Source organism: Lycorma delicatula, chromosome 12 (genome assembly GCF_047948215.1).
Source record: "Lycorma delicatula isolate Av1 chromosome 12, ASM4794821v1, whole genome shotgun sequence".
Classification (NCBI taxonomy): Eukaryota; Metazoa; Arthropoda; class Insecta; order Hemiptera; family Fulgoridae; genus Lycorma; species Lycorma delicatula.
Window position 1 is genome coordinate 29,872,471 of NC_134466.1, and position 72,089 is coordinate 29,944,559.

General features: G+C 30.4%; 3 protein-coding genes across 4 annotated transcripts in view; all 3 read left to right on the top strand.

Annotated features, from left to right (window-relative positions):
• LOC142332711 (uncharacterized) overlaps positions 1–8,670 on the top strand; it is a 9,879-nt gene extending 1,209 nt beyond the window's left edge. Inside the window, exons 2-4 of the mRNA XM_075379287.1 lie at positions 1,441–1,542; positions 5,376–5,531; positions 8,467–8,670. Coding sequence (XP_075235402.1) covers positions 1,441–1,542; positions 5,376–5,531; positions 8,467–8,529 — 321 coding nt within the window. The 3' untranslated portion in view covers positions 8,530–8,670. The remainder of the gene's footprint in view (positions 1–1,440; positions 1,543–5,375; positions 5,532–8,466) is intronic.
• A 14,659-nt stretch (positions 8,671–23,329) lies between these two features.
• On the top strand, positions 23,330–46,671 carry LOC142333191 (protein takeout-like). Of its 2 annotated transcripts, none has more exons than XM_075380155.1 (7): positions 23,330–23,670; positions 41,067–41,181; positions 41,939–42,031; positions 43,021–43,168; positions 43,266–43,399; positions 44,701–44,850; positions 46,374–46,671. In XM_075380155.1, exons 2-7 carry the CDS (start codon positions 41,067–41,069, stop codon positions 46,523–46,525), a joined length of 792 nt encoding a protein of 263 aa, XP_075236270.1. In that variant the 5' UTR covers positions 23,330–23,670; the 3' UTR covers positions 46,526–46,671. The 2 variants fall into 2 exon arrangements, with proteins under 2 accessions (XP_075236270.1, XP_075236271.1); XM_075380156.1 differs by having other exon boundaries at positions 23,330–23,645.
• A 16,888-nt stretch (positions 46,672–63,559) lies between these two features.
• The window catches only part of LOC142332953 (uncharacterized), a 19,421-nt gene continuing 10,891 nt past the window's right edge, over positions 63,560–72,089 (top strand). Inside the window, exons 1-3 of the mRNA XM_075379670.1 lie at positions 63,560–63,700; positions 67,786–67,850; positions 70,264–70,681. Coding sequence (XP_075235785.1) covers positions 63,680–63,700; positions 67,786–67,850; positions 70,264–70,681 — 504 coding nt within the window. The 5' untranslated portion in view covers positions 63,560–63,679. The remainder of the gene's footprint in view (positions 63,701–67,785; positions 67,851–70,263; positions 70,682–72,089) is intronic.

Here is a 72,089-nt window from a genome sequence, read left to right on the forward strand (position 1 = left end):
ATTATTTTACATTTATAAGACTATACATAAGAACGGTGTTCATAATCAACACCCAGTAAAAACTAATCAAGATAAATTGATGAAAATTTGTATACATGTTCTTCTTACAGTGTAAGAGCACATTAAGAAAGGATTTTTTGGTTTACAAGTTTAAAGCATTAAAGTGGAACAACAATGAATTTACTACTTTTTTTATTTCTTAGTAACAAATAAAGATGACAACTTTAGTTTTGGTGTGTGTAAAATTCATGTGAATATCTAAAAGCCAATTTCTAGATTTTTTGAAATTCAACCTTGAAAAGCATGAGAAAAATAAAAAAATTTGAATGATTGAAAATTTCTCCCACTTCCAATTATACCAAACGCAGATTTAGTAGATTTAGGCTTGAAAATATTTTTTGGATAAATATTAAAATACCATTTTCGGTATTGTTTGATTGAATTCAAATTTTTTAGGGGTGCAATGGTGTATGACATGGTGGCTCAACCAACACAGTCATTGTCACTATTACTGCATGTGCAACAAGACTGACTGCAACTCCTTCCAGTTATTTGATTAAAATAAAAAAAAAATTGACCACGACATGAAACACAAGTAACCATATAGCATGGGGTGACCAAGAAGTAATAGTTACTTGGTCAATGGCATCCTTATCCTGAATGGTACAGAACAAGGATGCTAGTTCAGAACAAGTACTAGCACTATAGTACTATATATATCCTTTTAAAGTTATTTTTAAAGCATTTATTTTGAGCCAGTTCAGAGAGATTAATCAAAATACTGGCTAACACACATGCACATACATTTTTATGAAAATTTCTATAACTTTTTTTTTTTTAAATAAATTGTTTTAATGAGTAAAATATTTTTTTCCTCAAATTAATCATGTTATTTTGAACATTAGTTTTTAAGTGTAACATTTGATTAATGATTAATAAATAAAAATGTTCCAAAGATAGCTTACTAAGTATTTGTATGAGTTTTCACAGCAATGAAAATTCCTATATCTAATATACTAGCACAATCCACTATACAAAGTCTAATAATAAACTATATTATACATTACAGATTTTATTTGATTCTCTACCTTTTCAGAACACTTCAGCAATTAACCAAAAATAAAAACATATGAACAAAATAATGTAAGTATTGAAAATACAAATACAGGGTAAACAGGATTCGCTTTCAGTCATGTGAAAAAAAAAATCTAAACATTGTCAGAACTTTGTTTTTGACAAAGAATCCTTATTTTCCTGTTTCTTCTTAATCCTTTTTTTGTAGTTATACAAAATAAAAGGCAAATTTTTTGTATAAACTGAAAATATAAATTAACTACCTGTACTTGTTATTCAGTAATAAAAATTGTTATTACTTAATTATTACAATAGTAATAATTTTGAAATTATCATGTTACATATTATCATTTTTTTTTCTTTCAGAATAATGAATTTTCTGGAAAAGGGAAGTACATTGTAGCATACTGTGCTAGTTTAAATTGTTATGGCATGACTTGTGTTATGGGACAATTTTTATTCAACAAGGTAAGAATAAATTTTACAGATATAACAGCTGTAAATATAAAATTTAGTTATTTTCGCAATTCCGGGCTATACATTTCTAAAGAAAAATCTTTGATCTATAAATTTTCAATAAATTATGTTACAGGTAGTACTGTTGATTAATAATGGAACTTATTTTGAATTATAATTTGATTATTTGAGTTACAAGTGAAAGACAGGTAAGGTAATGTTTAGTTTATTGTTGTTATAAGCTGTACATTAAACTATGTTACCAAAAGAAAAAGTGGCTCTGATTTTTAGGAAATTACAAGCTTAATTCCTCCAAAATCTCTCTAAAATATGTTGGGTTAATACTAAATATATTTAAGTAAGGGAAAGTCTTTAAGGTTGATCTCTTTTACTGATACATACAGGATGAACTATGAACTTACCTTGTGAATGAAATAATAGGGCTGACTTAAAAAAATTTATTGATCTTGTCCACAGTTTAAAAAATAATAAATTACTTTTATAAAAAGAATTATTTTGAATTTAAAAGGTGGGCACTACCATGCTGTTCGTTCAAGTACTTTCTTTTGATTAACAAGAAAGAAACAAAAAACTTGAGATAATAATTAAAGCAATATTAATAATTTTATATTTCAAAGAATGGCAACAGGATTTTGTGATAAACTTCTTAAGGATGCATTTTAAAAAAAGCTTTTCAGAATCACAATCAAAACAATTAGAACTTGAAACCACTAACAGAGAGGAAGTATTTTTCAGAAGTTTTCTTTTGAAATAATAAAAAAAAAACGTAAGAATATTGCAGAACATTCAGCTATAGAAAAAAAAAGTGTGCCTTCTGATTAGTTATACTAATTGACGATTTAGTTTGATTGACAAGTAGTTTGATTTTTCCATCAAACTACTTGATGGAAAAACTTTGATTTATATATCACACTAAACTTTCTTCTTTTCTGTTTTACTCTTCTAACTTATTTTTTGTAAGTGAAATTTGTAGTAAGTGCTAAGAATCTTGGGTGTTGGTTAAGAAACTGTATTGTCACTTCACAGTGCTACTCAGCAGACAAGTATTTATTGTACTCAATCATGATGAAGAATTTCAGGTACAGCAAACTGCTAGATATTTGTACTTAAGCTTAAGTACAAAATGTGTACTCCATTTTACATTTAAGTGAAGCAACTATACTCAGTTTAACTATTTACCAAGATTATCAGCAGCTTAATGAACATTCTTATTCATTCACTGTTCTTTTTTCATCTGTTAGTTGTAATTATGAAAATATTAATTTATCATAATATTCTTACAAAAACACAAGGTTCTAATAAATCTATTCATTTGCTGATCTCCATGAGTGGTAATGTCTCGACTTTTCATTTGGGTATTCTGGGTTTGAATCATGGTAAGGCATAGCATTTTTCATACGCTAAAAAATTCTATTTTCATATTCCCATGTAGAAAGTGTCAGTGGTGAATTAATTTATCAAGTAAAATAAAAGAAATTAGTACATAGTAATACATTTTATAATTAATGATGGGAAGGGATATGGTATTCCCCAGATAAAAAAAGGAACTTCCCCAGCATTTGTCTGGATGGATAAAGAGAAACCGTGATAAAACTTTGACCATAGTAGCATAAAAGAATATACAATTAGCATAAGATAAAAACAGATATGATTAAAATACATATTAAGTATGTAAAATACGGTCACATAAAATAATCTGGTAAATACATGAAGATACAAAATATAAAATATAACCACTAAGTAATTCACAATTAAGTAGGCATTAATTAGATTTGTGTACATAATTTATGTAAAAGTTGAATTGGATACAGGAGTTTCAGAGCTTTTTAAAAATGATATAAGTAGTTTAATTTTTAAAAATAATCATAGAACTGGTTTTGTAGAATAAAATCTTTTAACTGTATTTTAAATAAATTTGGAAGAAAAGTTTTTAAATAGTTTCATAATTTCTTAAAAATAGCAACAGAAGCATAATAAAGCTCTTTCTTGTAGGGAAATGTATTCTGTAGAGTTACATTAAACATTTCTGTTGACTGTTTGGCGGGTAAATCCGGATGTTACCACACAAGTGTTTGCCGTTTGGATTTGGGCTCGAAATGGTGTATCCACATTTCATCAAAGGTTATTTTATGATCTAGAAAGTGATTACCTTCTGCTTCAAACTATTCTTTGAGCTCAACACAAATGCAAATCAAGATGTCTTTATGGGCTTGAGTCAGCCGTCTTGGAACCCATCTCAAACACGTTTTGCAATAATTCAGCACATCATGAATGAGTGAATGTGTGGATCCAACACTAACATTACACAAACTAGCAATTTGTGCAATTTTGCATTGCAATAGTAGATACTTCAACTGGTCTTCCAGAGTGATGGAAATCAGTCATACTTGTTTTGCCCGAATTAAATTGTTCCACCCACTTATACACATTATTGCGGTTTAAATACTCTCAACCATACTGTTTCAACATTCATGAGTAAATTTTCGCCGGTTTCACACCTTCTGATAGCAAAAATCTTATCACTGAGTGTTGCTCTTCCAGCATACATGTTTCAAGCAGAGCTGACATTCTGAAATCAACAAAAAAAGATATGTTAAGATTAATTATGATCGCACAGTTGATTAAATATGTTCCCAAGGTTGCCAACTTGACCCTCAAAAAGTTTCATTGTCATTGAATGAACTGTTTTTTCTCTACATAAATTTGTCTCTTTAATTATTGAATGTCCCTTGTAATTCTTTCAGTCAACTGATTCAATAAACCTATCAAGATATCTCAAAGCAAGTTCTGTGGAGAGTTGATTACTCTTAAAATACATTTTCCCATATATTTCTAGATGTATTATATTGAAGTACCATTTCGGATATCAGCTGGCGATTTTGGGAATATTTTCACCATGTAAATATTCTCACTTAGACCATCCTCTCTGTCATGTATTTTGAAGTAGAATGAATCTGAAACTAATTCCACTGGAAAATGGCATAACAGAGGGTAAAAGGATAATAAAGAACATTTCACTTCAACGGGTCATTAAATATATTTTAATGGAGTCTATCAAAATATGATTCTTTCTGCTTATAAAACTAAGATTACATTTCATTAAAATTCACAAATTCTTCTACCACCATCTGAATGATGAAATGTAAATCTTTATTACTGTTGTGAAAAGATTTAGCATAGTCATGGTTTATATTTTGTGAATTCTCCTCCAGATTTTACAAATTTTGCAGGCTTTCTTACTCTCAAACCTACATAATGTGATCCTCTACCTATAATTTATGATTATCCATTTTGGTTGCATCATTAATAAGTTGGCAATACATGAATGTTGGATGATTATTGCAAATACTTCTTAATACCAGATCAATCAATTATAGAAAAACAGGTTATCTATTCTCATTATTACATCTACGTAATCTAAAAATGCCTGATTATTGACTTAAATTATATTTTGCTACCTTTATCTTATGCTGTAAATAGCATAAGTTCCTGATGATTCAGTTTATATCATGTTATCGATTATAAATAAATTATTAACTATAAAATCTGATTTTTATAAAGAAAATATATTTGATATTTATATTGCAATTAAGATAATAAATTACAATAAGGAGATATGTTGAAAAATTTTTTTTTTGAAATAATGCAACCTGATGTGAATGAGATATAAATTAAACTGTAAATTTATACAATTAAACTCAGATTTGAATTTTATTGTATTAATGTTAAGATCATCTGTTTTTAACTTCAATTAATTACATATCATTAGAAAAGAATTAAAATTATTTTAATTATGACTTTTTGAACCTGAAATTGTATGGTAGAGTGAAGATTTATGGAAAGCAGTTTGTTCATGTTCATGGGAGAATAAACCATTATGGTTCAAACACGGTATAAGAATGCTATTAATTGGCACACGAAAGCCATTGAAATTAGAACCAGCTGGCTTATATATAATGGATTTAGGATTTTTATTAAAGGTAATTTTTTTTTAATATAATTTAGTTTATTTTATTAAATCATTTTCATTAAAATTTTAGTAAGAAATATTAAAATATATATTAATGCAAAGTTCAATACTAGGTTCAGGGTTTGTCAAATGACTTACGTGTTGTAATCAGTGGTTACAAACAGCCAAATAGTACTTAGTCAGAATGATGCAACTCTGATATAATCCAGTACTAATGTAAATTTAAAATGGTAGGTAATTTTATTCCGATATATGCGCAGGCAGTGTATTATTTAATGTCATGATAAGTGTCATCATTATTGTAGTTCTTAATTTTTTTTATGTTATGGTTTAATATAACATATCTTTAAATGAACTCTTATATTTATTTCATTATTTGCAAAATAAAAGTTCAGATAGTACATCATGGATCGATAATTGGTCATATAATAACCAATTCTGATTTAGAAAGTTCTGAGTTCTAATCTTGCTCAGGCTTAGCATTATTCATATGCTACAAATATTTCATATATTTCCATACTTGCATACTAACATATATTTCATATATTTCCATACTAACAGAAAATAGATCTTTTATTCTAATCAGTACATACATTATATACATCAAGTCAGAAATGGGTAGATATGATATACTTCATGAATTAAAAAAAAAAAAACTGCTCTAGCATTTACATGGTTGGATAAAAGAAAATCATGGTAAAATCTTGATCAGAATAGCATCGCAGAATACAATATTATTCTTTATCTTATAATGAAATTCTTTTTTCTTCATGTTATTTTCATGAAGATAGTAATTACAAAATTAACTATAAAATAATTCATAGTTCATTAGACATCACTGAAAATTATTCAATCACATGTTTATATAAACGAGGGCTATCTAGAAAATAAATTAAGTTTTGAAATAAAAAATCAACCAAATAAAAAAAACAAATTTTATGATATACATTTGAATGGGACAATCTTAAACTACTTTTCTACATAGTCACCATTTAAATTGAGACACTTATCATAACGATGCACAAACTTTTCAATTCTGTCTGCAGAAATCTGCTGCCTTAGATTTTTTCCACCCATCTTGCACAAAACTTGTGACAACCACGCTTTCCGATAAAATTTCATGCAGTAAACTTTGTGAAATTTGGGGGAAATGAAGCGAGAGTTCAACCACTGCAGTCCTCATCATGAACACTGGTGTGGCCATTTTTAAACTGAATGCACTGCCTCACTCAACCTTCACTCGCTATTCCATCTCCATACAACTCACAAATTTGTCAATGAATTTTAATTTGTTTGAGGTTTTTTGCCAGTAAAAACCTAATCACTGCACCTCACAACTCCTGGGATTTCCTATTGAAGCACACATTTCAATAATTAACAATAAACAAAGTAGAAAAATCACAATCCACACACGACAGCTTGATGCGTACTGAGTGTAGAAACATTCTGACACCAAGATGGTGGCTCTATCCCAACCCACCTCTCCATGCTAGCCACAAACAAGTTACTTTCTGGACCGCCCTCATACATTGAATGGGATACAGAAAATTCAAGAGTTTAAAAAAAATGTTTGATTAGTTTATTTTAAAATTCATTGACAGATTAATATTTTCTGTAAAATAAAATCTTTTAATTAGATTTGTGATAAGATTTTTTAAAATTGTATGGTATTTTATTAAAAAATAAATAACGTATACACATTAATAAGAACATTAAAGCATTGTATTAATTTACAAAAAAAATGGTTCTTTTATCTCGTTTGGCAGAGATGGTGTATTGATCTTTTTTAAAAATAATAAACTTTTCTGTTTATAAAAGATTGCTCTTTCATTACCACAAAAAGCAGGATAAAATTTTTAATTTTCTAAATATTAGTCTACATAATTTATATTTATGGTGCCAAACATTGATCAGACAGCCTTTTTTTTAATCTTAAAGGATTTCTTCTAACTTTGAGGGAGCGTCAAGTGATGACATTATACTTTAGATAGGACTGTAAATAAGCCTAATAAATATTTTAATAATGCTGTTAATATTAGAATAAAACAAAGTAGTATTTGATTTTGTCACAAATGAAATCAATTTCATCATTCCAAGAGAATTTGTCACCTAATAAAACAACCACATATATTGATTAATAGGAAATAGAAATATTATTCTTATCAATAATGAAAATTCTCTTCATGCAATCTGCAATGTAACATCTGACTGAGAATCAAAATGCAACTGTTTTATCCAAATTTAAAGTTAATTAATTACAATCTATCCAAAGAATAATTTTAACTCCTAGAATTTTCAATTCTTTTTGAATAACTGTCTTCAAATATAAATAAAATTGTATCATTTATGATGACTGTAATAATGATTAGTTCAAGATTTTGAGGAAGATCATTAATATATAATACAAAGAGCGACCGAGGATGCTTCCCTTTACGCTAAGACATCTTGAAGTGACAATGCACTTGTGTTTTCTTATCAAAAGATATATCAAAATTTCACTACCTGTTTACAATTACTAAGGTATAATTTTAACCAAATTTCTCTAATAAGATAACTACTAAATTTTCAGCAATAAAAAATACAGAATTAAATTGAATACTGTACTGAGATGGCAAAAAATTGAAAAATTATAATCTTTTTGCTAACTACAGAATTTAAAATATTTTCTAACAACTGGGAAATGGTAGTTTTTTCCTAATCATGTTGAAAGTTTGTTTGACAATATGTGATGAATTAATCAGCTAAACAATACCTTCTTATGTAATTATAAGTTGTAAGCAAATAGAATTTTTAAAAACTTTAAGAGGTGTTATGTCAAAAAAAAATTGTGAAGGTCTGTAAAATATATTACATGAATATAAGCTCAATGAATTTCATTTATACATTAATTACAATCAAGGTAGGGTTTTTAATTAATTTATTTAATAATTTTAACTTTATTTCAGGTATTACAGGTGTCATATTCATATTGTAACTTGATGTTACAAGTTCGGAATAATAAAATTTAAAGAAGAAACTTAAATATTAGCGAATAAAGATTTTAATAATCACAATAGTTAAATGGATAACTCATTTTTAAGGTTGTAAAAGCATTTGACAAACCAGAAATGAAAAATTTAAATAAAGTCTGAAATTCTCTAATAAGAAATTATTTGTTTATGGGCTTTCTCTAAAATGTGTATATTTATATTCTATTCATTAATATGTATAAAAACTTAAAATTATGTAAAATAGAAATTAGAAATAGTAAATAAATAAATTAGAAAAGATTTATTTTGTTAGTGTAAATTCCAAGTTCAGTTAAGTATTGAGAGCATGTAATTCCCATCCTACCAATAGCATTTAAAAGTTACTCTTGTCTGAATTTAAAACTGCGATGATTTATATCAAGCAAGACGTGATGCACTCATTAAAAAAATATGGTATAGTGATTTTAAAAACAACAAGCTTCTCTTCATAGGTATATCTGGATAAATGAGAAGTGAAGTGGTAATTTCTTCATGCAAATCAGAAAGCCAGTTTCCTGAAATTCCGGCTATATTCCGATCTGATGAGGAAACAGTATTTCATTGATCCCTTGAATCTCTCTCGAATCCTTGAAAATGTAAAATCCTTTCTGGAATACATTGTTATCAATTTAAATATCCTTGGATAGGTGCCCTTATCATCTTTTCACAGTAAATCAAGACAGACATTTCTATGAAACTAATATTAATAATATGTATTTGGAATTACAACATTTTTGAATTTTGAAAAATGTATCTTAATAAAATCTATAGATGTGAAGAACTAATATTATAAATCAAATTAAAAATGAAGAGATTTTTAATTTCTCAAATTTATATTTTTCATATTTGTTAAAGGATTGCTCTTTACTGAATACTGATGTTGACAATTATTTAAAAGTTTTTTTTTATATGAAGTTCTACTGGTAGTCCTATTTTAAGTTTATTTTGCGTAACTCAGTTGGTGCGAAGATATTAAAATTTTTTTTAATCAGAAAATAAGAGTAAGAAGTTATACATATTCCTTCACTTCAGAGAATATAAGCTCACCTTAAAGTAGTATTTTGTTTGATTGTCTCCAATCCCTACCACATCACTGGACATATTCTGAGATCTTGCCCAATAACTTTACGTATTTCATTTTTATCTATGCATTTGCACATCTAATTTTACCCTTATAATCAGCAAAACAGATTGTTCTCTTTTGAACTCATTTTATATTAAATTGCAATGTAGACAAATCAGAAAAAATGTAGAATTTAAATTCTCTGATACATAAGTACAGTATATTAAAAAAACTGAACGTTCACCATACAATATACAGTATAACACTGTTATGGTATAGAATAATTGTGTTGCTGATCATTTGCCATAATAACAAAACTTATTGGAAATTCCACTGGTTCAGTGTCTACAAAAGATTTCAGTTGATTTATTTCCTGTAATGTATAGACAGACGCAGAAGGGACAATACATTTGAAGTGACCCAACGGTGGTTGCTTGACCAATTCAAAAAAAATTTAAACTTGCCCACTTGTTTTCTACACGTCTCAGCACCTTAAAGCTATTTTTTTTAATTTTTAATTTACGCAGTTTACTTGTGGTGGCCATTTTTGTTATGGGGCACACACCTATTTTTGCGACTGTAAGAGTTTATGGAAAAAATCATAACTAAAAAACTATTGTTCCAGAAAGGATGAAACGAAAAGCAATTTAATCATATTTTATCAAGGTAAAAGATTGGCCCAGTGGTTTATTTACCTATCTGTCTTCTTTCCACGAGAAAATTACCAATAAAGTTGAACATGAATAATGATGAAATTTCACTTTGGTAATTTTTTAAAGAGGCAGGGATAGCATACATAGTTTGAATTATTTTTTAATATGCAAGAATATATTAGCAGTTTTACCAAAAATAATATTAATGGTGAAATACTTCAGCCTAAAATTTTAATGAATTTTTGAAAACTTTTTGAATTTTATTTTAAAAATTCAAATTTTGGATTCAAATATCTCTCATGGGACTGGTGATAAAAATCCCAAATTTGCAAAACTTGCAGTGTTTTTGTAGATGTTTATGGAAAATAAAAAGGCTTCTTGTGTACTGTACTAATAAACAAGTTACAACCTCTCAAAAATCATGATAAACCTATTAAAAGCGATACCATTTTGACTTGCCGAATAAGTGCTCCAAGGGAGTTTCTTGTCTTCTTGGCATTTTAATATTTTTAAACTTCTTACTATAGTCAAAATAGACTTGTTTGAACCATTCACCTGCAGTGTCCATGTTATAAAAGGCGCTTGAAGTCATTTCCAATAGTCAGGAAAATTCATGTTGCAGCATGTTCATTTATGCTTGTTACATCATTTAGCTTTGCGCTTACAGACTGGTCAGTTTGACATTAGTCACTGACCTGTTCACATCTTTACGGAGTGTCTCAAATTTCATCCTGTGTTTGGAATTGTTTATTAAATAAATAAGTTTTACTTAATAATATTATACTTGCAAATCTTAAAATCAGTTAAATCTTTACATTATTTTCAAGTAATTTCACACAAAACAATAAAAGAATAATGTTCCATAGGAATTTATGTGAGTGAAGTGTCATCAAACATTGTATGGAACAGTGCCAAAAGACCTCAATAAAATTTGTGAATTTAGTGATGAAAAACAACTAATATTTTTATGTGTTAATTCAGATGTCACTAATGTTTATAAATATCATGAAAAAAGGTTTTTGTCAAAATTCAGTCACCTGTATGGACAGTTCTGTTGTGATCCTTAGAGAACTCATAAAAAAAAAACAGTTAAGAAAAACTTAAAGACATATAGAGCAAATTCTTTAGAACACATTTTTCCAAATTTAAATTTAGTTCCTGGAAAGTATCTTTGTGTTAACTGTTTAAAAAGTATTTTTTCTAAGCAGAACAAAGAACTATATGAATGTGAATCCCAGCTTCCTTTTAGCCAGGAAGCAAGAATTTCAGACAGTTTTTTGGATAACTTTAAATTTCATATGAAATCGTTAAGATTTTCTTGAGTAGTAAATGAGGATCCGATGAACTGTTATGTTCAAAAATTGTGTCACCAGAATTTGTTTCTCTTTCTTCCTTACTTCGATCAGACTCTGAGCTTTCTTCATCTAATGTCACATATTCAGGAGGCTTTGCTACAGGCAATTGTTCGCAGTGTGGAACTGGTCTCATTGCAGATTGCAAGTTAAGGTACACCACTGTATGTTTTGATTTTGATGTAATCCCTTTAATGTTTTTTTAAACAGAAATAATAGTCAGAACAGTGATCTTTGGTTTTCCCCCAAATCATAGTCCCCAACTTTACACCCAAAATAAAGTTCATAATACTTTATTACTAATGGGGTAAGGTTTTGCCTTTGGGACTTGAGCATCACTTCACCAGATACATAACAAAATTGTTATGATGATTTAAACAAACTCTACGCATTTTGTAACTAACGACTAATTAAAAGAAATAAAGTTGTAAACATGTAATACACAATAATTCAGACATACAAAGAATTCACAATGACATGTTTACTGGTTCACTACTACTCACAACTTGCATCGTTCTGATGAATATAAGTCCATGTCTATACATGTCTGAACCTGCACAACAGTAGCAATGCTACCTTTTGAGTTAGCTCATATTTATAATAATCTAGGAGCTTTTTTACTGGACAATGGACAAATAGATGAAGAAATGTTTTAAAATATTTAAAAAAAAAAAAAAAAATCTGTGGATAATTGAGAAATTCGAAATACATATTGAAAATAGGATAAAAAACTGCATAAAGTATACCTATTGGTATTCGTGAGACAAAAATCGTTGACCAGTGATATCCGTTTACTTTCCCAATCTTGGATCAGATCTAAAATAATATTAGAGTTCAATATATCTGAGTGTTTGGTTAGACTTACTAGAAAATTAGTTAATGAACACAGCATTCTACTGGAGTTAGGTAAAAGACATAAAACAGGAATTAGTATCAACACAATTAAAAAAATTGTTATTTATGAAGATGACAAAATAGAAGGCTGTGTCCTAATAAAAATGACTGTGTTAGCACGTGTGATGGTGTCAAAAGTGCATAAGTAAAAGTGCCTTGTTCTGATAAACTTAAATGAATTGTATGTCTCCTTTACAAGTGAAAACCACGAGGAAAAAATTGGAAGATCAATGTGCTGCAAACTCTGTCCAAAATGATATATTTTGGCTGGTTCATCTGGGACTCATACAGTTTGTGTCTGTCACCAGAACATCAAAATCATGATTGGTGGTCCCAAACTTAATTTTGATTACAAGGACTTCATAGACATCTTTGTTTGTGAAAAGGATAACTACAGCTGTATGATGAATGTGTGCACCAAATGTCCAGATAAGCAGGCAGTGTTTGACATGCTCAACTTTTCCAAAGAGTATGATGTGTTGCCAGATAAAATAATGTACAAACAGCTGATAGGGCAGAGATGATTACTGTTCTTCAGACCAAAGATGAGTTTTTCGAATCATTAGTGGAACAATTGGAAAAGCTGAAAACTCACCGTTTCATGTCAAAATCTCAAGCTCAATTTTTCAACAAAAAAAAATCATAACTAGGTGAAGAAAAATGTTGGCAGACTTCACAGAAAACCTTTCATTTCTTGTTCAAGATGAGATACAAAGCTTCCACTAGGTCAACAGCCAAGCCAAAGTTCACCCTTTTTGTTCTATTTCAAGGATAATAATGTATTAAAACATAAAAGTGTTAGTATGTTGTTATCACTTGAAGCATGATGCACTAACATTTTATTGCTTTCAAAAACTTTTAACAGACCATATCAAGGAAGTACATCAGAACATTAAAAAACTCATCTATTTTATTGATGGTGCTTCAAGTCAGTACAAAAGTAAAAAGAATTTTGCTTATTTGTAGTCACAAAAAAAGACTTTGACCTTGAAATCGAATGGCACTTCTTTGGATCATCCCATAGGAAAAATACCTGGAATGGTATGGAAGAAACAACAAAATGAGGTGGCAAAGGCCACGTTGATGAAATGTGATCATTTTGTAATCACGAGCTGAAAAACAAAGTATTTTTTGATTAAATCAGATGAGATAACTAAGATTCAGAAACTCTAAAAAACTGTTTTGACTGCTGTGAAAGAGTTGTTGGTACTAGATGTTACCAAAAGTACTTCCTGTGTCAGAAGGCATTGTAAGATGTTACTTTACTTCAGATTTCACCTGTGTCAAGAATTGTACCACTTTCACTTAAGGAAAAAGACTCTATTGCTTATGTGTATGACGATCAGTGGTGGGTAGGAGCAGTGGTAGATATTAGCCTCGAAAATGATGATGTGCAGGTTCATTTTTTTCCACCCAGCTGGACCACCATCATCACTTCAAAAATCTCAACAAGACAAAGTTTGGGTATTGATCTGCAAAGTCCTAAGAAAGTTGACATCACTTGAACTAACTACAGTGATGGGTCATTCTCACACAAGTTTAAGAGAATTATCAGACGACATATCACAGCTGTTGGTTAACCACACTAAATAATAAACTTTCATTGCTATAAAATCTGGCTATTTAATTGAAGAATTAAAATTCTGCTACAATTTATTTTTTCTTCTATAGTGTTTAATAACATAAAAATGAATTCTTGAAAAAAGATGTAGGCTACTCATTGAAATCTCAGTATGGGTAAGTTTTACAAGCACGTTTGAATCAAAATTGTTATGTTACTGGTATTGGTTGTTATTAAATTACTTCAACCTATCAATAATTTTAAAAAGAATTTTTTTAAAAATATTGGAAGCATCAACTTCAACAACATAGGGGCTAAATATAAAAAATGTGACGTTCAAAGAAGACAAGAAACCCCCTTATTTAGAGAGTCAAAATGGTATCACTTTTAACAGGTTTCTAATGATTTTTTAAAAAAATTAGTTTTCAAAAATTCTTAAAAATTTAGGGCTAAGTATATCGGAATTAATATTATTTAAGGTAAAACTACTAATATATACCTACATATAAAAAAATAATTCAAACTATGTATGCCATCCCTGCCTCTTGAAAAAAATTACCAAAAGTGAAATTTCACCATTTTTCATGTTCAACTTTATTGGTAATTTTCTCATGGAAAGAAGAGAGATAGGTAAATAAACCACTAGGCCAACCTTTTACATTGATAAAATATGATTAAATTGCTTTTTGTTTCATACTTCCTGGAACAATAGTTTTTTAGTTATGATTCCATAAACCCATACAAACGCAAAAATAGGTGTGTGCGCCATAACAAAAATGACCGCCACAAGTAAACTGCTTAAATTAAAAATTTAAAAAAATAGCTTTACAGTCCTGAGACATGTAGTAAACAAGTGGGCAAGTTTGATTTTTTTTGAACTGATCAAGGAACCACCCTTGGGTCACTTCAAATGGTTTGACCTAGCTACATTTTCAAAAAATGCACCTCTAAGTGATTTTTTCATTTCTTTTTCGAGATGAAATTTCAATCCAGCAAATCTGTTCTTTTGAATTTGTTCTTTCATGGAATCTGATCTTACCAATGACATGAATCTACCATTTTTCTGGATAAACTGAAAGGAAGCATAGTATATAATGGTTATCAAAACACATTTTGTAAAGTTATCAAATTGGAATGCTTCTAGCTTATCTTACTACAGAATTGGCACAAATGCCTAAATTGGATTAATCAGGTAGCATCTAGCTATTTTCTTGACCATAAAAATATATCAAAATTATATATGAATCCAGAGGTAACACTTAGTACAAATATTTTAAAACCCCACTTAAGGGGTTTCACACAGTTGTTCATTAGTGCGTAACATTTATGGCACATATTTGTTCATCAATGGTAATTTTGGTCCCATAGGTACACTTCTAAAATCTTTATATAAAAATTCAATAAAAGGTCTCAAACAGAAAAGTCTGTCATGACTATTGTGATCTCTTGGTACCATTTTTGTGTTGTCAGTGAAGAACAACCTTCACATTTCTTCAAACTTATTTACACCCACTGTTTCCATTATTAATTGGTTACCTACATTAGAATCCCAATATGATCTAATATTTTCTGGTTTAACAATCAACATCATAACTAATATACTTAATAATTTATGCAATGTTGGGGCAGAAAATATAAACAGCTTATTTGGTTTAATTTTACACTAAGAGGTACATCAAAAAAATATGAAAAGACTTTATAAGGTATGTAAATCATTAAAATTAGATGAGCCACCAGAAAAATCAATGTCGGTCATTGCCTCAAATACTTTGGTTTTTCCAGATAGGTCTAACCTATCAAGAGTTCTAAGGTTCAAATCCTAATAAAGGTAGTTTATAAGGATTTGAGAACTAAATCGTGGATATCGATGTGCTTTGGTGGTTGGGTTTTAATTAACCACACTTCTCAGGAATGGTCGACTTGAGACTTGTGCAAGAGTACACTTCATTTACAATCATGCATATCATCCTCAGAAATTTAATACCTAACTGTGGTTCCAGAGGCTAAACAGAAAAAAATAGGTCTAACCTGGATGTTAAGAGGATTTGTTACAAAGTGGCTTTTCATTATTATACTATTGTCAGTATTGCAAACTTGTTGGTTTACATTATTTAAAAATAAGTTCTGCACTATATTATCAGCAGTAATTCTACTTTGATTCTCAAACTTAACCTCATTATTTTTATCTTCAAAAACTTCTGGTAAATTCACATTACTAAAACTAGGTGTTACCTTATTTTGAATATTAACAATGTCTTAATACTCTCAAAGTTTACTTACTGAAACAGAGGTTGTTTCGCAAAACTAATTATAAATTTGAATTAATTAGCTCATCCAAAATATCATACTTAAATGTTCACGCTTATCAAAAAAATTAATAAAAGATGATCATATTTTTTCACGAAATAAACACGTTTTAGTTCAAATAAGATGGTAAATTCAATCACTGATATCAAAGAATTACGTACCACAAAACTACGAGAAAAATCTAATCTCATTTTTACAAAACATTAACAACATTGTAGCAGTTACTGTATGATTCATATTTACTACGTACCGTTTGTCTGTTACAAAATATTACAATATTAGAAGTAGAATGCCGAAAGTTGTTTAAATGATGTATAACATTTTTTAACTATCAGAATTTTTTGTACAATTGTTTTTATACTAGTGCAAAGTGTAAGACTATTCAATTAGGATGTTTTTACCCATTATGATTAAATGAAAAAGGGACTATTGTTTGTTTGCTTTTTAAATGTGAAATCAATTGGCTGCAAAACGAAATAACAGTACATTACTTTTGTGCACATTAGCTTAACCACGCAAAAAAAGAAACAATTTGATGTGGACACACATGACTTCCTCGTACGCCTATTAAATTACATTTACACATTTAAAAAAAATGAAAAGTACATACAATTTTATTTCATTAAAAACTTCTGATATTTTTTTTGTTATTATTAAATTATTATTCATTGTAAAAAGATTTTTACAATGAGAGGTTAATAATTTTGAATAAATCAATATATTTAAATTAAAAAAAAGGAGATGAAGTCTGATTCGAATCGATGTGCCTACCCCTAAGATACAAATATTTCTTTAATTAAAATTTTATTTTTCTATAACTCGAACCAATGAAAATAAGTACCACTTATGATATATTGTTGAAAAGCTCTCAATGAGAACTTATTACTGCAATTAAAAAAAGTCCAAAATTTTCTTTTGGATTTTGGGCTTTTTTGGACACTTTTGGTCGAGTCGATTGCAATGAAAAGGGGAGGTGTACATAACAATATATTAAAACAGTCCTAAATCCAAAATTTAAACATTCTACGGCTAATCGTCTTTGAGTTACTGGAAATACTTACGTACGTGCAGGCGTCACGCTGAAACTAATCAAAATGGAATCAGGGATGGTCAAAGTGGATATTTCCGTTGAAATCTGGAAACCGAAATTTTCCCCCATCAAATACTTTAACAAAAAATAAAACCAGACTGTAAGAAAATCATTTTTCTCACATACCACTTAAACTGGGTGATCAACTATGAGATCAACCCATCACTAGAACTTTTTACATTTTATAGGCTATATCATTAATGTAAGTTATGCAAACTTTAGGTACACTTTTCATAATAAGTATTTAAGATACCTTTCTGATTAAAAAACAAAGTTATTTACCATAACTTTCACTGTTTACTGACTTATTTATATTTAAATAACTTTAAACAAATATTTTTTGGCTTGTCAATGGTAACATCATCAACATATAGCTTTCTTTTGAGTACCTAAATGAAGGCTTTGAAATTGTTATCACCATCACTCAGATACTTTGTATACTTATTATTATTACTCACACATCATGAAATGTAGCCACTGCACCAGCAACTTTCTGCCACTATCTCCAGTCTAGTTCATCCTACAAGTAGTACTTTCTTTATTATTTTTCTTAAATTTTCACTCACCTGGCAGTATTTTCTGAGTATTTCAACATCTATAATTTTACCTGTGTCAACACTGGTAGTATTTATTGAAAATTAGATTTTTATTTGGTAAAATTGTTAACAGAATTAATTCAGAAATTTAAAAATACATCAAGAACGAGGTCAGATTCAAGATAAAAAAAGAAAGGGGGAAAAACAGATTAAACTGAGTTTATCAGTTGAAAATAAATTGGATTTTATTTTAAGCAAATTTGTTAACATTGAAAAGGAAACTGTAAAACTGAAACAAGAAAGAATGGATTATAATCAAATCAATTGATAACATTTATGAAATGATATTCCATGAATTAAAAAATGGAAAACATGATATAATTTTTTTTCCTAATAAACTGTTGGAAATAAATGAAAATTTAAAATTAAAAAAATTGGACAAAAAGATTTAAATACTGAAAATAATAATATAAACCGGTACTTGAGAAAGAATTGTTAAGATAATATTGGGATACCCTTTGAGGAAACTTGAGAATATTTTTGATAATTTAAATAGAATATCATCTGTAATTAGGTTTTAGTTAAATGAAATAATGATTTAGAATTATCAAAAAAGTTTTAAAATAAATTCTAACACTCACAGATTACTTCCAATTTAATAGTTATTGAACTAAAATCGAGTTCCTGAAATGTAAAAAAAAAGTAAAATTGTTAAATTTTCAGACAATGGTTGGGAGAATCAGTATAATCTTGTTTACATTAATGAATCTGTCTCCTGAAAATTGGAAGAGCTTCAAGACGGCCAGCAAAATCTATAGAGAAATGTGGTATTCCACAATGGGAAAATTTATGTTCCCATAAATAAGTGATAGTACATCTGTAGCTAATGTTATAATCATCCTCAGAAATCCTTAAAGATATGTACTGAAATACATATTGTTAATGATAATTAGGGTATGAGATAAATGTAGTGAATTAAGACTCTTAGGGGGGGGGGGGGGGGAGTTTTTCTTTATACTATTATCATTATTATTACACTTATTTGTTGTTTTTCAATTCCATTTCTACTTGGGAATTATGTAGAAACAGTTGATACTTAATTACATCATTTAAATTTGAATTACATTACTTACTGAATTCAGAAAAATGTTTCTACAGTATTTTACTTTGATGTTGTTTACCACCAGTAATTAATGAAGGATTAACCTATGATTTGTTTAGGAGCTTCATAGGGGGTAGTGACTTTCTCTGGATAGATGATTTTTTTTCTTTTTGGTTATATGAATGCATGTGTGATGTTACAGTGTATGAATGCAAGTTTGAGAGAGTTGTTTTGTCTGTACTTGATCGATAATGGGGATATGAGTGGTTTATGGATGTTGTGTGAAAAAATGATGTTTGTGGATCATATATTATGCCAATCGTTTTTACCAGTTAGATATGTGAATTTTTAAATTCTGCTATGATAACGGGTTGGTAGTACATTGCTATGGAAGAATGTAATGATTATAAACAAGAGCTTCTTAATGAGTCGAATAACCTAATTATAATTTTTTTGTCAGTGGTAAGCAACTGGAAGATTATGGGTGAAGTCAGTTGATGAGGCTTCATTATGTAGAATAGATAAATATACATATTTTTGTGGTGTAGTGATTTTTCTAAAGCTACTGGGTTTATTTATGTTTGCATCCATTGTGAAGAGTTTTAGTTGTATGACAACAGATTGTGAGTTACTGGATACAGAGTTTATTCTTTTGGGAAGTATTTAGTTTATTTTTTAAATTCTCAGTGTTTATGGCTGGAATAAGCAAAATAAGACTTACTTTTAACTTTTAAAAGCCTTGAAGAGCTTCACCTTCCCTTCTTCTTACGATTGCAACATGTGATACCTTATTATTGGTCAATATATTTATGAAAGAATGAATAGTAAAGTGAATCATTTTTATAAAACCTAAAATTGCTTTCTGCTATCCCCTCCCAAATATATCAAGTAATGAAAATAATTAGTAGTAATGAATTAAAAAAAAGAAGAAAAAATAGTAAGTAAATAAAAAAATGAATGATCATTATTTTAAACAGGATTGAAACATTAGTCATGCTGAGTAATAAAAATAAGAAAGATAAATATAAATAAGCAGTCAAACAGGTATGATAAAGTAGTTTATTGGAAGTATAAATTGCTAAATAAAATAAAATAAAAAAAAAAAACAAAAGAAATAAAACAAAATGTGTTCATTATATAGATTTATGATATATGTAATATAATACCATAATATTTATTTATTTTAAAATTGCGTGTTACATATACTGAACTATAAAATACAATATTATGGAATGTTTTACTCCTACTCCTGCAATTAGAGAGCTTGGGATACCAGTCAGTTGCCAGTTTGAATGTTATATTCTGGTTTATCATAATTACAATTTAGGTCTAGTAATATTTGTGTTTAGTTAGTTGGCTTCAAAAATTCTTGCCAACTGATTGCTAAATATATATTTATTTTGCAATAGCATTCATTATTCTTTATCATCTTAATGTAGAGTTTCAATTGCTAAGTGAATGTTTTTATGTCTGCTTGATCTTTCTTTATGAGGTCAAGTAACTCATTAAATAGTAATGGTCCCTTGAAGTAAAGGTATCTTCTTTGTCTTGAGAATGTTATGCATTATGGAATGCATAGATTGTGTTATTTATGTCTGGTATTTCTATTCATGTTATTTTGTCTAGTGCATTTTATTGCATTGCATTAATGTTTTAAATATGTAAAGTTTACATACGTCTCTAATTATTGTTCAGTCTGCTGTTTGAGCAGTTGCAATTGTCTTGGATGCTCCAATAGTTTTAATATTACTTTCTTTATTATTGCTAATCAATTTAAATAATTTCCATAAATTTTTCCCCATGCTATTATTTTGTTTTATTGTGTATTGATTGCAATAGTAGTGATATAGTGAATAGTGAATAGTAGTGATTTATTATAGTAATGATTTTGTGTATTTATTATTTATTTTACATCATAAAATGCAAATGTTAGATTTCTAAGCTTCTTATAAAGCAAGTCTTTGTTATTTGTTATTTGATAAATCAGGAGACCGCCGAGGGAGCCACAACTCCTTCGAAATAACTTGTTCATGAAAACACTGATCCAAGAAAGTCATAGTGTTGTTGGCTGTATGAGCCATAGCATTGTCCTGCTGAAACTACATGTACCCTAGTCGGTCAGCACGTATAGTGTTTACAAATTGTTGCACTATCTGTATGTTACACTATGTTTTAGCTCGGTTAGCTAGTTCAGAGGGAGATGATGTAGGACATTCAAGATGTTCGGACGAGACCTACAGCGAAGGCAATAAGCTGAGTTATTAAATCACCGATGCAAATATCTACCGAGGCATTTACATCGGTGGCATCCCACCGAGGCCAGGCTTATTACTATGAGATGTAAACAGTCAGAGGACGATAGACGACTCCCGTTAAAGCCCAACAGAGCAAGGAACGGGGGGTTGGTGTGGCGACCGGATCGTCACTAGGCAGGTGTCTTCCCCTACGGGGTTGGGATGTATGTTGCATTCACTATTCACTGTACCGTGAAAAAATCTCATGAAGATTCGCCTACGCGACATTGGACACCAAACACCCACTTTCTATCAGTGCAGAGGAAACTCGTGCAGCTCATGTGGATTTTCCGTACACCAAATGCGTGAATTCTGTGCACTCCTGTATGCATCAAGGTGAACCGTGCCTTGTCAGACCAACAGCGATCATCGAATTCTTCCCTATGTGACGTTACAGATGACATGAACTATGACAGAAAGCTACACGTTTTCCAGTGTCTGCAGTGAACAACACGAATTCTGTATGGATGCATCTTTAAACAGTTGCACTTTAAGCATGCAATGCCATGAGGGCACTATCAATGGAGAGACCAGATTGGCTAGTTAGGTATCGCACAAACTTCTTGAGACTAACAGAATGTGCAGCTTGCACGTCGATCAACCTTTCTGGTGTTAGCACTTTCGGTCGAGCACTTTTGGCTGTATCTGCCTCATTCCCTGTCCCTTGGAGTCTGCCATGCAGCTGCTTGATGGAGAACTTATTTGGTGCATTCACACCGATATTTTTTTGTGAAGGCATTCTGGATCTGGGCATCTGGTACTTCTAATTTACTGGATGACAATGAATATGCTCTGCTGCATTGTGCAATCCATTTTTCCTCAATTAAACCTGCAAAAAAAGAAGGAAACATTGTTCCATAAAGTTGCATCACTTTTTGAACATCTGTGTATATATATATATATATATATATATATATATATATATATAAAATGAGGAGATGAAAATAAAGAGCTATGCTACAGTTTGATTGGAACATTTTTGAGTTTATTTCAATAGTTTAGCGTTTTATAATAATTTAAATAAATTTTAATAATTAAAATTAATTTTAATTTTAAGCGTTTAATTGAGAAAGCCTGAAATGTAACAGATGTTTTTATACTGTAAACAAGTATTAAAGATCCCAGCTTTTTACTGTTTCATAAATATTGTTTTTGTTAATTAATGCTTATTATTAGTGTTTCTTCTGTTATTTGTCCAATTTAATCGTTTATTTTGTGTAATATTTATTTAAAATTTACTGATTTTGATATTGTTTTAACATTCGAAATTGCCACCTACTGTTAGATTTTAAGTAAAAACTTAATTTTAAATGGTTTTTAACCGTTTTAAATGCTATTCAATTTATAATAGAGCTCAAACATCTTAATCAATTTTTTCCTCTCGAAAATATGCGCACTCCCGTTTTGAGTCCGCTTCTGTTCAATTTTCCTGACAACTTCCCTCTGAATTGTGTACGTCATAGAATAATAATAATAATAAAACATATCTTTAAAAATCAATGAAATAAAATTGATATTTATATAAAATAAAAATCCGTAAGTATAAAAACAAAAAAAAAACCATGAAACACACCAAATTGAATTAAGGTTGAACGTTTAAAATGAGATGATTACAATTAAACAAATTTGTCCACCATCAAAAACTTTTACGCTCAGTGACTTTCTCGCGCATAGATCACATTTTATGAAATATATTTTTTTTATTCACAATAAATATATATTAATTTTCTCAGAACGATTCATGTAATTACGTAAGATCAAATAAAATAAAAGTACATTGAGTATTTTAAAATATAGTTTCATGAATGCCGACCGTGTATTCGTTATATGTGCATTGAAAAGTATATAAATACAAGAGCAATAAATAAGAAGAAACGAAGAGTGGGATACATGAATAAATATTATGTAGGGCAAACACGAATTCTACAAAGGAAAGTTAACAGTAAGCAACTGGTTAGTGGACGGCTGATACAATTTAGTTAATATACTGTGAGGTAGTTCTAGAAATACTCGTACATTAGTCAGTTCATTACGCATATAAAGTTGATTACCTTGAACGAAGAGCCTTTACCATCCAAACAGGCTGTTGTCTAAAGGCCGTTATCTCTATTTATTTCCATTGATTGAACATTGAAACAAACACATTAGCTGCATTGAAATAAAGTTTAGGATATTTTTTCACACTACGTAAATTTTAATTCGTATTGAGTACTATAAGATTTATAATTATTTGAGCAAATTCAGTGTTTCTAAATTATTTAAAGGTAATACTTATCCTCTTCTTAAAACGTAAGTAGTTATATTTGATTTATTAACTATTTTTTATCCGTTTATAGATTAAATGGTAATATTACACAGCAATAGTGTGTCTCGGCCTTTCATCCAGAAGTCTTGGGTTCGAATCCCGGTCAGGCGTGGCATTTTTATACCCTACAAAATTCATTTTCATAAAGTTACTATAATTGTTGATAAACTGTTGCTTTGTATAAAATATATTTATTTGCATTCGCTACGTGCTGCATGTGGTACCATAATTTTGATAAAAATTTTATATTTTCCCGCCATTTTTTATTTGTTTATTTTTTAATAATAAAAAACGGCAAACCGAAAGATATTCTATAATTATAAAGTTTTGAATAATATTTAAAAACGTTTTATTTTTCCTTATCACTATTTCTTAATGTGTTTAATGTATTTATAACATTTTTGTTTTGTTACCATTTCAAAACTGTTATGTGTGTCGTTAATTTGTGAAACGCCATAATAAGCATGAAATAAAAATACAGTATGAATGTCAAGAACCAATTGAGAATCAACTGCCAACAGGATCGCTCGGAGACTATAAAATGCTCGGAGTTGAAACTGATCAGGCAGGAGGAAAGTAAATCTATCAGATTTATTTCTAATCTTATATAGCAAGGTATAAAGTAGTATGACGTATGTAAAGATTAGCTAGTGAAAGTTCTGGACTTACCTGAATTATGTTAGTTACAATAGTTGAATATTTTATTACATTAAATATAAATACTTAAACATATGTTACATGTTTTACATACAAGTGTAATATTATTTTGATAGTTAAATTGGTTAACCTATCCTTGTGCTTATGTTTATGTTTCTGCAATATTTGCTAAAAAGAATGGTTACTTATTTAAAAACTACCAAACTAGACAGCAGAACTGTTTTCCTGTAATTCAATGCAATTCTTCGACTTACGAGAATTCTTCGCCTTATTATGTTTTAGCTCCCATTTTTTAATAAATTGTCGAATCATTTGAAAAATTTTCCCACTAATTTATTTAAAATACAATTAAAAATATTTCTTTTATGGAAGTAATGTTACTCTATTGATGAATTTTTAATTAAAAATAATTTAAAAAAAGACGATATGTGCATTTCATTCAAAGTTTACGTTTGCGGTCAAATAATTTTCAATAGCTGCTTCTGAATTGTGAATAATTTTCTAAGTTATATGTGATTTATTTAACTTAACATTATTTCATATATTTGTATTTAAATAATTAACTTTGAACACGTGTATTTTTTTATCTTATAACTTAATTCGTTTTTATATTTATAGTTATCTCATAATAACTTATTATGTCCATCAGAATAAAAATTTGCTTTATCTATCAGATATATAACATTTTTTCACCTGAATAACTGAAACAATAATTTCTATGCATAAGTTTAGTAAAACAGGTAATGCAAACCTCTCTTAATAAAGTTGTATTACACCTCAAAAATATAAGAACATATGCAGGATTATATTTAAGCATGCAAACAGCTTTATACTGCATATCTGAGAAGTATTTGGAGACACAATGAAGTGGGGTTATACGAAGTTAAAAAAAAATCTACATTGTGGTGGGTTTCTACTTTTTATCCGCCACATTGGATTTGTCATCAAATTTTATTTTTTTAAATAGGAAGGTGGACATGTAACACATGATTTCAGTTTAAAATTTTACAAGAAAGACAGTGTTGAAACTCGTTTTTCCTTCGTTATCGAGTTTTAAGCATTCAAATTTGTAATGACGGAAAAGTCGTATTAACAATAATACGAGGTAAAACGCGCTGGACGAACAATTTTATTGCATTTTACATTCATAACGAATACAATAACAAACTTTAAATAGTGCTATAATATTAATAGTAATAAACAATAACTAATAATTAACAAGACAACAAATTAAACGACTATAACTACTGATATTATATTCTAAATAAAAATTAACTTCCAGTGTTGATATAAGCTGATATTTATTATTTATCAGCTGTTAATTTACAACAATGCAGTTTGTATTATGTTGAAACAACTTCTCATTTCATCTTTTTACTTCAACATACTTGTAATGATAAAATTTGAAAGTGTTAGCAAAAATTAAGTTGTAGGCCTAGTGGTTCAAATTTATCTTTTGGTGAAAGTTATATTATTAGTTTGCTGGTTCATTTATTAATTTTATTAAATATTAAAGCTTTAAATAACAATGTACCACAACAGAATATCATAAAGATTCGCCTACGTTTTTTTTTTTTGCTGATTTTTCGATTTTTGCTGTATCTGCCTCATTGGAACATGTCGTACAGCCGCTTCATGGAGGACTTATTTGGTGCATCCACACCAATATTTTTGGTAAAGACATTCTGGGTTAGGGCTCATAACTGGCACATCTAATGTATTGGGAGACAATGAATGTGCTCTGCTGCATTGTATAACCCTTTTTCATCAATTAAATCGGCAAAAAAAGAAGGAAACATTCTTCCATAAGGTTGCATCACTTTTTGAACATTCTGTAGTAAAATAAAATAGTCTAATTGGATCAAACTTTGTACGTCGTGGTTTTTTCTTTACGTTTCATGATCCTCTCTAAATATAGAAAAAAAATTACGTTGGAAAATCTCCGAATGTATTTTGGCATAATTGAGGTTTCGTCAATTATAACCAAGGGCGTATGCATACCTGCGCACTACCGACTAAACCTCCACCCTTGGCTTCCCCCTTCCTGGTCTGCTTATAAAAATATTTATAATAAATCAGAAGACGAAGGGGGAATCACACTCATAACAATCCAAAAATGTCACACACCACACAAACAACATTACTGGAAGCAACACATACAGCACGTCAAATACATACACCGGCAACAAGTACCTGCAGAAAACAGGACAAGCTACTAACATTCACAACACCCACGTGTTACACACCCACACAGCCGTCAAGACAGAACTCTTAAATAGTGACACCATTTACCAGTAGCCACCATCAGACGCACGAGCAGAGTGTCCTCAGTCTCATCGCACCCAGGCAACCCCCACACATACGACGGGGAGCCCCCTAGCCAATCAGCCGAGGATCTGTCCGCCCACACGCCCACCCGCGCTATTCTCCTCTGCAGGATTCCTCATATAATTGGAGCTTCCTCATGACCGTCCTGACGAATCTTTCCACAGTCTTCCAGGTGAGGTGAGGTGGGTCTTCCAGGGTATTATAGGTGAGGTGTGCCTCATCTTGTAATAGGACTCATATGGTATCTTTAGGGCGAAACATGCGCTCACGTCTCAGGTTGCTGAGCATCTCTCTACGCTCTATGGCGAATCGCGGACACAAAAAGAAAATATGTTGGGGGGGTCTTTTACACTCCGGACAATTTTCAGATTGATCGAGCCCGAATCTATACGATCGTTTACTTGAATTGGTTACAACGATTTGATTAAGGGAGGTAAATCTTTTCATAATAATTTATTGCCTGTTAGAAAACTAAAATACATTCTGATGGTGTTTGGTTTTATTCAAACGCCCATAAAACGAGATTTTTTTCTGGACAAAAGATCACATTCTTGTACTTATTAGATGATTCAATTCCAAAATTATGTCTCTTTGGTTATATATTTGGGTAATTTATTCAGGGGTAGGGGGAAATAACATACCTAACTTTGTTGCTTTTTTCGTTAGTTATCATTTTGGTTGATATTTTCTAATTGAATCAATCGATTTTTATGGAATTTTGAACTACAATTTCTGAGTACGGGTCATTGGTGCTAATTCATGTTGGTTACAATTGGCAAAGTGAGTGAACAGATACAATTACTATGGGTCCCCTATTTCACAATTTTATTCATAGAGTAGAATACTATTTATTACATAATTCAATGGCATTTAAAAGACTTATACGTTATTATCAAAAGTGTAAAAAGTCCAGATACTAATCCTATCAATAATTGTAGCAAATAAACAGTATTATGTACATTAAAATATAGTGATTGATGATATTAAATCTTATTAATAATTTAATAAGAAATTAATTACTTAGAAATAAATAATGTTTTGTTTACTGAATTTTCTTAGGAAGAGTTCAATGTTTTTTACTTCCTTGTACGAAGTAAAGGAAATACTGTGATAACGAAAAATTTTGGTTTTCAGATTTCAACAGAAATATCCATTTTGACATCCCTGAACCCATTTTGACTAGTTTCAATGTGACGTCTGTACATACGTACGTATGTATCTCGCTCGTGTAATTAAAAAACGATTAGCCGTAGGATGTTGAAATTTTGGATTTAGGTCTGTTGTAACATTTAGTTGTGACCTCCCCTTTTGATTGCAATCGACTGAACCAAAAATGTTCAAAAAAGTTCAAAATCCAAAAAAATTTGGATTTTCAACTTTTTCTTAAGTGCAGTAATAAGCCTTCATTGTGAGCTTTTCAACGATTTATCATAAGTGGTACTTATGTTCATTGGTTTCAGAGTTATAGCCAAATAAAATTTTAATTAATGATTTCTTACATAGGGGAGGACAACGGTTCGAATCAGACTTCATCTCCTTTTTATTTTTTTTATATTTTTTTTTATAATTTTAATATATTGATTTATTATAATTATTAACCTCTGACTGTAAAAAAAATTACGATAAATAATAATAATTGAATTATAACAAAAACAAAGAAAAAATATCAGAATTTATTAATGAAATAAAATTTTATGTTCTTTTCATTTAAAAAAAAATGTGTATATGTACGGTAATTTAATAGGCGTACAATAAAGTCATATGGTGCCCACATCAGATTTTTTTACTTCCTTGTACGAATTAAAGGAAGTATTGTGATCGCGAAAAAATTCGGTTTTTAGATTTTGATGGAAATATCCATTTTGACTGTTTCGGCATGATGTCTGTACGTAAGCATGTACCTCGTATAACTCAAAAACGATTAGCTATAGAATGTTGAAATTTGGAATTACGATTGTTGTATCAAGTTGTGCACCTCCCTTTTTGATTTTGGGATTTTTTGGACCAAGTGCCCAAAAAATCCCAAAATCCGAAAAATTTGGATTTTTTTACTTTTTCTTAATTGCAGTAATAGGCCTCATTGAGAGCTTTTCAACGATATATCATAAATGTTACATATTTTATAAGTTCCAAAGTTATAGTAAAATTAAATTTTAATTAATTAAATATTTGGATCTTACAAGGAGAAGGCACATCGGTTCGAGTTCGACTTCATCTCCTTTTTTTAACTTTTTTTTTAATTTAAATATATTGATTTATTAATAATTATTAACCTCTGATTTTAAAAACCTTTTTTTTGCAATAAATAATAATTCAATAATAAAATTAAAAAAAAAAAAAAACATCGGAAGTTATGATTGAAATAATATTTTATTTACTTTTCATTTAAAAAAAGAAGTGTATTTATAATTTAATAGTCGTGCAAGGAAGTCATGTGACATCAGATTTTTCTATGAGTAATAACCTCGCAAATTTCCGCAGTTAAGTTATAAATAAGTTTTTTTTTTGGGGGGGAAATTCTCAGAAGAGTCATCAAGTCCGATGACACTTGATGGCATATCTATCATCATTCCTAACAGAATAAAAATAAAACAAATCAGCCAGGTCAAGTAGAAGCCCAAACGGACTGAAAACAGGTTTTCAACCTAATATACAAGATTATCATGTGCGAATTTATAATATTTAGGTGTACTGTAATATAATTAATTGAATTACAGGATATAAAATCTAATTATACATTTATGATACACTTGATTTTTTTATTAAATATTTTTGTTTACCTTTATAACAGACAAAATTTATGTAATTTGATTGTCTCTATTATTTGATTTAGTATATCCTAATAGTAAAAAATTAAGTTTCTTCTTTTAGTATCCTAATTAATTTTTGATAACTTTTATTACTATCAAAATCATATCTATATTTAATCTATCTGATGTGAAAAATTAAATTAGGAGTAAATTTTCTACGAGTCTTTCAAGATTACTTCTCCCCTCCTCATTGTAATAGAGTTCTCTCCCCACCACTACATTATGGCGGGGTTAGACTAAACCGGTATAAATGTTTATAGTTAAATAATCTTTTCTCTCATTTTCATGGCCAACATCATCCTCTGATGGGACATCTGATCGACTGTTCTGTCTTCATATATGAAGAAAGAATTTATCCTTACAATTTGATCAATATGACTTTTTCCATATAAAATATGAATGTAATTAATTCATTCATTATTCACAACACCTTATATGCAGAAATAATAAATCTATGTGGCAGGCTTAGAGTCACAAAATACACGTAAAATAACACAAAACGAACAATTTCACAAACTAATATCAAAATTACAGCTGTAATATATACGTACCATTTCCAAACATATTTCAGTAGAACATTATAAATAAAGCATAATTAAATGTAATTTCCATAAGATCTAACATATTTTACATTTATTATCCTAGCCTGATTATTCAAAAAATGATGAAGATGTAAAACTACCGCTCCTGAGAAAGATATTTACTTACCGAATAATATCACCTGTCCACTAAAACTACGTAATTCAATTATAATAATTAATTGTTTACAACTATTACTTCAGGCCATTTATTTTATTTTTAATCATTTGGGCAGATTAGGTCTAATGAATAAAATCTTGTTCTCATAGGTCTATGAAAGAATTTGTAGGTTTCATTAGTTTTAATATTAAGAAAATTTCTGTAATAATAAAAAAAAAAAACTGTCAACACAGTTGTTTCTGATGCACGGTTTACACATAAAACTTAATTTCAAATATTTATCATTTTATTTAAGTGTAATATTTTTTGTTTATTTAATTCAATGATTCTAATTAAAGCGCGCGCGCATACGGTATTTGATTCGCGCGGGTGTGGCAATACTAGCGGTGACGGTCGGAACTAACTAAACTAATGTAATTTCACTACTTAAATAGAACGAATTTCGCTTCTACAGTCGGTAACTGTTGTATCCGCGAGGCTTAACGCACCAGGTACTGAGACATCCGGGCGATTGAATTCATTTTCTCCTAACATCACCCACTAAATAACGTACCTCTTCGATTTATTAGCTTTTATTAAAAAAATACCCGTGAGGTTTTAGTAACTTTTCTTCGGACTTCATCTCATTTTTACATAATCAACGAAAACATTTATTCCTTCGTGCTGTAAGAATTGGAAGATTTTTCAGATTGGATTTGTGATCGATCTTTCGCTTCGTTAACGCATTTGAGACGATCCATTTTCTCTCCCAGGATGAATTATTTTGAGACGTTCATCTTTTATGATTTAAAAAATTTTTTTTTTTTTAAACTGACTAAGTTTTGTCTGTGGAATATGATGAAAGTACATAGGGATTCATCTGTATACACTACTAGTCAGCCCATCTAGTCAGAACCTGGACTCTCTGATCCCTGACCGGAGATCGGCCCAGGCGAACCCCGGGGCCAACTCAGGGGCTCCTCGGGGCCTCCCAGAACTATGGGGCTTACTCCAGGGCCGCAGAGCTTTCTTCGCTCGCCATTCTCGTTTTACAGATGGACGGCGCCTTGGACACCCGCAGAGCTCACCTTGGTTGCCTTTCCCATCTACCCATAGAGCTCCGTTCCCAGAATCTCCACACTGTTCGTTATCCTCATGACTTAGAGAATAATATTGATAAATAACAATGAAAGTATTCAGGCTTTGTAAAAACCTGAAAAAGAAAATAATTATAAAAGATAGAATAATAGTAACTATTGTAACTAAAATACACACCTTTGACGACGAAAATTCATAACTAATTTCTTTGCCTTGGTCGCAGAAATATAATAATAAAGTACAAGGATTAATCTATTTTTTCCTTAATGAATATCTTTAATTCACAACTCCACCCTCCTTGGGGTGAAGAAATAATGAATATTTTTAATATTTTAACCTTCAAGGGAGCTAGGGCCTCGGTCTGTGGCTTAAACCTTGCATAGTATAATACGAATGTATCCTGAAAATTTGAAAGAAATCGACCGGTTGATTTTCGAGATGAAATATGTCTAAAAACTCTCTCATTTATGCCAAGAAACATAATAAAAATTTTGTTGCGATTCATCATGTATTTTTTTTTATTTATCCCGAACAAACAAAAACCATCTTCATCTTTGTATAATCCGTATACCTTGTATACATCCGTATACAAGGTAATCATGGATTATTCAGTTCATTTTAGGTTTTAATATAAAAAAAATGATATGGACACCACATGACTTTCTTGTACGTCTACTACATTACATATTCACATTTTTTTTAAATTAAAAGTACATAACATTTTATTAAATTAATAACTTCTGATATTTTTTCATATTTTTTTTTTTTATTTTTATTTTTGAATTATTATTTATCGTAATATTTTTTTTACAATCAGAGGTTAATAATAAATCAATATATTTAAATTAAAAAAAGAAAATGAAGTTGGATTTGAATCGATGTGCCTTTTCCTTGTAAGATCCAAATATTTCATTAATTAAAATTTCATTTGGCTATAACTCTGGAACCGATGAAAATAAGTACCACTTATGACATATCGTTGAAAAGCTCTCAATATGTTCAATGACAGCATATTACTATAGTTAAGAAAAAGTCCAAAATCCAGATTTGTTTGGATTTTACAACTAGATGTTACAACAGCCCTAAATCAAAAATTTCAACATCGTACAGCTAATCGTTTTTGAGTTATGCGAGATACATACGTCACGCCGAAACTAGTCAAAATGAATTAAGGGATGGTCAAAATGGATATTTCCATTGAAATCTGAAAACAAAAATTTTTCCCGATTACTTCTTTTACTTCGTACAAGGAAGTAATAACAAAGCAACATACTTACATACACGTTTTATTGTTAAACAGAGCATTTCAGAGAGTTCTGTTCATAATACTTATTAACTTCAAATAAATTCTACATGAGCACCTTTTCTGACGCGTAAAATGTCTAGACGATATTCAATTTCATGCCGCATATTATGAAGAATAATTGGCGTTATTCCATTAATTTCCTTCTTTGTAGTTCATTATGTTGAAAACTTTCGTTGCGTACACCCTGTCTTTGACAAACCTACAAAGAAAGAGATGGAATGGCGTAACGTAAGAGGATCGAAGTGCCCAAGTAATTGGTCCATCACGGCCAATCTAACGTTAAGGAGGTTGTTTAGTCCCTAACATGTAAACTCTAGTGTGGTGGTATGCCATCTTATTGAAAAACAAATGTAAATTTTGGGTTGGCAATGTTCAATTTGTGGTGCTGCATACTGCTGTAACATCTTTAAATAACTAGCGCTAGTAATCGTTGGCTTCGTGAAGAAAAAATGGTCTGATTACTTCATAAGCAGTTAACGCATAACAAAAGTGAAGTTTCGGGTTATCAGATTGTGTTTATCGAGCGACATGAGATTTGTCGTTATCCTAAATCCGACAATTATGATGGTTAACGTGACCAGAAACATAGAAGGTGGTTTCGATACAGAAAATTACTTTTTCTAAAAACATATTATATTCGCTCACTTAATCAAGAATATTCACGGTGAAATTGTTAACGGCGTGTGTATGCCCCGACTGAATTTTGTATGCAAGATTTTAGGCGCGTGTGTAGAACCCTCACAATTATCAATTGCGGCATTCCCAGTTCTAAACTACTACGGCGAGTCGATTTATCCGCGCTTCTCTGAAAAGTTTCCCTTACTCGACTCACAATTTCCTCAGATATGGGAGATTTGGCAACACCTATTTGTATACTATACTTCTTGTATCCTTATAACTGTTGATACCAACGTTTAATAGAGTCTTTATTAGGACGATCACGGGCGTAATCTAAAAGAAAACGTCTCGAACAGTAATAACAGAAATTTTATGAAACAGAAGTTTATGAAACCATAAATGTTCATTGCTTTCACCTGCACGGTAACCTCAACTGACGGTTCCCTTTATAGTTACATCCTGCCGGTTTGTTCATCCAAGATCATCAGTAACTCTAGTACGCGTACCTACACCAATGTTTGAAAAAAAATCAACGTGCGCTAAATTACTTTGTTAATTTTTTTACTAACCCTAAAATGCGTTGAATAATTTACGTTCACCTTTATTTTTACGATTTATATATACGTCATCATTTTTTCTCGTATATCAGATCTTTTGACCAAAATAAATCGATTGTATTTGTCCCACCTTAATCCTAATTCTTTTAAGATTATTTTAACACTCTTACTTCTCTGAACTCCAGCACTTTTTTGGAAGTTAGATCGAAGTTTTTCTGTTGTAGGATTTCGGTTTTTTTTTAAACGGCTAACAAGCCGTTTTTTAGTTAAAGATCGATTCGTTCTAACTTACTTAAAAAAACAAATACGTAGAGAATGATAATTCTCTACGTATTTGTTTTTTTTTAGCGTGGAACAAGATGAAGTAACTGACCTTGAAGTCCGCTTTTAACATAGAGATTGTATGATTTTTATCATACAATTTTTATTTTATAATAATAGAACGAGGCTAAAAAGAAGGTGAACATTATATTCTGTGAGATTTTTAATCTATCATCATCATTTCTTTATACTTAGTAAATCATACAATTCTTGCAATTAATTTCAAGGTAATTATTTTTAATTGTGTTACAGAGCAATTATAATGATTTAATTGTATATTTATTTTGTTTGAATTTCCCAGCGAATAAAGCCAGAATTAAAGGGGAAAGTGTGGTGATCATGTCAAAAATGGGGGAATCGGTTTTTTTTTTACAAATCTTACGTTTTATAGTCCAACTAGTTATCTAGATTTAAAAAAAAAAGATCTATGTGCTTACGTATATGTGCCGTACTGCTTTTGGTCTTATATCTCAGGACTGACCAAACCGAATTTCTTCAAATCTGGTTCCAATATTTCTACATATGGGACAGTCATCATGTGTTTTCTTTTTTCAATACTTGTTCAGGAAGAGAGGGATATCGCGAAAAAAAAAACAATTTCAATTTTCTTCAGATGCATTTTAGAGAAGATTTTAAAAAGCAAATTTGTTATCTACAATGTATACAAGCCCAAAAAAGTTTTTCAAAAATCATCCCACACTTCTTAAAACTGAAATATATGTTTTTTGTGTTATTTTGCTCTATTTCCATTCTATTAAAATATTTTTGAAAGTTTTTACTTCATATATAGAGCTATCAAGAAATGTCTTTTAAAATCATAGACCCCAGAACTAAAATGCAGTAAAGGTTTTGAAAAATTCTCTTTTTCTTATTTTAGGGGTGTTAGATTTAGAGAAAACGTTACTTAATCAAATTTGTTAAACATAACCTACACAGAGCATCATAAATATTGCCGGGACTTACATAATTTATTCTACTCGTGAAAATAATGGAAAAAGTTAATATATACCCTAAAATGCTTTGTTTTCGAGTTATGGCTAGTGAAAGATTTCACTAGAATTTCATCTATCCTGGTGAAATGAGGTCGTACTAAAATTATTAGGATTTTAATTAAGGAGTAACATTAGTGACTTCTTATGGGTTTTGACCTGAAAAATTGAATAGAATAAGTTCCAGAACCGGGTTTGCAGTAGTTTTTGAGAAATTTGGAGTGAAAACCAATAAATTGGGGTAAAAACCCCTGTTTTTTAAGTTTTTATGTTTATAATTTAGTAGGCGTACAAGGAAGTCATATTTTGTACGCATCAGATTTTTTGAAGTCTGTTAAACTGTTACATTATTTATTAATTTCTGTATGAAAATAATTTATTTTTTTATCTACACGTTAACCTTGCAAATTATTAAACTTTCCCAGACTTTAATTTGGCCAAATTATTAAAATATTACTGTAACAAAAAAAGGTAAGCTCGTACTTTCAATATCTTAATAATAATGGATATCTTGATTAAAAAAAATAATAATAATATCTTTATTAAATGGGTAATAAACGCAAAAAACCTTTAAACAAAAGTTGTATAGAATTTAATTTTGAACAAAATGGTGTAAGTTGAATAAAACAAAGAAAAGTTAGAGAAATTCGAATTTTATTTAGAAACAATATTACGTACAACATTTGTCAATAAAGTACTTATTTAATGTAAACAAAAACCATATTATTTTTTGGTGATGTGAAAAATTTTAAATACAAAATTTACTATTAAAAATTCTGTTAAAACGTTAAAAAAAACTAACAATTACAGAACAATTGTAAAATAAAAATTACTTAAAAAATCATTTTTTTATTGATGACAAGAAGTAAAATAAATTATTTGAATAATTATTATTTCAAAGTTGGCAATATAACAACAGCTGATCAGAAAGTGTGCTATATTGGAAGGTGCATAAAGTATATATGGTACTGTAAAATTTGCTGTCGTTAGCGAAGGTTTTCAGTGAATTTTAGTTTGAACGTGATCGATTGAAGTAAGAAGCCGTAGTTATTTACAACAAAGAAATACGCTGACACCGGTATTCATTTTAGGTGTATATAATGGTAATGCTACAGTTGCTGTAATAGAATATGAATTCCGTTTTCCGAGTCGTAGGATTCCAGATCCCAAAACAATTAGCGCGACTTTCGCAATCTTCGGGAAACAGGTTCACCACTTAGTATATTCGTACCAGTTACCAACGATCTATCCAATAACGCTGTTATTGATGAAATTTTTATCGATGCAATTCAGGCGTCAGTACAAGTTGTCTTTCTAAGCGGATCGAAGTTTCGCATTTGATGGTTTGGACACTTAAACAAAACAAGTTTTGTTTAACCTTATCATAAACAGTCATTTCAACATCTACACCTAAGAGACGGTCCGCTTCGCTAGGAATTCTGCAACTGGTAGAATAAAAATCGACAATTCTACAAGTACATTTTACTTTTATACGGATTTGAATACTAGATTGCAGATACCAGTGTTGGTATTTTGTTAACCACACAGCTTAGGAATGGTCGTCCTTAGACTGTACAAGACTACATTTTATTTACATTCATACATATCATCCTCGTTCATCCTCTGAAGAAATACCTTACGGTGGTTCCGGAGACTAAACTGAAAAGAAAGTAAGTCACAAGGTTGTTTTGTTAACCAACGAGGAAAATTTCATTCGAGATGGCGTCAACAACTTACGCAGTGAGCATACGTGGACAGAAATAAATTCTTGGAAGGTAATTTTCAACATCCATTTGCGACCTTCTTCACAATCAGCTGTTTGGACCGTACATTTTATCTGGCCGCTTAAATGTTGAGGTCTACTTGCACTTTCTTCAAGAACAATTGCAACAGCTGCTTGAAAATGTTCCTCTAGCGCTGAGACGCAATGTATACTTTCAGTACGATATCACGTTTTCCTACTTCTTTCGTGTCGTTTTCACTTACTTAAATGATCATTTCCCTGTGAAATGGATTGGTCATAAGGGTACACATTCCTGGTCACCATGATCGTCTGATCTAATACTCTAAGATTTTTGTGTCAGGATGAATGAAAAATATTTTATACAAAACAAAAATACATTCTCGTGAGGAATTAATTGTCTGCGTTATGGATGCGACTGAGCAACTTAAGGACAGCCTTGAAAAACTAAATGAGAAACAAAAGCAATACAGATGCGTACCAAGAAATGTGTTGAAAATGGCGGGCTCATTTTTGAATATTTACTAGTATTATAAACTGGTACGTATAATGCAGTTCGATATAGTGTAATGTTTCTAAATAAAATTCGAATTTCTCTAATTTACCTTTGTTTTATTCAACTTACCTCAGTTCATTCTATTTAGAATTAAATACTCTACAAGTTTTGTTTAAACGTGTTTACTACCTATTTAACGAAGTTATTTTACGTCAAACATAAAAAAAACAGGGGTTTTACTCCATTTTATTGATTTCCAACACAGATTTCTCAAAAACTATTGCATATACGGTTCTGGTACTTATTTTATTCAATTTTTCAGGTCAAAAACCATAAGAAGTCACTAATGTTGCTCCTTAATTAAAGTCCTAAAAAAATTTAGTACGACCTCATTTCACCGGGGTAGCTCAAATTCTATTTAAATCTTTCACTAGTCGTAATTCGCAAACGAAGCATTTTAAGACATATGTTTATATGAACTTTTTCCATTTTCACGAGTAGAGTAAGTTATGAAAGCCCGCGGAGGACTTCGTGATACACTCTGAAGATGAATATTTTTATAAATAAATTTTTCTTGAAATTTATTCTCCAGGTATAAAAAAAAACATTTAATTTTAATTTTTGGTCTAACTCTTTTAATTTTGATTATAATTTTTATTTTTTTGTATTTTTCATTAGTTAAATGGCTATTAAAATTAAAGTAGTTTTGGGGACTTTATCATATTCCTGATCCAAAATGAGAACCAATTTTTTCCGTTACTTTCATAAAAGTTATACTTTATTATTTTTTCAATATTTTTAAACAATTGTCTTTTAAATAAATTATTTATTCTTTATGTCCAGTTACAATTCAATCTTTTCATTAATGAGTAGAGAGGAAATTTTGTATTTAGAAAGTTCTAATTGTAAATAACAATAATAATAGTTGTTGAATAATAAAATTCAGTTTTATATAATATATATAAATATACATACAAAACCTTCAAATGAGAAACTTTCTCTCTCTCTCTCTCTCTCTCTGTGTGTGTGTGTGTGTGTGTGTTGTGCATATTTTTTTATAAATATTGTAATAATTTGTTTTTAATAGAGCAATTCAACATATATTTGTAAACTAAAATTTATTACACTTACCCACATTTACACTTAGCCCACATTATGTTAATTTTAAGTATGATTCTAACAGATTGATGCATACGTTGGAAAACTGAATTTTTTTGGTAAATACTATGTAAAGAAAATTTCACAATTTTTTATAAGAAGTGATTTATATACTTTTATACAAAGCAAAAAATGTATATCCTTATACCTAACTATTCCACTGATTTATTACACGCATCAGGAAAAATGATTTATTGAAACAACATATAATAATGTAACAAAATTAAATTTTTACAATATTTGTTACAAATATTTTTTTTTTATTAATAAATCTCTGAGTTTTAAACCATCAGGTTTTTCATCAATTTTCATTTTATTATTATTACCCACTTGATATTTTCTTTGATGTATTTTTGTATCTGTAATCTCTTATTTTTTTATATGTCATTGGTTGATTAGATAACACAAAGTTTTCTTCAAGTTTTTATAATTTAGAACTAGTAAAAATGTTTTTCCAAACTTGAAATAGCTGATGCGGATATGTTAAGTTACTGAGACTCATAAACTCAACAAATGTACCTCAGTTGAATGTAAGACAAGATTTAAAAATTTGCTTCTCTTGTGACCTAGGCTCTATCAAAGTTTTATTTGTCTCTAATTAGATTTTAATGATAAACAATGTTAATTGGATTATCTAACCACGATGTGAACATGGTCTTTAAATAAAGTTTTTTGTGTTGGAATCATGTATTTAATTTTACTGAAAGATATGACAGCAATTCAAAGTTGCTGTCAAGTTGATGAAGTGATTTGAACTGATTTGTGAATCATTTTTTTTTTACTTTTGGCCTACCAATGCCAGAAATAAAAATGTCAAACGTGATACTTTGTGCATATAAAATAAAGATGAATAATTTAAACAACTCTCTGCATAAAGGATTTCCTCTTTATGACTAAAATTACCTCTTAATGGAAAACTAAAATTTCCTCTTTATATTAATACAGATACGATATTAAAATAGTTTGTATGATATTATTAATACAAATAAACGTTAATATACATTAATTATACTTTCTGAATTAATCAGCTGTTAAACAGCTGATTTTTACCACTAGACCAACCTGATGGATTACTTTCTATTAATACAGAATTAATAAATTAACAAATTGATGAACTTATGATATCAACTTATTAACTTCATAAGTTCATATGATATCATATGAACCTATCATATTTTTATGAATGAAGGACTTATTCATAGTTTCAAAAAGATCTTTTTGAACCATATTTCCTAGTATTCAGAAAGTAAGCTGTTTTAAGTTTATTTCTTATAACATTTTTAATTACTTTTTGTAGGACTGCTTTGAGTTTCAATTTTCTCTACAAATTTCTTCTTTTATTTAAAAAAAGTGAAAATTGCACTCTGTTTTTTTCTAAGTTCAGTATTAGTTCAAAATCTAAAAGTAGAAAACAGACTTGAAACACTGAGTTATTAGAATGGCAAAATAATATGTCTACCTTTGATAAAAAATCCACTCTACTTCTTTGTTTCTTTCCATTTACCTTACTATTTGATATTTTCAGTGCTATTTTTTTGTTTCCTTATTTTTTTTAATTTCCATATCATCTTATTGTTGTTCTTTCTATCTTACTTGACATATTATATTAGTTATTACACTTTTAACAAATTTTATTCCCACAGCTAGTTGTAAACTCTCTCTCTTTTCATCCTAGCCTCTGTACTACTTATCTCAGAATACGTATAATAAAATCTTTATATTATCTATACAATTTTAAATAAATAGTTCAAGTATTACACACATCATTCCTAAAAAAAGCTTGCCTTTAAAAAAAAAGCACATTTACTCTGAAATAAATAAAATAAATCTTAGTAAAAACTATCAGATTTAATTTGAAATAATGATAATACAAAAGTTTTACTGAAATTTTATTCATTAAAATTAACAATAATATAAATTACTACATAATACGTTAAAATGTTTTCCTGCTTATTAGAAACAGATTCAGTTGTTTTAAATTTTGTAACATCACTCTTTAAAGTATTTAGAAACATATACATGATTTAACAAAAAAGTATCCATTCTGCCCATATGGGCAATATATTAAAAACACATTTTTAAAGAAAGTGGTTGAACCAGAATTTCAAAAAATAAGGAATTTGAGAATTTTTTTCAGAAAATTATTTTTTCATAATCTACCTTACTTATGTTTAAATATAATGTAAACAAATCATTCGAGTACAAAGTTAGGAGAAGAAAACCATTTCCTACATGGTTTACAAACTTCCAGACATATTGTCTGTCTTCTATTATACAACAAAGCATCAGCAGTAATAAGAAAAATGAAAGCAACAACCTATAAATAAATAATGATAAATTATTATAAATTTTATAATATTGAGATGTTCTGTGCAGATCAATTTCATTGAGCTCTAAGAACAAAGTATGGCAATAACGAGTAAATCATTTTTTCTATTTAATAACTTTTATTAATTTTCCTTTTAAATGTGATTCTACACACCTACAATTCATTTTAGATAAATAAGTAAAATTTCAGTTCTTTAGGTGAATATAGCATGTACAGAATATTGTAATATAAAACACTCGATGCACTTTTTCTAATAATATATTTTTGTTTTGTTTATTTTATTTTTAATTCCAGATGTATTCCAGTTATATTATAAGAAAATACATTTTCATGTATAAACATTTCTTAGCAATTTTATTTATCCTGAATATGGGTTTTCCTTTTACAACTACAGATAAATTAAAAGATTGTAAGTATTTGTAATTTTTTATAATTATTTATTTTTTAATAAATGTTGTAAAGCTTTTCTATACAATCCATGTATTGCTGTTTGGTATAAATGATAATTACATTTTTAAAATTGTATTTCATTATTTATCAACGTGATGAGTACATTTTCGAGAAAAAAAATTTAATTCATCTTCAAAATTCAATTTATAATCTTCAAAAGTCAGCCACAATAATTCCAATTGTGGCCCTATGCCAGAAGATCAGCTGCTTTTATTAGAGCTGTGTCTTTTTAGTGATATGGCAACTTCGTATACCTATGAAAACTGTCCAATGGGTTGCAAAAAAAGTAAAACTACTGGCTGAAGTGATTATTAGATAAAGTTAGGATTCCTATTCTTGTTCCTAATCAATCAATCAATACTAGTCTGTAATTTTATATATAAGTTACAGATTAAATTATAAATTTTACATACGAGTACTTAAACAATATAAAATTAGTAATATACTTGATTGGATAAAACAATTTAATTAATAAATAAACATAATAGATTATTCAATAACTTACTAAAGGGTTATATCAGCATGAGTGCCATCAATGAAAGAGCTGCAAAAACGTTTTTAAAAGATCTTCCATAAGCATATTTTCGTAAATGTTGTTGTAAAATATATATTTAGAAAATAAGTCATTTTTTACATCTGATTTATTATTATTAAAAAAAAAAATATTTTAAACGGTGGATTTTTTATTTTATTAATTTTTTCTTTAATTTTTCCAGCTGATGTAATTAATGTATGCCATACATCTGATCCAGGTTATAATCAATGTGTCAAGAAAATGCTTCATTCACTGAAACCATATTTAATTAAAGGTTGGTTTAATATATTTGTATTTATTTGCTTAATAATTAGTACGTTTTTCTTTATAAACAAATCTTTACCTTTTGAGTAATATAAGTTCTGTTTCTTTCCTATCATCCATATTTCATTACCAAAAGTTTTATAAAGTTCATAAAACAACATTATTTAAATGCTAACCATCTAATTTAATATTGAAAAAGGAATGCTCTGTTTGTGCCTGGATGAAGATTTGAGAAAAGAAGACTGAAAAAATATTAGAATCATTAGAAATGAGAAAATAAAGAAAAATGGAGTGGATAAAATGGAAAAATGAAATGAGAGCTGAATAAATACTGAACAGAACTGGAGAATGTAAAACTAATTAAATAATAATTATCAGAAAAAGAAATTAGATGGGGAGAAAAATGTATTAGATAAAATGGTACGTCTATGAGGAAAGAAAAAGTTTCAAGTAACTAATGAAAACAAGGAGAAATGAAAGTTACAAGCAAATAAAAATGTTGATGGAAAACTTGATTGCCTTGATTGCCTTCAAGGTTGGTGCGAGCTAAAACCTGGCAGATTGCAAAACATTCATCATCTTTTTGAAAAAGGATAAATTTCAAGAATAAATTACTGTATGGCACTAATAAAATCAAAACACATTTTTATTTTATTTTATTTCTTTTTAAATACAAAAATCAACATTTTTATTTTAAATGAAAAATGTTTCAACGCAATTTAAAAAGTAATTAAATATGTTTTTAAAATTTATAAGCAGGTGTTAAATATTAAATTCAAGTTTAACATTGATGCAACCTATATTTCATATAGAGCCATCAGATGTTAACATTAAAATTCTATTATATAACTAAATAAATCTCTTGTTATCTTTTAATGAAAATATTTACTAACAATATAACTGCTATCAGTAAATTTTTAATTAATTGTAAAGCATATTTTATCCTAAAAAAAAAAATAATTACAAAATAATCTTGTTTTTTTTATTCCTTTGTTCTAGGTGTACCAAAACTAAAAATACCTTCAGTTGAACCAATGATAGTTCCTCAAATATTGATACAACAAGGATCAGGACCAGTATCGATTGATTCAAAATTTACAAATCAAAAATTTCATGGAATTACAAATTATACAGTTACTAGCTTAAAGTATGTATTTTATGTGCATTTTATTCTGAAAAAAGTAGTAGTCTCTATTAACAATGAGTAAAGAAATTTCTTATAATCTGTTTTTTATTCTTTTCAGAATTGAACCAGATAAATACAGAATTGAATTTGATGTCAGTTTACCATGGTTATATGTAGAAGGAGATTATGCAATTAAAGGTCAAATGTTAGTGTTACCAATATCTGGAAGTGGGGATAGCTGGAGTAATTACAGTTATGTATTTTTGAAAATTCTATATTTTTTAATTTATGCATGTATATATATATATATATATATATATATATATGTGTGTGTGTGTGTGTGTGTGTGTGTGTGTATGTGTACATGTGTGTGTGATTGTTCTGTCAGCTGCGCCAACTCACAGCTGATTGCCCATTAGGCTTCTGACTCCTGCTAGATGGTGAGCAAAGCTGTTCTTTTAAGACATCTGAGGTTAGAGGAATATGATAGCCACAGGAAAAATATTTTGAGTAAGATTTAGTAAAAAGGTTGAACTTTACTTCTTTAATTTAATTTATTAAAATTGAATAAACTATTCTCGAGACATGAGTTGTCTAATGGAAAATGTTTTTTGTAACACTGTTTTTATAAGTAGGTGATACATGTAATTTTTAGTTACAAGTGAGATATGTGTATTGTACATATAAATTAAAGTTAAGTCGAAATATAATCACTGGGATAGACTTTATTCTTATGATATCGATAATAAGTAAAGTATTCTGATATCAGAAGTATTTCTGATTGTATTATTTCAATTTTTGCTCATTATTTTGACTCAATTGATTATCTTAGAAATAGAAGTTTTCATAATTAAAATCTTATTAATGTGTTGCCATTTCTTCAGCTGACCTACTAAACAGTGAGTTATCCCTTTGATGAAAAAGATTTTTATCATTTACTACCTCAATTAAGGTGCATGTCACAAATAAATAACAAACGTTACAGGATAAAAAAAACCAGTTTTCCCTGACTTAAAATCTTTTTTTAATTTACATTCTGAGGATGAATTTCAGTAAAGAATTTCTAAAAATTAAATTAACAGTTGCTCATAAGTTTTGTAGAAACTTTTTCAAAATTTCAAACCTTAGCCTTCCATAATCTTATGGCAATGTTCTTTCAACTTGTAGACCATGTACTACTTTTTTAAAAACAATTTCCCTTTCGGGTAACAAGAAGTTCTTGTACCTGTAGAAACAGCGGAAGTCCGACTTTTAATGGATAATTACACAGTTTCCTTTGGAAGTTTGGTAATAAATTTGTTTGAGTCCCTTTTTTATACAAAAAAATTATACTTATTCAAAAAATTGACTGCTGTATTGTAAATTCCTTGTGCAATTTTAGAAAGTCTTCACCTCATTATATTGCCTTTTCCTTCCTTGTATAATGTATATTTAATATTAACATTAACATCAAATAGTATGTATTTTGCTTAGACTACTCGTATTTCAAAGATGTTATCTTTTTTTAATCTGTATTATGAATTACTGACCTTTTTTATTATATATTTTTACAGCATCTGTAACTGGTAAAGCAATTATTAATGGTCACCCAGAAATAAAAAATGGCAAAAAATATTTTGAATTAGATGATTTTAAATTCAGTATTAATGTAAAAAAAGCAATTATTCATATGAATAATCTATTTAATGGGAATCAACAATTAGGTAAGAAATAAATCTATTATACATTTTTTTTTAATATTTATTGTTATTTTTGAACATTATGATTAAATATGATAACATTAAAGTTACTAGAAATTTCATTTTTCAAATTACATGCAAATTGTTCTTCAAGAGCTAATTATTCAGCTTCGTTTTCAAGAGTATTATTAATTTTTAAATAATTTTAATCTCTTGTTTAAGATCCACACCTATTTTTGTTTTGACCGTAATAGAACAGCAGCAACAATAGGATAGACTTATTAATGATATAATAATAAGAGTAAAAGATGAGTCAACACAAATATTATTTATTATATTAAATACTTTAGATAATAAAATAATGTCAATATAAAACTTTCAAAAACAGTTTTTAAATTAAAAATTTTATAGTAATAACAATGACGTTGTAACTTTGCTGTGTAAGAATTGATATATTTTCTTGCAACAAAATTTGCATGTCAAGACTGGGAAATCATCATCTGTACTTTGTTGGAACATTTAAAACTGCAATGCAGTAGTATTCAGATAGGACTTTTTTTTTCAGATAACCAATGGTTTTGGATAACTTTACAAATAATTGATATTCTATTGTAATACAATCAAGATGTATTATGTTTGTTTAATTTAACAGTTTTATATATATATTCTATGGTTAAATCCTTGGAACCTCTTCAGTAAATAGCGTATTCTAAATCCTGAAATATCTTTCAAACACAAGACTTTCCTTGGCCATTATATACATGATATAAAGTGAATCATTTGTTGTGATAATTTCTTTGTGATTAATTCACCATATTAGCTTGTAACTTTTAATTATGAATGTGGAATAGAAATTTCTATGAAAAATGAAAAATACCATTTCTAACCATGATTCGAACCTCGGACTTTTCAGATAAAAACACTTAGATGCTACCATTCTACCACAGAGGTCAAAAAATTGAAAACTAGTTTTTTCTAAAATTCTTCTGTTATAGAGTGATCTATGTTTACATGAAGCTGAAATAAATTCATGTTGCTAGGTCTGATTTTCATAAAATTATTTTAGTTATTTTGATAGGCATCCAGAATTATAAACTTGTTGAGATATGTATTTTGCAATTTAATAATATTTTAATTTAAGTTAGAAATTGAATTGAATATTTTAATTTTTGTTGTATCATGTAACTAAACAGAATAAACACTTTAAAATATATTATGATAGTTATAATACTTGCATATATTGACATAGTATTCTATGACTGACATGTAAAATACTGGAAGTTTTTCTTCTGTAAGATACTTTTTTTTGGAGTAGTTAAGGATGAGCATCTTCTTCAATGGAGTTAGCTGTAGTACGACTGGTATTTGAAGCACTATGATTAACTCCATTAAGGTGTTCCTAAATGGCTCTGAAAGATCCTTTAAAAAAAATTACATTGTTTTTAAAATTAATTTAAAAAAAATTATTTTAAAATTAATTTAAAAAAAATTATTTTAAAATTAATTTAAAAAAAAATTATTTTTATTTTTATTATTGCATGTTTTAGGCGATTCAATGAATAAGTTTATGAGTGAAAATTGGGAATTGGTATTTCAAGAATTAAAACCAGTTGTAGATGAATCGATTAGTGTTTTGTTAAAAGATATAATAGTTAAAGTTTTTAAAAAATTTACATTTGATGAGCTTTTTCCTAAATAATTCTGTAAATTTTTCTGTTAATTAAAAAAAATATACATAGATTCTGTAATAGTTTAAGTTGATATACTGTAAATGTTTATATTATTTAGTTTTTTATCTGTGATAAATAATATTTTATTAAAAACACTACTTTTAATTAAAAAAAACCTATTTATTCAATACTACCTCTGCAGCAGTCCTACTATCCTGCTATTTGGAAACACTTATTAAAAAAAAAAATGATTTTAAATAAGTCGCTAATAAAAATAAGTAATTTTTATTGCTAATGTCAGTAGTAAAATCATGTCGATTTAATACATTTTGTATTAATGTTACATAACTTTAATTACTATTATTTTAAAAAAATATTTCTGATTTTATAAATGAATTTAAGCCTTTCAGAAAATATTTCTAAGTATGAAAATTTTCAAAGCATATCTGCTTAATAGAACTAACATATTATTAAAGGCAATTTCATTACTTGCAATACATATATTGGGTATAAATTAAAAGTTTTATGCAGAGAATACAGTTTTTATGAATTACAAACATGACCATTGATATTATATGTATTATTAATATATATTATTTAATATACATTATCGGAAATAAAGCTGATTGGTTACTTCCTTCCTGCCTAATTTGTTCCATCTCTTAATGATAAAGTTTGATTTATTAACTAAAAAATGTTATGAACCATATTTTGGCTGAAAAGTAAGGGATCAAGATAAGAACTTAGCCCCTCATATTTATTGTTCAACCTTTGTGAAATAGCTGGCAGACTAAATTAAGAATTCTCAACATATGAGCTTTCCTCATACCAATGATCTAGAGTTCAATCATCATATAGTTTTACTTCTGTATTATAAAGGTAAACACTCAATAAAGTACACAATCTGCTAGTACTCCATTGTGAAGCTTGCCAGATTCTCCAATACATCTAACTGTAGAAGATGAGATGGCTGCCAAATTTCAAAATCAGAGGCAAGGTGATCCTACTTTTGAAGGAAGTATATCCTTTCAAACTCATTTGATAACTGGAGTCAAATTAAACATCCTTGATCAGGATTTGAAGTTTTCCAAAAATTCAACCTCTTTTGGGTTCTAATGGTGAAGATTTCTATTATAAAGAATAAAGAAGAAACTGATTTAGTATATTACAATAATAATATTTGTACTTTGATAGATACACTTGGTCATGCATATAAACAACAATTTGGAGACTTCATTGATTCTTCAAAAACTATTTTAAAGGTTGGTCTTTGCACGATGGAAATAAATTCTTTTTCTGTGCTAACTTGAAAGCTATTAATATTTCCTATTTCTATTAAGGCTTATACAAACACAAATAACATGAAAGAAACATATTAAAATATAAAAGTGCTGCTGAAAAAGATTTAGTATGAAAAATTTTTGTTAGACCATATATTGCAATTTAAAAGACACTGAGCTGTTAATGGTTTTGTAACTTGTTAATGTTAAATTTTGTTCTTTCTTGTGCAAGTGAAATCAAGAAAAATCATTTCATCAAGAATAGATTACTTATTTATTCTGACAGAAAAATTTCCTTATTGGTCAATTCTGAGCGTGATTCTTCTACTTCCACATATAAATTAGGGTTATTCATAAACTCATGAGATATAATATGTCCCTCAAAATTCAATTTTTGGGATTCCATCTGGATTTCCTTCCGAACAATTTTAATATCAGTGATGAACAGAAAAAATGCTTTCACTAAGATATCATTGCCATGGATAAGAGACATCAGGGACAGTGGAATGTATGAATACTTGCTTATTGCTGTTGGCTGTTGAAGGTCCCACATGCCAAACACAAAGGAAAACCACAACTACCAAATACTGGGTAAGATGAGGAGTGTCACATATATTAGTGAATATACACATTTCATCTGTCTTGTTGCAAAAAAACCGTGGCTGATAGAAAAAACAATTTATGTATTTGAATTCACTGTGAAAAGTTCTAGGATCAGTTTTCCTCTTGTTACAAAAAAAAAATTTGTTCCCTTCAGTTATAGTATAAATAATAGTAATCAATGAATGCTTTTGAATGTTTTATCAAACTAATGGTTATTTAATATTAATATCTTTAATTTTCTTCTTCCCCTTTTTGGTGTCCTGCAGCAGAAAGGGATTGTGGTTTATAAAGAATCATAATCCAATTTTTATTTTCCTCATTTTTAGTACATATAATTTTAAATAACAATTACAAATAAACATTTAATCTCATTAGTTAATTTTTTACATTTTCACATTTTTAAATAAAAAATATTAAAAAAAAAACAATTTTTGGGATGGGGCCCTCCACTCTATCCCACTTAATCTCTTTTCTACACTAGTGTTATGTTTCTACCATTTTTTTGTTTCTTTTGAAAATGTAATGAAATAATCTTTTTACTTAATTCAGAAATTTATTGTAAACATTTGTAAAACGTATTAGATACTTGATACTATAATACTTGCATTAAATCACCAGTTTCCATTTCAAAACAAGTTTTTATCATCACCCAATATGATTTTTTTCTATGGAAAAACCAGGTAAAATGTTTGATTCACTTAAATTTTTTCTTGTAATTTGTAATTTATAATAATTTTTTTTTGCATTCTGTTACTTTACATATAAGATAAGCAGATTTACTAGTAAACTATTAATATAGAATAAAGAAAAAAAAATCATATCTAGGCATCTGGTCTCTATGTTATCATGATGATATTGAAAATTACATCTCAATTATGTAAAGTAATTATTAAAGAATGTTATTTTTTGGTAATTTTTTTTCTTCAAAAATCATGATGCACATGTGCTAACATGCACAACACACACACACACACACACACACACACACACACACACACACACACACACACACACACACACACACACACACACACACACACACACACACACACACACACCTACACACTCAGATTTTTCAAACATATGAACAATAAGATAAAGACCTTCAAAACCAGTCCAAATTACATTCAGTGGCAGGTTAGCATTCAGTATTTCCAGTGACAGTCTTTAAATAAAGAAACTTGATTTAAAACAAAGAATAGCTCAAATTCAGGTAAAAGTTTTACAATCTCTTTTTAAATTTAAATATGTTAAAGCTGTATAAAAAAATGATTACATGTCTCAAAGATTGATTTGACTCAGACTGTTGTCTGTACCATTATGTAATGGTACAGACAACAGTAATATAGGTGTAATAAGTGTAGCTAATAGCAATGAGGAGTACCAAGCTAAGAGCTAAAATATATCATACGTTTTTTTCTCGTTGTTAAGTATATACATACATTGAAAATTATTAACAAAGTAATTACATTGAAGTTTATTCTAGAATATACACTGCAGACTTATTGTCAGTTACTAATTATCCAAAAAAAAAAAATATATATGGAATAAATTTAATTTTCTTCTTCTTCCTCTTATCTGGTGTCCTGCAAAAGAAAGGGACTGTGGTTAATGAAGGGATTGTGATTTATAAAGAATCATAAACCACAATCTCATTCTATCCTTTTGCAATTCCAGTTTAGTTTATCTAAACATCTTTTTCTTGGTCTCTTTCCATTTGTCTTTCAGTCCAACAGTTTCTATGTTGTTTTATCTTTCCTCATTCTCATTAAATGTCTAAACATTTTAATTTTACTCTTTCTATCCTATCCAATGCCTTTGTTAGATCCCTTACTTCCAAATGATCCAATCCCTCTTTTTTGCTGATTCTTCTATTTTATTTTTTTGTTGTTGTTTAGTTACCTTCAGTCTTTTTTAACCTGAGACTCTGCACTACAAGTAAAAATTAGAAAAGCATATTTTGTGCACGAGTTGAAATTGTTGTATTCCATTGAAACTTCCTTATTACATATTAATCTCTTGAAATCCTCCCATTAATAAAAATGTTTTCCTTTTCTAAATTTTTTTCAATACTCATCCTTTGTTATAATATGTTTTTTCTAATGTATGTGTACATTGCAATCTGTTCAATTAGTGAACAATAAACAACCCCCATGGCCCAATAAGATGAAGATGAAACACGTAAATGAGATGTAATCTTGTACAGGCTTAGGTCACCATTCCTAGCTCACCAGGCTGATCTAATGATTAACTTGTCATTGCAAGTCAGCTGATTTCGAAGTCGAGAGTTCTTCTAAGGTTCAAATCCTAGTAAAGGCAGTTACTTTTATATGGTTTTGAATACTAGATTATGGACACCTGTGCTCTTTAGTGGTTAGGTTTCAATTAACCATACATCTAAGGAATGATCAACCTGAGACTGTACAAGATTACACTTCATTTACATTCACACATATCATTCTCTGAAGTAATACCTTACGGTGGTTCTGGAGGCTAAACAGAAAAAGAGAGGTCACCATTTCTGAGATATAGTTAATTGAACCCCAAACACCAACGTACAGCGATATCAACTGTCCAGTTATTCAAATTCGCATAAAAGCAAGAAACCTTTACTCAGATTAGAACCTCAGAAAACGTTGACTTCAAAATCAGGTGTTAAACAAATGATTTTGCAATGACAAGTTAACATTTCGACCAGCTTGGTGGGCTTTTGTTGTAATATGAGATTAAATTAATCAATTTTGTTAAACTGCAATTAAGTTAGTCATTTTTCTCCATTACTTAATTAATTTCTCATCATTCTCGAGGAGAAATACCTATAATTTGGATATTATACTGTCCTTGCCAAATAATAAATAAAATGAAGGTGTAATGTTATCATAATAATTCAAGGTTATGACTGTAATTCTACAAGGTCATGTTGAATATTATATACAACTGCGTAATCTATGTATTACATGATGTATATTGTTGACCTTTAGTCTATAATTATTCTTAATTAAAACTTTAATAAATAAATTATTTTTATGTACAGGACTTTACATGTCAATGCTTATTTTAATTGATGAACATTATCTCTGAAATATTACAAAAGCTACAAAACAAGTACATTGTTAAAAAACACTCAAATTAAAAACAATTTTTTAATTAAACAAATTTCTTTTTGGGCAGGTGGAATTTTTAGATTGTCTATTACTATGTTTAATAAACAGCATTTTTGTATTTAAACGTAAAGAAGATAATACATTTTTGGATTTGTTAATTTAATACCAAATTTCAACACATTTCAAAATCAGAAAATTTTGTTTATTGTAGTATGAATTTTGTTTTTCGGCTACTTTAGATTTTTCAAAAACTTTTTGTACTGTATAACTTGTAAACATAACTAAAAATAAAGCTGGCAAAGTACTGAACAACTTTCCCCGGTTATGCCGGTCATCTCATACTTTGCACATGTTTTATTACATTATATTATTATACATGATTATTTTTATATGTAATAATAATAATAATTATATAAAATATTAACCTGCATATAAAAATATTCATATAAAGATTAAGCTTAACAAATTTGTTTAAATAAAGTTTTCTCTTAATCTAACATCCTTCAATAAACGATAAAACAAGAAAAACGTTTTTTTTAACTTTTCTTAATTTAATTTTTTTTTACATTATAGATTGTAAATTTTTTTAAATTTGTACACATTTCTTCATAGCTGTAGGTTTATATATGAAGTATAAACTTTCAAAGAATTTTTGGAAAATATTTAAATCGAATGAAGATAGAACAAAAAGTACGGTATTACTTTCCGTCGCACGGCGGGATTGTGGGGATTGAATTTTCATTAAGTTGTGAGGAATATGAAAATACCTTTCACTTAAAATATCTCCCGTAACTAATATCCCCCGTAATTAAAAGCAAGATTTAAACGTTGGAACTCTCGACTTCGAAATCAGCTGATTTCGAAGTCGAGATTTCCAACGTTCAAATCCTAGTAAAGGGTGCTTTTATACGGATTTGAGTACTAGATGGTGGATACCGGTGTTCTTTGGTAGTTGGGTTTCGATTAATCACACATCTCAGGAATGGTCGAACTGAAACTGTACAAGACTACACTTCACTTACACTCATACATATCAGCCTCATTCATTCTCTGAAGTAATATCTGATGGTGATTCCCGGTGGCTAAACAGGAAAAAAGAAAAGAATTAAAAGCAACTATATAGAGCGGGGGAAGCCCGCTCTATATAATTACTTGCTTTTCCCGTCGCGGTTTTTTTTTTATTTTATGTTTTTTAGTCAAGTAACCGAAGGCAGGTGCAACCAGTTGCCCGGCAGATACAGAAACAGTGGTAGTGGCTGTTTTGGTTGAGCCACCGCGCCGTATACCATCACAACCCTTAAATAATCGAAATTCAAAAACAATCATTTCAAATATTTATCTGAAGAGTATTTGAAAGCTTAGATCTAGTGAGTATCTCGTTTGGTATAGTCGAAAATGGGGAAAATTTGCAAATCATTATTCAATTTTTTTTACTTTTCCCCACCCCTTTCAAGATTGAATTTCAAAAGATCTAGAAATTGGTTTTTAGATATATTATCTGAAGATTACACACTCCAACAATCAAGTTTATATCTTCGTTTGTTACAGAGAAATTAAAAAAGTAATTAATTTCATTGTTACTCCATTTTAAACATTTAACCTCGGAATTCCAAAAAATCCTTTTTTGGTCAGCACTTACACCATAAAAAGAACGTGTGTACAAATTTTCATCAATTTATCTTCAGTATATTTTGCTGGTCTTTGATTATGAATCACTCCATGACATGTTCTTTTATGCACAAAGAAATTCCAAATTGTTTTGCAGTCTCCCGGGAGATAATCTATAGCCAAAAATAAGAAAAAAAGATTATATAAACATCGGTCAGACAACGGATCGTTAGCGAGTTTCGGCTCGCGTAACATTTAGCCCTTCTTTCTGCTTCCTCTGTGAAATTAAACCGTAGTAAAATTCGTGGGGTTCAAATCGAGGGGTAAATTTGGTGCTTTTTTATGATTTTTGATCTAAGAAATTGAATAAAACTGGTCCCGGACCTCTATTTCACTTAAGGTTTAAGAAAAACGGTTTAAAACACGAATAGGTTTCATCGGAAAATACACTTTTTAGGTATGGAATAAAATTACGTTCTTATTTACCAATAAAATAATACAAATTTTTAGTTTACCTTGTAGAGGATTTAATTGTTAGAAAATTGATGAATATAACGTCTGTTAATATTAAACGTAAATTTGAGAAGTTCAAATTTAATTAGAAACAAAACACACAAACTGGATCGGAAAAGTGATACGATTTTAAACAGAACAATTTATATACAAATGCTAAAAGTTATAAAAATTAATTTCAGAGACATTCTTCAAAAACATATTAAACATTTTTATTTTTTCATAGGTTGGCAATAACAGCTGATCAACAATTAAGTTTAATGTCTAGCATTTGAATATTAATTTGAGCGATGTTTGTACTGTTATTAAACTATTTTTCTTTGGAGAGTTGACGGATATGTTGTTAATTTATGGTAAAGTAAATAAAAATGGATTGGCTGCTGTGAGTAATACCGGGATAATTATCCAGATCGAAGAGTAACAGATAGAGAAAATATTTGGCGCTTTGGAGAAGCGACTTCGAGAAACAAGTATGCTTTAAACACAATGATGAAATGCTGGTTGTGAATGTTTTTGTGAGAAATTCCAACGCTGAAGAAGTAATATTGAGTACGATACAATTATCTCTCACCTCAAGCATTAGAAGGTTGTCACATAGGTTTCATGTAGCAAACGTACGGGAGCAACAATTATACTCATTCCATACAATACGTGTACAAGAGTCATTACCATCTGCGTTTAATAAACGGATGAAATTTTCTCGGTGGTTAATTAGAAAATGTGAACGGATTTCCTAAGTAATACCGTATCCTAATAATTGATGAATCCTGTTTTACAAGAAATGGCATTGTAAATTATCGAAACACACTTGGGCAGAAGAAAATCCCCATGAGACTGCTACAAATCATTTCCAATGCACTTTTTCGTTTAATTTTTGACGTGGTCTTTTTGATGATAATCTCAAAAACCCTTTTTATTTACCACTAAAGCTCAATGAAGTACGGTACTCGCATTTTTTGTAATCAAATCTGATAAAACTCTTGGAAATTTTCCACTTGCAAATAGAGTGCAAATGTGGTATATTTGCACAACAGGTATATTCCGTTGGTATCGGCCCATAAAAAGAATCGAGAGATCGAATAATAGAAATTGGAGTTACTAATAAGAATAATAATGATGCTATTAGACGAAGCATGAATTAGCAATGAATAGAATGGCGGCCACATTGAGCAACAGTTTTGAAAAAATATTTGCAGCTTTACCAACCAAGTAACTATTTTGATATTAAATAATTTTTAAAAGAAGATCCAAAAAGTATGATTTTTATATTTTAAATTTATTTTTTATTCTTATTTTACTGTTATTAAAAGTTTTCTGTATGTTTTCATTTACATTATGTTGTACAAACATTGATAAAAATTGTTCTGTTTAAAATCGTATCACTTTTTCGATCTCACTGGATCGTAAGTAATCCAGCAGGATTCTGTGTGAGGGGCGTAATTTCCTGTTCAAACAAGTTCGAGAGGATGCGTAGGCATTCCAGGAACGGATGTGTAGCCCTTATAGGAGGGGATACGCCAATCTTCATTCTGTTCAGTTAACTACCAGCACTCGTTTAGTTACTTTACAATGACTTTATGTTTAGCGGCGTTATCCTGGATTAGCATTCTTGAAGAGGTTGTCAAGGCGAACCAGGATCATGAGTACATGATGCTATTGCGAGTCACGTCACCACTCGTGGAGCTATATCAATCATCAATCTTTATAACGATGGAGTATGATTAGGGTTGTGTTCACGAGATTTCCTTACGTAATAACATAATATCGTCATTATTACGTTATATTATGTCCTTACGTAATAACGTAAGACAGTAATAAGGCTGAACAAAATTAATTCATTCCTAAATCCAGTGCTTAATACAAACAACACAGCTGTGTTTTCAGCTACATGTTTTCACCTGCACAGACATGATTAATCTTGTCCACGAAGACTCACTTTTCAGTATTAGATATGATGTCATAATATGCGTCTATGATATGATTTAATTCTTTGTTTAGTATTGTTTATTTATAGCTTACAAATTACGTTAACAAAGTTAAACGATAAAAATGAACTAACAAAATACAATATAGGAGCTTAAAATGCTAACTATACGTTGAAAAATGAAAATAATCCTTTAATTAACATTTACAAATTTTTCAAAAATGGTGGGCGATAGAAAGATTCTGAGTTCATATTCGTTTTCTGCATCAAAAAACATATTAAAATTGTGAGTCGCACGTTAGGAAACAAAAATTATGTTTATCAGTGTAATATGTTGGAAAATAATATTTTATCATCTTCTGTATTACTTGAAGAAAATGTACAAAATAAAATCGGATTACCAGTTACTTCTAATACTTCATTACCTACAACAACTACAATAATTCGTCATTCACGTAATTTTCATGGTATTACTTTCTTTGATAATGATCATCATTGTAAAATTAAAACTTAATCATTACAATACATATGATGAAGATTTAGAATCAAGAAAAATGTAATAGTAGTAGTAGTAATAATAAACAAATATTTTTGGGGACAATAAAGTAAAAAATAAGAATAAAAATGTTACTGATATAAAAAACAATGAACTGATTTCTCGGTCTCTGAGGGGAAGAAGTCTCGGGCCGGTTGGAGTTATCTATATTCGGCGGAGGAAGTCTCTGACTTGGAGAGATACGAGTCGTCGATGGATGTTTCCGGTATTTGAGAAGAAGGATCTTCAGGACAACGGCGTGTAGTAAGAAGAGCGTCGGCTATTGTGAAACAGAGGAAGTGTTTTACTCACAATCTGAGGCTTCTCTTTCGTAATGTGAGAGAGCTGAATGTGTTAGTCCGGCAACAACTAAGATCGAGATTAAGGAGTGCTTCGGAGACATGGACCGCAGCGTTCGTATGTTGGAGTCTTTTGAGGAAGTTTTAGGTGAGGGACTTCAGGGGCGACAACATGTTGGCGAAGTGTGAAGGACGAAGCCACACAGTCGTACTAAATTGAGGCAACTCAAACTCCGGAGGGAGGATTGGGACGAGCTACGACGTGGTCGCTTGAGAAGCTGCGGGGAGCGGTCGAAGATGGAGTCCCTGATGTCGATCTTGAACGGCTGGTTCTTAGGGGTTGGCCCGAGGACATCCGGTCTTCCACTCTTGTTGAGGGTACTGAGAGATTGGACGAAGGAGTTGGCTCCATCTGGATTGTTGACATGGCGGTTGGATTTGAGTATTTTCAGCATGTGACAGTGCTTCGGAAATCTCTGTGGCTTAGGGACTTGGCCGCTGCTGGCAGATTGAAGCCTGGACAGGTTCTCTTTTTGCAGTCGTCTAATCGGGACCTCTCCGAAGAGAATAATAGCTGTGAGGTCGCACTTGGGCGGACTTTTTTTTCCTTTTTAGCCTCCGGTAACTACCGTTTAGATAATTCTTCAGAGGATGAATGAGGATGATATGTATGAGTGTAAATGAAGTGTAGTCTTGTACATTCTCAGTTCGACCATTCCTGAGATGTGTGGTTAATTGAAACCCAACCACCAAAGAACACCGGTATCCACGATCTAGTATTCAAATCCATGTAAAAATATCTGGCTTTACTAGGACTTGAACGCTGTAACTTTCGACTTCCAAATCAGCTGATTTGGGAAGACGCGTTAACCACTAGACCAACCTGGTGGTTCACTTAGGCGGACTGATTATGCTCTGGTCATCGATTCTGTGGGAGTTCGTGGGATGGCCTCTGCTATTTGTAGGTCCATCCCTCGGATATTAGAGAATAGACAAGATCGGCGGGTGTGCTTCTGTGGTCCACAAGGGCGGGTCGGACAAGTCTTAAGGCGGACCGTGGAGTACGCAGGTAGAAGGATGAGAAAACGCCTTCTCGTTTATCTGACACGCGCATCTTACCATCATCGATGCTGGCAGGTAAGAAGCAACCCGCGGGTCCGCCGACTACTACAGTTGTGGTCAAGGCGGAAGGGCGGACCTATGTAGATTTTCTCCGCTCGGTGAAATGGGCAATTTCACCAGGGAAAACCGGAGTCCTCTGCATCCGGTAGGGCCAAGGGGAGGACCTCCACCTAAAGGTTAGGGCAGACATCCCAACCCCCGTAGGGGAAAACTCCCGCCTTGTGATGATTCCGGTCGCCACACCCCCTACGTTCCTAGCCCTGATAGGCTTTAACGTAGGTCGTCCTTTGACCCTCTATTTGATTAGTAAGCTTCTCCCCTCACAGTAGTAAGCCAGGTCTCGTTGGATGATTTATATCAGTGAATTATGACTCAGCCTTCGCCTTCGCTGTAGGCTTCTTTCGGACATCTTGACTGTTCTACTTCGTTGCCCTCTCAACTAGCTAACCGAGTTCGCGGAAGCACAAACCCCGCGCCTAGTTCTTCATTTTGAATAAGCTATTAGAGAGTAAATGTCTCATAATATTCTAGGCAAAAGTAAATAAACATACCAAAAGAAATATTATTCGCAACAATGGGATTTATACCTAATTCCCTTAGTGTAACTCAACTTGATAATTAAACCCTTAGTTTATTGAAAATACGGACTCCAGTCTGGTCTACCAGTGAGAGGAGGACAGACCTCCTTCTTCCACTCAGCTTCATCGCAGAGTTCCCTGACATTTATTTTATCACATAAAACTACCGTCGTTGAGATTGCGCTATACCTCACGGCTGCATGGGAAACCTCGGCAGCGCAGTCACCATCCCACCGACAGCGATACTTTACTCATTCATAGGTCGGGCGGACAACGATGGAGTGGCAACGATTCCTGGTCGTAAGTCCCTATTACGAGCAAAGGGGGCTTTACCCTTAGTCCTGCTCTTTTAGAGTGGGGGCCTTATCTGTAACTGTATGTTGATCTTTGATTTCACGCATTTGATCAATAGCGGCGAAGAGGTGCAAAGAGTGACAGGAGAATACAGAAGGTCTTCAGCTGCCCGTGGCTCGATGCGAGTAATAGTCACGCTTGCGGGCTTGTGCCCAATATCTCTAAATAGGAGAAATACAGAGAGCATTTTGTTCGTATATTTTGTCAGGTCAGGGAATCTCCGATCATGACCGACGTTAGGGAGATAAGTAAGAAGCCTAGCCGAGGGAGGGGGCAGGAGCTTTTCCCTTCAACCTCCTCGAACATTAGTTCTGACAATGATGGTTCAGAAGTAGATATAGGGGTGACCCCCCGGGAGGGTATGAAATTACTCATTGAAGAGTTTTTGCAAGCCGAGGGCAAGTCTGGCAGCTCTGCCCCGTTGGACCATGATGTTTTGGCGAAACTAGATGGCTAGTCTTCTTATCTATTCTTTCTTTTTCCTGTTTAGCCTCCGGTAATTACCGTTCAAATAATACTTCAGAAGATGAATGAGGATGTTATGTATGAGTGTAGGTGAAGTGTAGTCTTGTACAGTCTCAGTTTGACCATTACTTAGAAGTGTGGTTTATTAAAACCCAACTACCAAAGAACACCGGTACCCACGATCTAGTATTCAAATTCGTATAAAAATAACTGATTTTACTAGGATTGTCTTCTTATCTAGCAAACCCCAAGTGTACTAGTGTAGCTACCAAGAGGAGATTATTGCCTCGTCTTGAATTCTTCCGAGCGGCTTTCACAGCTCTCGTCGAGGGTTTTGAAAATCTTTCCTCAAAACCTAAGGAAGTAACTGTAGTACATAAACACGCCCCGGCCCCAATACAGCCGCCTACGTATGCTGAGGTAGTTACGGGCGGACGTGAAACCAGCCAATCCAAGAAACCTGAGGTTGCGTTTGTCAGCAGGGCGGAGGGCTTAACTGTATCCAGCAGTCAGCTGAAGAAAAACCTCCAGCGGATGATACAGAGACCATTCAGGCAATTAGAGATTTCACGGCGGTTAAGCGATTGAATGTAAAAATAGACCCAAAGAGAACGCTTAGGCCCCGTATTATAGTCTATGATATTGACCGTAACCTTACCGATAAAGATGTATTGTCCCTTATTAGGGACACACTGATAGTAGAGAGCAGAACACTGAATTGGATGAAGCCGCCTTCCGGCGGGACTGCAGGATGGTCTTTAAAACGGGTAGGCGTGATATCCAGAAACATCACGTAGTCTTTAAGGTAAGTTCTGGTCTGTTTAAAAAATTTACGTCTGCTGCAGGCAGACAATTTATCAATTTAGAGCCCTGCCAAGTAAAAGAGTACATGGATGTCCGAAGATGTTTCAAGTGCTGCAGATATGGTCACAGGGCTAAATTTTGTAAGTTTGTTTTGGTGTGTGCCCATTGTGGCGAGGAGGGCCGCAAACCTGACGATTGTTCGCGTAGATCCGAGGCTCCGGCCTGTGCTAACTGTAAGAGGTTGCACAAGAATCATGAGCCCCCAGTGGTTAGTAAGGAGTGTGGCTGTTACGTAAGGGCCGTTGCGCTGTAATTTAATTCCTTAGATGGTTAGGTTCGGTCAAGTAAATGCCCAGTGTGCTTATGTAGTCCAGGTTGAGTTAGGTGAGGTTGTAGAGACGGAGCCTCGATGTTGTCCTTCTGCAGCATCCACATGTAATTAGGGGTCATTTTCCAGGCTTTCACAGCTGGAAAAAGTTTTGTGTAGGGCATACACAAATCAGAATATGTCTGATATTCTGTGGAGGAAGTCGCTTGATAGTGTCTTTAGACGGCAGATTTCTGACGCGCATCATGTTGTGGTCAGACTTTTTTTTTCGGACCATTTTTACCCACTCAGGGGCAACCGGTAATCGCATAGAAGACACTGTCTCGGTCGGCCCTGAGTGACGTGGCTACAGATTAACCCACCCTGTGCATGCAGCTAACATCGCTCTTCTACCCGTCGGGATCCCTCCTGGTTCATTGAGACATCATGATCACCACTTCTGGTTGTCACGACGCCCCTCCCCAGAAAGGCTACCCTTCCCGTCACTAATCAGAGTCCGGGTGTGCACTCCACGCATACCCCCCTCCCCCACGAATCGCACGCCCACCTCACACACCTTGAGGGTCCTCAATGCTTCATCGGAGCGCCCCAATCCAACCACTTTTGCATGTGGATGGACTAAAAACGTCCTCAGCATTGAGGCTACCTCCCTTGTTCCTACACGTGTTTACAATTCGACCACTGGCGACCTTATTTTTTTTTCGCCAGTCCCTTTTTTTATTTTTTTTCATATAATACACTTATTTATACATATATTTGTTTCCCAGGCAGTACTCTCCTGTGCGTACTCCTAATATTTCTAGATGTCATATTTTTTGAAGTCTAGCCTGTCATGAAAGACCTAAACTCCTACAGGATAGCAACAGAAAATACAACAAATGGCAAAAAGAATTAAAAAAACTTACATCTAGACATAATTAAATGACAAGACTTCACAAGTCCCTTATAAACAATACAACAGTTCATGCTTAATATGCAGGCAAATAAAAGACACGTATACAAAATCATTTTTTTTAATCATGTACAAAAAAAAAGAAAAGACCTAACACTACGTAAATGCAAGCCCAAAAGGGGACTCCTGGGTAACCCACTGCTCACAGAAAGCCCGGGATTGAGTAGATACAGGTCGAAAAGAGAAAACATCAGATAACACACTTCACCGAAATAACCATAAAGAATTCACGGCCACTTGACGTATCTTTCAAAAACATACATAGCAAATATAGCACAATTACATTTTAAAACTAATCTAACAAAACAAAACATTTAATGTCGAGCAATGATGGTAACAACAACAATAGCTGAAACAGTCCTTATTTGCATCACCTTGAACCTGTAAGCCTCACCGCCAATATTGTCCGCTAGCCCTTTCGGCCAGGGCCCCGTTCTATCGTCTCTTCCAGCTTGGTCTTTAGGATACCAGTGATCAAACTGGGCACCTCTTCCCACTGTTGTCGTCCCCGGAGCATATGGCCAACCGTATTCTCTGACGTCAGCCAGCCCTTGTAGCCGGCGATGACTTAACTGCCGTTCACATCTGTAGATAGTGTGCTCCGGGGTGTCCAGCTGCCCACAATAAACACAAAATGGAGAGTTTCGTCGCTTGAACTTAAGATAAGACCCGTAGAAGGGCGCGCAACGAGAGGGGGATCCCGATCGGCGAGCGGCTCTAACTGCGGGTTCTCGCAGAAAGAAAGCTAGGTACTTTCATAGCATTAGCTCCACCAAGTGTAATTCCTGGCGCTCCTTCGTTCAGGAGCAAGGGAATAGAGACCCTTGGGGCGTTGTGTATAGAGCCCTTGGATATAAGCGCAGGAAAGATGTCCTCTTGTCAGTTTTGTCAACCCGCGAAGGTGTGGAAATTGATAAGGACTGTGTCCTTAATATAATATTTTGCTGAATGATTTGCACCCGGATGACACTATGGTGGGTGAGGTTTCACTCCACTGGCTTGTCAGGCGGAACCCACCGGGTTGGTCTAGTGGTTAACGCGTCTTCCCAAATCAGCTGATTTGGAAGTCGAGAGTTACAGCGTTCAAGTCCTAGTAAAAAGCCAGTTATTTTTACACGGATTTGAATACTAGATCGTGGATACCGGTGTTCTTTGGTGGTTGGGTTTCAATTAACCACACATCTCAGGAATGGTCGAACTGAGAATGTACAAGACTACACTTCCTTTACACTCATACTATCATCCTCATTCATCCTCTGAAGAATTATCTAAATGGTAGTTACCGGAGGCTAAACAGGAAAAAGAAAGGTTTGTCAGGCGGGAAGTCGCGATTATTATGTATCAAGAAGTTCAGCCAAGTCAACGAACTACGTTTACAGTTCTAAACATGACCTAACCTAAACCTCTTACCGTCCCGATTTCATTTATTAAACAAAGAATAATCATAAGAATTGTATTATTTCTGTAAATGAGATATGTATTACATATAAATGAAATCGGGCGGGTAAGTTTTGCAACAAATTTTTCTATTTTTTGTTTATTATGTGGAACGCTTAAATATTGTTTATTATCTATTGTTGTGCATCTATTATCTATTACATATATTTAACTTACTTAATTTTTTTAAAAAGGAATCTAATTATTAACAAATTTTGATAATAGAAATGTAGAGTCTTACTTTTTTGATATCATTATCATTTTGTTAAAATCAGTTTTATTTATATTAGAGAAATGTTTGTTCTTTGAGCGGAAGAAATGATATCTGCAAGCCTCTTACCGTACGGTTTACAATTTCCTTGTAATTTTTTTTGGATTTACATTAATTTTCTCAGGATTAAATTCTCTACAGTTTTTTTTCCGATTCATTAGTCATTTAACAAAGCTATTGTACTACAAACCTAAAAAAAAATCACCGAATTTTGTGTTTTACATCGCATACCTTAAAAATTATTGGAGTTACAATTGTGAAACCTGTTTTAACCTGTTTCCCAGCTCAAATTATACAAGAAACCACCAACTTTACTCCTTAATTTTTCAAAAATTACAGTCGGGCTTTTTTTTTATTAGAAGAGCTGAAATTCGGGCGAAATCTTTCGCTAACCGTAACTCGAAAACAGTCCGTTTCCAGACCAATGTTTATATAAATGTTTATTATTATTTTCACTAATAGAACATGTCCTGACGTTTCTCCTTTCTTCGTGGGACACTCTGTGTATAAATTTATATATAATTTTGTCAACCTGTAATTTTTTTAAAGAAATTAATTAATTTATTCCATGGAACACAGAAGAAGAAAAATTTATAAAATTAAAATGTGTCATTTACATCATCATCAGATACACTAAATTGAAATTAGTAAGTTTCATTAATGAATTAAAATATATTAATATTTTTAAAATAATAAATATACTGCTTTGTTGTAGAATATATGTAATTAATTGCAATAATAAAACAATAAACAATAAATTTCCAGGAAAAATCTGCTGAATAATGTTTATAAAAAACAACTGTAAGGTATTTAATATTTACAATATTATATTACATAATGAGTTGATTTGTTAAACTCAGCATTAATATATGTGTGTTATTTTTGTTTTTAATTCACAATAATAAAACAAACCAAATTTTTATTGAACAATTACACAATTGTTGCAGTTCAATACAATTCATTTCATTTACTTTTTATTGTTTAAAGTGATAAGTGTGTACATATAATGGAATTAGAAAACTGTAAGGTTAGTAAAATCTAAAAATGACTTTTAATGTTGTAAAAAATATATAAACACGTAATCAAATTACACTTACTATTCTTTTAAGTGTTTTAATTGTTTTATCGCAATTTTTTTTGGAGAATATTTTTTAATTATATTTTCAACAGATAAGTACACATAAATTAATAAAAAAGTTTTCTTTAAATATTATAAAAATGATTTTTTCCTTCAAATAAAAATTAAAGTTTATTTAATTATCCTTTTATAATAGTTTAATTTATAATTTTTTTAATATATTCACCTGATGAAGCAGTATGTATTATAAAACCTCCACAAATAAGAAACAAAATCCCCCAAACAGCAGGAGGTGTAATTTAATAAATCATAATTTATCAACATTCTGCTGCTATGTTGTAATTCACTAAATTATTTATTATATTGTATTTTTATATTAAAAAAAAAAAAAAAAAATACCATTAATTTTAATTAATTTTGATAAAGCACCAAGAACATTTTTTAATAATACTTTGCTTGGCCTAACATTATTTGTGTAGAACTTAGTAAATAATGTCAGAATAATGACATTTCTTTGTATTTTATTAGTTTTAAATTACACATCTCGATTGATTTAATGTATCAAGACGTTCGTTAGAACTTCGGCCAAGTCAACGAACTATGTTTACAGTTCTAAACATGACCTAACCTAAACTTCTTTCCGGCCCGATTTCATTTATTAAACAAAGAATTTGTTTCGAATTTTTTATACTCTTGCATTGATATGAAAATATACGAATGAAATGCTACTATAATTCTTAAAATAAAAGTAAAATAGCAGACAATGAATTAACTGTTACAATTAAATTTTTTAATGAGCATTAAAATATTTTAAAAGCAATTCAAACTGTACCATTACATCTTCATGATTCTACAATACCTGGAATATTTCTCACTGCATTCTAGTGTCATTTTTAGGGGCTAAATGCTAACAACATATATATATATATATATATATATATATATATATAGAGAGAGAGAGAGAGAGAGAGAGAGAGAGTGAGAGGGTGAGAGAGTGAGAGGAGCGATTCTGGAGGAAAGGGAAATAATTTGTAAACTGATTCTAGAGCTTGAAATAAAAAAAAAGATTATACAAACATATTTCTAAAAACGCTTTGTTATAAAGTTACGGCTAACGAAAAATTTCGCCCGGATTTGAGTTCCCGATGAAATGAGGTCATATTGAAATTTTTAAGGCGATATATAAGGGGTAAACTTAATGATTTCTTATGTTTTTTGACCTGAAAAATCTAATAAAACATATTCCATAACTGCATCTTCCGTAGTTTTCATGATATTCAACGTAAAACAAAAACATTCGGTATCAAAAAACATTTTGTTTTAGGTTTAAAGTACAAAAGCTTTGTTAAATGATTAATAAATGTGTAAATTTTGTTATCAAGACTTATAGAAAATATAATTCTCAGAAAATTTCTGTAATAAAGCCTATGAAAAACAAAAAAAATTCAAACTTTCATTATTAAAAAATACTTGTAAAAATTTTTATGAATTTGTAAAACAGCTGTTTTTAGAATAATTAGACCTTTAAAAAATTAAAACATTTTAATCTTCTTAAAAAATAAAATGTATTAATTTACAATAAATGTTCGAAAATTCCTCCACTGATATCGATACATTTTTGAACTAGTTTCCTTACATTTTCTGTCGCCATCCTAATGGTATCTCACGTTCCTTGATGACGGCAACAATGAGAATGCGAGCGATCAGTTCATAACTTTTTGCTTGAATTCTTCGCATTTCATCCAGCCCCATGAACAAAAATGTAGGAGAGTACGGTCCAATGATCTAGATGACCAATTTACCAGTCCTCTGTGTCTAATCCATTTACTAGCACATTTTTTATCTAAGAATAGTCTTACTTCATTTGTGAAATATGTTGATTGTCCGTCAAGTTATAGTACATTTCTATTCGTTTTGCCAATGAGAAATTTTCAAGCTGTGTAAGAAATTCATTTTTTTTAAATTCCAGATAATTTCTCCTGTGACACGCTGTTCTAGTATGAAAGGGGTTATTGGTTTCGATCATTCCACATCAAACGTTCCCTACTTTTTACATATTTTCACAAGTTTTCTATTTGTTTACATTATATTGTTTAAACATTGATGAAAGTTGTTCTGTTTAAAATCGTATCAGTTGGTGTACTGGTGGCTTCTACACCAAATAGTTTGGATAAGATTCTCAACAAGAATTCAGCATTTTTAATTTATCATTACATTTATCTCATCTTTCTTGAAAAGGTTATTTTATATTTTTATTACGATATGAATCTCAAAACAATTGATATAGCTTCCTCTTAATTACTTAAATTTAATAGGTCTAACAATTGACAATTTCTTTTTGCTTGATAAATTAATTCACATAAGCTTGAAGCTTGTGCATGGGGATATGAAGATGGAAATTTTGTAGTGTATGAAATATGCCGTACCTGACCAGGATTCAAAGACGGGACCTCCAGCTGAAAGGCCAATACTCTACCACTCTGCCAAGGAGAGAAGTTATTCATCAAATATCATGAAATATTTCTGAGCAGTATTTCTAATAAATAAATCATTTTTAGAGCCATATTATTAACTTAAGCTGCAAAGTGCAAAATAGGTTTTTTATATTTTTTTGTAAATCATGCACCAATGGTTTGATAATTAGGAACTGAACAAATCCACCATTAATATATACGAGGGAAAGTCAAAGAGTAAAGTGAAATTCAAAAAATCAATGTGTTTATTTGTACTTACATAAATGATACATGCATTATTTTTCAACATAATCCCCTCTTACTTCTATGTACTTCATCTTTTAACGAGCTTTTGAATTCTTCCTGAAAGAAAATTTACGATCTGGTGTGCAAAAGGTTTTTCACCACTTCTTTGGCCTCTTCATCAGATCAATAATGATTCCCTCGCAACTCTTTTTTTAATAGGCCAAAACGTTGAAAATCGCTTGCAGCCAGGTCCAGACTGTATGGAGGGTGGTCCAGCAGCTCAAAACTGAGATCTTAAAGGCAAAGGACTGTTTTTTTTGGCCGTATGAGGTTGAGTGTTATCCTGAAGCAAAATCACACCTTTAGAAAGTTTACCACGTCTTTTGGATTTGATTTTTTGCTTCAGTAAACGCAGTAGCTCACAGAAGTTGTCACTATTTACTAACTGACCTTTAGGTGTGAAGTAAACCAAAAGTGAACCTTCCATACCCCAGAGTATTGTCATCATCACCTTTCCTGCAGATATCTGAGTTTTGAACTTTATTGCTGTGGAAAGTGAAGGATATTTCCACACTAAACTTTGTTGCTTACTCTCGGGTTCAAAGTGATGGACTCACATCTCATTAACGGTTATTATTCGTTTAAGAAATGAGTCAATTTCATCTTTGTTATGCTTCAGAAGCTTCTGGGAAATTTTCAAATGATTATCTTTGTGGATGCTGGTCAATTGACGTAGAACCCAGCGATAACAGACTTTAAAAGTTTAAAGAATCATGAGTGATTGAAAATGCTGAGCCATGGTTTATATTTAACTCATTTACAATGTCATCAACTTTAATTTGTCAATTACTAAGAATCATTTGTTTAACCGCTTCAATATTATTCAATATAGTCTTTGACGTGGAAGGCCTACCTAGCCGCTGATCATCACACATAAATCCTACCATTTTTAAAGCAATCAATCCATTAGTAGATCTTGCTTCCACTCAAACAACTCTCTCCATATAGCTGCTGCATTCGACGAATAATCTGTGCTGGTTTCACCCTTTCTGAACTGAGGAAATGTATTACTGCTTGCACTTCTTCCTTGGTGCAATCAAAGAAGCACTCATTTTAAACAAAATCACAAATAACTAACAATGAAACAACAATTTCAATGAACAGCTGTTAGAGGTTATGAATTATAGCAGAACAATCATTGCTGCCATACATATGATTGGGAGGGAAATCAATCAAAATGTCCCTTTACTTTTTGACTTACCCTTGTATTAATACAAGAATATTCAAATATTTTTTTTTTATGTCATCATTAATATTATTTTTTTTCTTTTGCAGACAGTGCACAAAATGAAATCTATCACAATTATTATTTTGATTTTAAGTATAAACACAATTAGTGGGTAAGAAAATTAATTATTTTATTATTTTGATAATATTAGTTAATATTTATTTTGATTACTTATTATAATATAATTTTTATATTATAACTTTATCTTTAAACTAAGAAGGCAACTATAACTTTAGGGGTCATCAATAAACCATGTAACTTACTAAAAAGAGGAAGGATTAGAATGAAAAACTATAGTGGATTATAAAACAGGAAGAGTAGAGTACTTATTTACATATCTTAAAAATGAATTCTTTAAATGGTATAAACAATCTTTAAGATAGAATACATATCATAAAATACTCGTAAATAATTTAATAATATAATAAAATAAATGATTTTAAATTCTTTCTTTGGTCAGGTAAGATGGTTGGCAGGTAAATAAAACAAACAATAGACAGGGTTTAACGTGAAAATTATGGTAAAAGTTGGATAATTTGATGAAATATAAAATTAAATTAAATGTTTTGTTTGTAAACGGATCATTTTGAAAAGCTTGTTGAGTAAAAAAGTTATGACCATTATAGGTTTAGTTTAACCAGATACCCAAATAATATTATGAGTGAGTTAGAGAATCATTTGCATACTTAAGTTATTAACAATGCTCATCAGCATTAACAGTAATATGACATCTATGTATGAGTAACATAAGTATGTAACAATACATGTGGCTAACCCACCGGGTTGGTCTAGTGTGAACGCGTCATCCTAAATCAGATGATTTGGAAGTCAAGAGTTCCAGCGTTCATGTCCTAGTAACGTCAGCTATTTTCACATGGATTTGAATACTAGATCATGGATATCGGTGTTCTTTGGTGGTTGAATTTCAATTAACCACACATCTGAGGAATGGTTGAGCTGAGACTACACAAGACTACACTTCATTTACACTCACATATCATCCTCATTCAGCCTCTGAAGTATAGATAAGTATAAACACATCTGAACGGTAATTACTGGAGGCTAAACAGGAAAAAGAAAGAAAAAATATATGTGGCTAGTCTCACACATAGAGAGACAATACTGTATGTGTGGCTAGCCACATATAATAACATTTTTTAATTTTTATGACTATTTATTTTTGTATATTTACAATTTTAAGTTTTAAATTTTTAATGTGTGGTTTTTAAAAAAATGTGTTTTTAACTGAGAATGTGGGAAACCCTCAAAAGCGTTTTTTTAATAATAATAACAACAAGCATAAGGTAAGAAGCATTATTGAATTCTTTACTCATGGTAAACTATTTATACTTCTGTCATTGACATAATTAGTACTAAGGGGATTATGGACAAACACAATAACAAAAAAAAAATTGGTTTTTCTAAGTTAAAGTATAAATATATATATATCAATGATCCTAAGTAAAAGTATATTCTTAATCATGCTATACACGTTATTTATTTAAATGATGACAGTTGATATCATGATACTGCAACCATTTCATTACTAAGCAGTAGATTATATGAAATGTCATCTCATTATCATTATCATAAGGTTATTTGACTTGAGGCAAATACCATGTACCATGTCTATCTCCATTATTTTATATTTCCAACTGGATTTCTGGGTTCTAGATAGTTGTCATTTCCATTTATATGTTTGATAATTTTGACTTTTTTCTTATCTCTCCTTTTTGCCGTTCTACTGATCATTTAAACACTACCTTATTAAATACTTCTCCTCTTGTAGTATATCCCAGCCAATTAGCTTCTATTATTCTTTAATTTTCTCATTACTTCTTCATTTTTTACTTTGTTCATCAATTTAATCTTTTCCCCAATCTTAATAAAACACAATTCTAAATGTATGTCTGATGTCTAAATAAATAAGCAGCTTAATGATTTTTATAGTAAGGCATATTATTTTATTAAATCTGTTGTATAAGGAAGTTTGAAGGATAAACATTGTTAAAGAAGTTGGATTCTAATAAATTAGTGCTACCAAAATTATAAGAGTATTGTTTAGCACATATGTTGAGATTAAATATATTACATTATAAACAAAAAGAATTTAAACATAGAGAAGTGAATGTTAAGAATAAAAAAATGTTACAGAAATTACAAATAATATACAAATTTACTTTAGGTTAATGCTCTAGTAAAATTATGAATAGAAAAAAGGCTATTTAAATGATTTTTGATTGTGTCATATGTATATATAAAATTTTTTTTTGTTGAAAAATTAATTCAGCGGAGAAGCTTGTATGTGGTAATTTTGGAATGGAATTTTTTTGTTGTATATGAAAAATGTCATCCCTGACCAGGATTCAAACCTGGGTTCCACTGGATAAAGTCCAAGATGCTACCCCTCCGCCACAGAGATCGGAAGATTTACTAATTTATTTTAATAACTGTTGAACATAGCTTTTTCTTTAAATTCTTTTATTAATTTGTTAATTCCATTATTTTGTTATTAATGATTTCAGGTTACTAAAGAAAGTAGAAGCACAACAGCAAATTTCTTCTGTTGATCAGTATTCATCAAGTTACTTACAACCAGTTCAAATTAATACACAGTATAATTCAACAAATATGGCTTCATATCAAACACCTGGAATACCTCCCGTGCAATATGAAACACAATACCAAAATTTTATGTTACCACCAGGAGGATATCCTCCAAACACTAATAATGGTCAATACCAAAATCCAGATTTGTACAATAACTTATTAAAACAGGAAAGTTTAACACCATGCATTTGTGGTGTTTTTCTTAGTGGTCAAATTTCTTCTGGAAGTGGTTCTCAACCTGCTGGCAATCCTGTTTTAACTCATGAACAAGAAGAAGCTTATTCTTGTAATTCATCTGGAAATAAACAATGTACAAACAAATGCCTTGATGTAGTAAGTCCTTGATAATTTTTTAATAACATTTTTTTGTAAATAAATATTTTATTTAGAACATAACATATTTATATATTACACAGATAATGTACGGAATAATAGATTTGCTATTTGGTAAAGTAAATAAGGAAATCAGAAATAACAAAAAGGAAATACTACAGTATTAGCTGAAAGAATTGATGTAAACTATGGAAAAGCCTTGATTTAAGCAGCATTACTAACTTAAAATTATAAATAAAAAAGAAAAAGTATTACAGACTTTATTAATACATAAAAGTAACTATTTTATGAAACAAAAGATGCAACTATGCAAATATAACAATAAAACAAACTGATTCACAATAAAGTAACAGTTTTACAGAAGATAATTTATAGTTTAGAATATACTTAAATTCATGTTAAATGAGTATGTAAAAAAAATCAGATTTATCTAATTAATACATTTTAAAAGCTCGTCAACAGAGTAAAGAAGAAATCTTATTGGTCAGAAGAATATTTAAATTATTACATAATTTAATAAAAATAGAAACAGAAGCATAGTAAGATTCTTTCTCACAGGCCATAATATTTTTCCCTACACAACAATAGTTGATGCAATAAATAATCCTTTTATTAAACCTAATCTTAAAAACTCACAACCATCTTCAGGAAAAGACTATGTTTCTATGGACACATCAAGAGGATGCCCATGAAGAGACTAACTGAAAGAATCCTGGAATTCATAGAAAACAGAAAGACATTTCAAACTGGTAATAGGAGTTAGTCAAGGACATGAAAGAACACAAGATACAATTGAAAATGATCAAACAGACATGAGTACAGGGGAATGGTCTAAGTATCAAAACGTTTCAAACGCGCAAAGAGAAAGAAAACAGGACTGTACCTGGTGAGAATAATAAAAAAAGCCCAGTCTGAGAATATGAGGAAGTAGTGGGAATAGAAGAAAATGAGGATGAAAAATACACTAATACTTAGTGTGGTCTGTAGTAATGAAGTAAAAAAAAAATTAAAAAATAGAACAAAAAAGTTTTGTTTATTATTAAAATTTGAACTAGGTAACTATTTAGGGACATAATATATTTAATTTCAGTTAATAAAACTTAAAATCTATTCTTAAAAATTACTTTTAATGAAAGTACTTACATTACTTATGCTATTATTATACTTATTTATATATATTATAAAAATAGTTAATATTAAAAAATCCAACAATTTTTTTTTATGCGTTCAAGCGCTTTCGGAATAGAATTCCATCATCAGGAACTTAAAATTGTGTCGACTTAAATTCTGTCATTATGAATGTCTCCACCGTCTTTCATAATGACAGGATGTTATGCCAACACATTTTAAGCACATGATGACCACTGTTATATTTTATATACATTACATAAACAACTTTACGTATGAC

Coding starts and splice junctions, on each gene's coding strand:
- LOC142333191 (XM_075380155.1), top strand. CDS start 41,067: ATGTATTCCAGTTATATTATAAGAAAATACATTTTCATGTATAAACAT. Junction 41,182..41,938: donor TACAGATAAATTAAAAGATT/GTAAGTATTTGT, acceptor TAATTTTTCCAG/CTGATGTAATTAATGTATGC. Junction 42,032..43,020: donor GAAACCATATTTAATTAAAG/GTTGGTTTAATA, acceptor CCTTTGTTCTAG/GTGTACCAAAACTAAAAATA.